Source organism: Ceratotherium simum, chromosome 33 (genome assembly GCF_057802395.1).
Source record: "Ceratotherium simum simum isolate JZ-2026a chromosome 33, ASM5780239v1, whole genome shotgun sequence".
NCBI lineage: Eukaryota > Metazoa > Chordata > Mammalia > Perissodactyla > Rhinocerotidae > Ceratotherium > Ceratotherium simum.
In genome coordinates this window covers 18,698,670-18,749,887 of record NC_141932.1, presented here as the reverse complement: position 1 = coordinate 18,749,887, position 51,218 = coordinate 18,698,670, and the positions used below count along the sequence as shown (strand labels likewise).

Below are 51,218 nucleotides of genomic sequence, written 5' to 3'. Positions count from 1 at the left end.
ATCCAAAAAGATTCCTTTATGACCAATGTCAAATAGCATATTGCCTATATTTTCTTCTAGGAGCTTTATAGTTTCAGGTCTCACCTTCAGGTCTTTGATCCATTTTGAGTTAATTTTTGTGAATGGTGATAGCAGATGGTCTACTTTCATTCTTTTGCATGTGGCTGTCCAGTTTTCCCAGCACCATTTATTGAAGAGACTTTCCTTTTTCCATTGTATGTTCTTAGCTCCTTTGTGGAAGATTAGCTTTCTGTATATGTGTGGTTTTATTTCTGGGCTTTCAATTCTGTTCCATCGATCTGTGTGTCTGTTTTTGTACCAGTACCATGCTGTTTGGATTACTATTGCTTTGTAGTATGTTTTGAAGTCAGGGATTGTGATGCTTCCAGCTTTGTTCTTTTTTCTCAGGATTGTTTTAGCTATTTGAGGTCTTTTGTTGCCCCCTATGAATTTTAGTATTCTTTGTTCTACTTCCGTGAAGAATGTCATTGGGATTCTGATTGGGATTGCATTGAATCTGTAGATTTCTTTAGGTAGTATGGACATTTTAACTATGTTTATTCTTCCAATCCATGTGCATAGGATGTCTTTCCATTTCTTTATGTCATCATCGATTTCTTTCAATAATGTCTGATAGTTGTCATTGTATAGGTCTTTCACCTCCATAGTAAGATTTATTCGTAGATGTTTTATTCTTTCTGTTGTGATTGTAAATGGTATTATCTTTTTGAGTTCTCTTTCTGTTAGTTCATTATTAGCATACAGAAATGCAACTGATTTTTGTAGGTTGATTTTGTACCCTGTGGCTTTGCTATAGTTGTTGATTATTTCTAATAGTTTTCCAATGAATTCTTTAGGGTTTCTAGATATAAAATCACATCATCTGCAAATAGTGAGAGTTTCACTTCTTTGTTGCCTACTTGGATTCCTTTTCTTCCTTTTACTTGCCTAATTGCTCTGGCCCAAACTTGCAGTACTATGTTGAATAAGAGTGGCGAGATTTGGCACCCTTGTTTGTTCCTGTTCTCAGAGGAATGGCTTTCAGACTTTCCCTGTTGAGTATGATGTTGGCTGTGGGTTTGTCATAAATGGCCTTTATTATGTTGAGGTACTTTCCTTCTATACCCGTTTTGTTGAGAGCTTTTATCATAAATGGATGGTGGATCTTGTTGAATGTCTTCTCTGCATCTATTGAGATGATCATGTGGTTTTTATTCCTCGTTTTGTTAATGCAATGTATCACGTTGATTGATCTGTGGATGTCTAACCATCCCTGAGTCCCTGGTGTAAATCCCACTTGGTCATGTTGTATGATCTTTTTAACATATTGCTGTATTCAGTTTGCCAATATTTGTTGAGGACTTTTGCATCTATGTTCATCAGTGATATTGGCCTGTAATTTTCCTTCTTTGTATTGTCCTTGTCTGGCTTTGGTATCAGGGTGATGTTGGCCTCATAGAATGTGTTAGGAAGTGTTCTATCTTCCTCTATTTTTTGGAACAGTTAGAGAAGGATGGGTATTAAGTCCTCTTTGAATGTTTGGTAAAATTCTCCAGAGAAGCCATCTGGTCCCAGACTTTTATTTTTTGGGAGGTTTTTGATTACTGTTTCAATCTCTTTACTCGTGATTGGTCTATTCAGATTCTCTATTTCTTTATGGCTCAGTTTTGGGAGGTTGTATGAGTCTAAGAATTTATCCATTTCTTCTAGATTGTCCAATTTGTTGGCAAATAGTTTTTCATAGTATTCTCTTATAATCCTTTGTATTTCTGTGGTGTCCATTGTAATTTCTCCTCTTTCATTTCTAATTTTATTTATTGGAGACTTTTCTATTTTTTTCTTAGTGAGTCTGGCTAAGAGTTTGTCTATTTTGTTTCTCTTCTCCAAGAATGAAATCTTTGTTTCATTAATCATTTCTACTGTTTTTATGGTTTCAATTTCATTTCTTTCTGCTCTAATTTTTATTATTTCTCTCCTTCTGCTGACTGTGGGCTTTGTTTGTTCTTCTATTTCTAGTTCTGTTAAGCATAATTAAGGTTGTTTATTTGAGATTTTTTTTGTTTGTTAAGATGGGCCTGTATTGCTATGAATTTCCCTCTTAGGACCACTTTTGCTGCATCCCATATGAGTTGGTATGGCGTACTTCCATTTTCATTTATTTCCAGATATTTTTTGATTTCTCCTTTAATTTCATCAATGATCCATTGGTTGTTCAGTATCATATTGTTTAATCTCCACATCTTTGCCACTTTCCCAGTTATTTTCTTGTAGTTGATTTCTAGTTTCATAGCATTATGGTCTGAAACGATGCTTGTTATGATTTCAATCTTCTTAAATTTACTGAGGCTTGCCTTGTTTCCGAACACATGGTCTATCCTTGAGAATGTTCCATGCATGTTTGAGAAGAATGTGTAGTTAGCTGTTTTTGTGTGGAGTGCTCTGTATATGTCTATTAAGTCCATCTCGCCTAGTTTTTCATTTAAGTGCACTGTTTCCTTATTGACTTTTTGTCTGGATGATCTATCCATTGATGTAAGTGGGTTATTAAGATCCCCTACTATTATTGTGTTGTTGTTAATATCTCGTTTTAGGTTTTTTAATAGTTTCTTTATGTACTTTGGTGCTCCTATGATGGGTGCATATATATTTATAATTGATATGTCTTCTTGGTAGAGTGTCACTTTTATCATTATATATTGCCCCTCTTTTGTCTCTCATTACCTGTTTTGTCTTGAAGTCTACTTTGTCTGATATAAGTATGGCAACAATTGCTTTCTTTTGTTTGCCATTAGCTTGGACTGTTGTCTTCCATCCTTTCACTCTGAGCTTGTGTTTGTCTTTAGAGCTGAGATGTGTTTCCTGGAGGCAGCATACTGTTGGGTCTTGCTTTTTAATCCATCCTGCCACTCTCTGTCTTTTGATTGGAGAGTTCAAACCATGTAGATTTAGAGTGATTACTGATACATGAGGGCTTAATGTTGCTGTTTTGTGTCTTATTTTCTGGTTCTTTTGCATTTGCTTTGTTTCTCATCCCGTGTGTTTCGGACTACCAATGCAGTTTGATAGTTCTGTCTGATGACTCTTTTAGTTTTCTCTTTATTTGTCATATGTGATTCTGTTATGATTATTTGTTTAGTTGTTACCTTGAGGTTTGTATAAAAAATCTCGTGGATGAGATAGTCCATTATCTGATGACCTTGTATTTCCTTAGACTAAGTTGATTTGATCCCTTTCCTCTTCCCCTTCTAAGTTATTCTTGTCACAACTTATTCCATCTTGTGTTGTGGGTGTGTGTTTAAAGTGATGAGGTTATATATATTTTTGGTGTTTTCCTTCCTCTGATCTTTGATTTTGGTATTTAAGTGGTTGTTAACCTCTTCTGATAAAGAGCTACTAGTTTTCTGATTCTGTCTACCTATTTTTCTCCTTGCTCGAAGCTTTGTATTCCCTTTCTCTTTTTTTTTCATGCATGACAGACTTCTTGAGCATTTCTTGTAGTGGGGATCTCGTGGCCATGAACTCCCTTAGCTTTTGTTTATCTGGGAAAGTTATTATTTCTCCATCATATTTGAAGCATATTTTCACTGGATAGAGTATTCTTGGCTGAAAGATTTTGTCTTTCAGGATTTTGAATATATCATTCCAGTCTCTCCTAGCCTGTAAAGTTTCTGTTAAGAAATCTGCTGAGAGCCTGATGGGAATTCCTTTGTATGCTATTTTTTGTTTTTGTCTAGCTGCCCTTAATATTGTTTCTTTGTCATTGACTTTTTCCAACTTTACTACTATATGCCTTGGAGAGGGCCTTTTCCTGTTTATATATTTAGGTGACCCATTGGCTTCATTTACTGGAATTTCCAGCTGCTTCCCCCATTTGGGAAGTTCTCAGCTATTATTTCCTTGAATAAGCTCTCTGTTTCTTTCTCTCTCTCTTCTCCCTCAGGAATACCTATAATTCTTAATGTTGCATTTCCTAATTAAGTGGGACATTTCTCGGAGAATTTCTTTTTAGTCTTACTTCTCTCTCCTCCTCCATCTGGAGCTTGTCTGCATTCCTATCCTCAATAATGCTAATTCTTTCCTCCATATTGTCAGCTCTGTTTGCTAAAGAGTCCAGGTTTTCCTTTATGTCCTTCATTGTTTTTTTCATCTCCAACAATACCGATTGGTTTTGCTTTATGGTTTCAATCTCTTTTGTGAAGAAATTCCTTATCTCATTGTAATTGTAATTCATTGAGCTTTTTTTTTTTTTTACCAGTTATTTATTAATTTATTTATTGTGAGGAAGATCAGCCCTGAGCTAACATCCATGCTAATCCTCCTCTTTTTGCGGAGGAAGACCGGCTCTGAGCTAACATCTATTGCCAATCCTCCTCCTTTTTTTTCCCCCAAAGCCCCAGTAGATAGTTGTATGTCATAGTTGCACATCCTTCTAGTTGCTATATGTGGGATGTGGCCTCAGCATGGCCGGAGAAGCAGTGCATCGGTGCGCGCCGAAGATGCGAACCCAGTCTGCCAGCAGCGGAGTGCCTGCACTTAACCGCTAAGCCATGGGGCCAGCCCTCGTTGAGCTTATTTATGATAGCTATTTTGAATACCCTGTCATTAAGGTTATAAATTTCTGTGCCTTCAGGGTTGATTTCTGGGTGCTTGTCATTTTCCTTTTGGTTTGGTGATTTAAAGTATTTTTGCATCGTGCCTGCTGTGTTTGGGTTGTGTTTCCTCATCCTAACAATATCTGCTTGCAGTTTCCACCTGCCACCACTGGGTGGGGGTCAAGGGCTGTGTATTCTGAGCCAACTGTTTTCTGCGACTGCTCTGACTGACCAGCTGAAGTGCTGGGTGGCAGAGTGCTGGTCAGCAGGGCGGAGTGGCTCTCTCTTTTGCCTGCCCGATCCCAGAGGGCTTTGGTTTCTTCCCTTGCTATCTGCTCTCCAGGGTGCTCAGATGATGCCGGCAACCCTGCAGCAGTTCCGACTCCTCCATGTGGGAATTTCCAACAGGTTGTGAGAGAACTGGAGAGTTACGACTTTCCCGCAGATGGCTGCCCCTCCCCCTTCTCTGGAAGCTGTGCAGACCCAGAGTCGCTGATCCGATGGGGATGGGGAGGATTTCTCCTTACCTCTCCCCACTTCCTCTGAGGCCTCCAACACGTCCACTCTCAGATGTGTGGCTACATGGGTCTTTCAAACGTCCTTTTGTGTTGTGTAAGTGTCCTTTATTGATATGTGAATATCCTTTTTGTTGTATCTTCTCCAGGGAAAGTTTACGGAAAAGCTCACTCAACCATGATGCTGATGTCACTCAGTCTGGTATTTTTTAAATGTATGCTTTTAGACAGCTTCCTTGAGGCATGAACTGATGAAATACATTGATGGAAATATCAAAAGGTAGCTTAGGAGTGTGGTCAGAAGAGTAATGTCTCCCCAAAGATGTCTTAATCCCTGGCACCTGTGAATATGTTGCTTTACATGACAAAAAGGACTTTGCAGGTCTGACTAGGTAAGGACCTTGAGATGGAAAGATAATCCTGGATTATCTAGGTGGGCCCAGTCTAATCACATGAGTCCTTAAAAGCAGTAAACCTTTCCTGGTTGTGGTCAAAGGGAGAGATGATGATGGAAGAAGGGTCAGATAGATGCTACATTGCTGGCTTTGAAGATGGAAGAAGGGGACCATGAGCCAAGGAATGCAGGCAGCCTCTAGAAGTTAGAAAAGGCAAAGAAATGGATTCCCTCTAAGAGCTTCCAGAAAGGAACACAGCCCTGCTGACATCTTGACTTTAGCCCAGTGAGACCCATGTCAGACTTCTGACTGCCAGAAGTGTAAGATAACAAATTTGCATTGTTTAAGCTGCTAAGTTTGTGGTGATCTGTTACAACTAATACAAGGAGATGACCCAGGCTTCCAATTCTGGAAGAAGATGATTCCCCCCAACAGACTCACTTTTCCCTGCTCCTCTACTCCAAATACAACTAAATACTTGGGAATTACTCAACAGACATTGGTAAAAGAATTCTGAAAGCTGGAAAGAAGAAGGCAGATAGCTAGTGAGTTCCCTGGATTTTTTTTTAATCTCCCATATACCCCAGACTAGGTGCAGCAGAAGCCTGCAACTGGGAACTGCTAAGAGACATAGACAGAAATCCCCTCACAGCCTAGTGTCTTTGGCCAAAGGACTGGCAAAGGGGAAGTCTAACAGAGACCAGGGTGGAGCCCCAGCCTCTGCTCACAACTGAGGCTCCTGCAGAGTGGTGATGGGTTTGCAGCAGCTGCAGTAAGAAGCCCTGTTGGGCTGTCCCAGCCCCCACCTGACAGACAGCTGAGTCACTGGCAGTGGTGTGATCCGTGGAGCCCTGTGTCTCTCGGTTCTCCTTCTTTGGCAAAAGGAATCTCAGGCCCAACAACTTCTGCTTCCCCACTTCCCCGCTGGCAAAAGGTGGCCCAGGCAGCCAAGGGAAACCCGTTCTGCCTTTTCAGGGAAGAAGCAGGAGCTACAGCAGTGCCAGAGAGCAAAGCAGACAGGATAGCAGAGCCGGGGCTCTAAAACTACCTGGTCATGAAAACCAAATCCCACAAATGTAGGCCAGAATCCCCCTAAATGCTGAACCAAAACAGGGCAACTGCCTGCTAAAACTGAAGATTTAAAGATTTTATTTATTTATTTTTTTCCCCCCAAAGCCCCAGTAGATAGTTGTATGTCATAGCTGCACATCTTCTAGTTGCTGTGTGTGGGATTCGGCCTCAGCATGGCCTGAGAAGCGGTGCCTCGGTGCACGCCCGGGATCCGAACCCGGGCCGCCAGCAGCGGAGCGCACGCCCTTAACCGCTAAGCCACGGGGCCGGCCCTAAAACTGAAGATTTAGAAGTGATCAAGTCTCCTAACACAACTACAAAAATGTCCAGGATACAATAAAAAATCACTCATCAGACCAAGATCCAGCAAAACCACAATTAGAATGAGAAAAGGCAATCAACTGACTCCAATTCCAAGAGGAGTCAGATGTTGGAATTATCTGATAAGCGTTTTATAAAAGAATCATCATAGAAAATACTTTAATAATCAATTATGAACTCCTTTGAAAAAAGTAGAAAACCTCAGCCAAAAATAGGAGTTATAAGGAAGAACCAAATGGAAATTATAGAACTGAAAAAATACAGTAACTTATATGAAAAAACCTCACTGATGGACTCAGTAGTGAAATGGAGATGGTAAAAGATAGAATCAATGAACCTAAAGACAGATCAATAGAATCTACTCCTTCTGAAGAATGGAGAGAAAGTAGACTGAAAGGAAATGATCAGAATCCCAGCGGTCTGTGGGTCAATAACAAAAGGATCTAAAATTTGTACCATGAGAGTACTGGAAGTAGAGGAAAAAAACATGGACTGAAAAAGTATTGAAGAAATAATGGCTGAAGAAGCTGAGTCAACCCCCAAGAGGATAAACTAAACAAATTCACACTAAGACATGTGGCAACCTTCTGAAAACCAAAGACAAAGGAAAAAATCTTAAAAACAGCCAGAGAAACAACCTTCTATCTATTAAGAAACAGTAAATTGAATGACCAGCAGATTTTGTGTCTATCTGAAAACACAGGGGCCAGAATGAAGTGGCACGTTTTTCAAGTGCTGAAAGAAAAGAGCTCTTAACTGTGAATTCTACATCTGGTGAAATTATTCTTCAGGAATGAAGGGGAAATAAGGACATTCCCTGATGAAGGAAGAGTATGAGAATTTGTTGCTAGCTGATCTACCCTTAAGAATGGCCAAAGGGAGGAATGTCCAATTCATCCTTTTTTATTGCTTATGCTTGGTGTCATATCTAAAATCTAACCAAATTTAAAATAATTGAAATCAAACAGAGAATGTTCTCTGACAGCAATACAATCAAACTAGAAATTAATAACAGAAAGATAACAGAAAAATCTCCAAAATAGTTGGAGAGTAAATAACATATGTCTAAAAAATCTATGGCTCAAAGAGGAAGTCTCAAAGGAAATTAAAAAATACACAGAATTAGGGGGCCGGCCCGGTAGCATAGTGGGCAAGTTCACATGCTCTGCTTCCCTGGCCTAGTGTTCACTGGTTCAGATCCTGGGTGTGGACCTACTCACCGCTCATCAAAGCCATGCTGAGGTGACGTCCTGTATAGAAGAGATACAATGCTACAACTCTACAACTATGATACACAACTATGTACTGGGGCTTTGGGGAGAAAAAAGAAAAAAGAGGAAGATTGGCAAGAGATATTATCGCAGAGCCAATCTTAAAAAAAAAAAAAGAAATAGGTAAATTTATTAAAAAAATACACAGAATTAAATTCATGGAATAAAAAGGAAAAAGAAAGAAGACCCCACCATCTGTGGGATGCAGCTTATGCAATGTAGAGTGGGGAATTTATGGCACTAAATACTTACTTTAGAAAAGAGGAAATTTCTCAAGGCAATAATCTAAGTTCCTACCACAAGAAACTAGAAAAATGAGAGCAAAATGAGCCCAACTCAAAGCAGAAGGAAACAAATAATAAAGATAAGAACACACAGGTGGCCTTTACACTGAGCACCCTGAGAGGACAGACAGGACTGGAGCCCCTGGGAAGGGCAGGGCTGAGTCTGTAGGGTCAGACTTGGTTCTGTGTGTAGGATTTGGATGGGAAAGAGGAAGATGGGGGTGACTGTGAGGTCCCAGTCTTTTCTGTTCCCCTGCTGGTCACAAGCAGGTGGAGGAGCCGTCAGGTGTTGGTTCTATCCTGGGAGATTTGTTGTCATGCCCCATGTGTCCCTCGGGAGGAGGGTTTGCTTGACTGGAGAGGATGGGTGGATGGCCAAGGCCTCTGACATAGGCACGGGGCTCAGTGTAGAGGAGCTGGGAGAGTAGCCCAGGGGCGTGGCTCAGCCCTGCTGCACAGGGGGCTCAGCTGGGGCTTGGGGAAACAGGATGCTGTGCTGAGGGGGTGCTCCAGGCTGGATGATGGATGTGTTCCCAAGGTCAGGCACTGAGAGTCAGAAGTTAATCACAAAACCTTCCCTCCGGGTTGTAGGCAAGACAGTGGCTTGACTCTCCAGGATGAGATTCCTCAAGGCCACCCTCTGGGTGCAGCAATCTGCCATGTGGGGAGTTGTAACGATGTGCCAACAACTAACTTCCAGACACGTGCAAAGGGTTCACGATTTATAAATTAGAGCAGAATTGGGTTATCCCTGTAATAACATTCTCCCTCACATCTTTCTCATATAGAATAGAAATGGGGTGATCACCCTGCTGCAGCTCCTAGGATGAGCATTGCTGTGACACTGTCCATGGCACTGACAACCACAAACTATCCAAGGCTTGGGAGTTGTGATCTTTGAGCTGCATCTGCTTTCCTTTTGTTCTTATCAACTGAGCATGAGTAACAAGGAAGAGGTGGAGAGGGCTGCAGGGAGTATGGATCAACCTCTGTCTCCATTGCCGGGGGACAGTGGGGGTGCTGTGGGTATCGCTTTAGGAACTGACTCCACAGTCAGGATGACCAAGTCCAGGCTGCCCATGGGCAGTTTGTGATGAAAGAAGAGAATGAACATGGCCTTGAGAGGTGTGGTAGTCAGAACAAGGACCCCTCAAAGATGTCCACATCCTTATCCCCAGAATCTGTGAATATGTCGCCTGATAAAGGGAATTTACAGATTAAATTCAGGATCATGTAACTGAGAGATTATGGTGGTTTATCTGGGTGGGTCCAATGTAATCAGAAGGGTCCTTTTTATAAGTGAAAGAAGGAGATAGGAGAGTCACAAGCAGAGAAGGAGATGTGATGATGGGAGCAGAGCACAGAGAGACTTCAAGATCCTACGCTGTTGGCTTTGAAGATATAGGAAGGGGCCACAGGCCAAGGAATGCAGGCAGCCTCTAACAGCCTGAAAAGGCAAGGAAATGGACTCCCCCTTAGAGCCTCCAGAAAGAACAGAGCCATGCTGACACCTTGGTTTGTTTTGTTTTATGCTGATAAGCTTGTGGTAGTCTCTTACAGCAGCCAAAGGAAACCAACAGGAGGCGCCACCTTGTCTAACCCAACACCGTGTGCAGGTGGGATAAGGAATAACTTAGAGCTAAATCATGCTGTGAAACTTTGTGGGTTTTGTAACTCTCTCTCATCTCATGACAAACAGCACACGGGTAATGGCAGAACATCCTTGTGAACTGTGGACTCCCTGTCTTGGTGATGGAGCACCTTTGTTTGTGTGAGCGTGGACACCCCGATCCAAGTAAACCTACATGGGAACATCACCCTTCCTGGGTGACGTCAGTCCTTCAGAGAAGGACTGAGAACTGCTGGCCCAGGTGTGTGGAGGGGGCTGCCGGTGAGGCACAGGTGGGAGGAGGCCCGTGGGCCAGGTCGAGGAGGAGACACTTTGTCCTGTTGCCAGGGCTGTCTGGTGAGTTTAGGTGGGAGGAGCCCATGGGCAGAAAAAGAGCAAATGAGGGGTAGGGCCGGCCCTGTGGCTTGGTGGTTAAGTGCGCGCACTGCGATGCTGGTGGCCCGGGTTCGGATCCCGGGTGCGCATCGAGGCACCACTTCTCCGTTCATCCTGAGGCCGAGTCCCGCATACAGCAACTAGAAGGATGTGCAGCTACGACATACAACTATCCACTGGGGCTTTGGGGGGAAAAAAAAAAAAAAGAGCAAATGAGGGGAAGGTCCTCTTTATTCAGATCTCTCAGGTGGTCCACGGTGGGTTCCAAGCCCAGTCACTTTCTTTGGGAGCCCGCCACTTCCTGGAGCGATGGGAGCCTTTGTCCTGGGCTCAGGGCAGCTTCTTGGGGTTTCCAGACATCCAAGAGGGAACCGAACCTCCGGGCCCAGGTCCCTGAATATCCTCAGGGCTCAGAACTGATTCTCTGGCTCATGCTGCAGCTCCTGACCCCACCCAGGGTCTGGGGGTGGTTCTCAGGAGGGCCCCTCCCTACAGCTCTTAAGGAGCGGCTCCTGGAGGAAACTAAGAAGCCACATCTGCTTTGTGGTCAATCCGGCAGTAAATGTTTGTGTGGGGATGTAGTAAATCCTGTAAAAGAGAGAAGAGGCCTCCAAGCCCCTGTAACATTCTCAGAACATGTCTCAGCCTGTCCCAGGCCGTGGGCCCACACAAGCTGCTCTGTGGGGTCCTGACTGTGCTGGGGGTTTCTGGCCCTAGGCCCTTCCCTCCTTTCACCACCCCCTGTTCTCCTCTTTGCTGCTGTTTCCTGAACCTCGAAGCACAGCCAGGGGTGGGCTGGGGGACAGATTTTGGTCCCCCTTGGGCCTGTGGCACCAGAACATTCATGGCCCACACTCACCTGGTAGATGGGAACAGCTGTCCTGGGGCCGGGTAGGGGGGCCTGGGAAGGGGAGAGAGCAGGTGTCAGGGGACAGGGAGGGAGGGTCAATTCTCCTCAGGGGTGACCAGCTCTGTCTCTGGAGCAGCAGTCTCCAAACCTGTAGCCCTGCACCCCAATCCCAGTGCATGCTACCCCCACCCTTGTTAGCCCAGGACCCCCAACCTGATGCTCCTGGTGCCCACTCTGCTCCTGGCTAGTCTACAGGATTCTCTTCAGGCTGACTGAGGGGGCCAGGGAAGGTGCAGGATAGGTTGGGGGTGGTCCTGCCCCTGAAATGGGGCCCACTCTTGGCCAGGGCGTGGCTCACTTTTCCTGAATGTTCTGGGGGACGGGGGTCTGCATTGTGCTTCAAGATGGAGCAGTCCCCTTGCCCTGAGCCTGCACAGCTGGAATCCCGAGGTAAAGGGATGGGGACAGGATGGGCTTACCGGGCATGTGGAGCTACTGGAGGAACCATGGCCTGGGAGCAGAGACAGGGGTTAGCAACAGGGGAGTGAGAAAGTTTCAGCCCATCCTCCCAGGAGGTGCTGGGGACCTCAGCTCCCAGACAACGAGGGGAGATACCCTCTGGCCTTTTTAGAGTCCAGTGAGGGCAAGGTGGTGAGCCATGATCAGACCCCACAGGTGAGGGCTGACTAGCCAGTTGGGGTCCCCTGTGCTGAAGCCCTAGGGAAAGAGTCAGATGCCCCAGGGATGACTGGCAGCAGTGGACACAGTGGGCAGACCCAGGGGCTCCCAGCTGCTTCCGGGCTGAACGGACACTCACCGGGGGTGGACGCTGGGGACCGGTGCTCTTTGAGGTCACGCTGGCCACTGGCCCTAGGAAAGGTCAGGCTTATTTGTGAGATTGCAGGGAGAGGTCACAGCTTTGGTGTCAGAACAGGGGACAAGGGGGGTCCCCTTGGTGCAGGGGGTGGAGACCTCCTTTCTCCGCCAATGCTGTTTAGGAGGGGAGGGCCCAGGAGAGGCGAACTGAGGAAAGGCCTTAAGAAGCCACGTCTGTCCTGGGCCCCGAGGGAAAGGATCCTCAGGCCGATGGCGGTCTAGAAGTAAGTTGCCAAGAAGGGACTAAGGAATGATACCACTAGGGTCTGACTGAGTGGAAGGATCGAGACCCTCAGAGGAAAAGCAGGGCCACTTGTGCAGGCCAGTTGGGGACCCCCGAGGATCTTGGATCTCACGAAATGTGGAGCCCCTGCTGTTGCCAGACCCGCCCCTGAGGCCGGGAGATGCTGAGATGTGACCGTGGCCGCGTCCTTTATCTCCATCTGCCTGGACAGAGGCCTAAGGACATCCCAGGACCTGCTGTCCTGACCGGCCCAGTTACTCCTTCTCACCGGTCAGGGGCTGTGGTTACCGCATCTGCCACATGGGGGCGTTTGACCCCCACCCGGCCTGTCCAGGCTCTTCCACTCTCCACTGTGTGACCTGGGCCAGGGCAGCCCTCAGATCCAGGCTGTAAATTCCCCTCACCAGGTGGGCAGGGTGAAATAAAGAACAGGAGGTACCGTTCGCTGAGCTGTTACTACGGGCCAGCACTGCTGTGGGTTTGCTGAGTGAACAGGGACAACACTAAGGGGATGTTTTCTTCATTGTGCCTAATTTGTAGATGAGGAAGGCGTTGAGGAAGCAGCACCAGGTGAGTGGCTGGTGTGGAAGGAGCTGGATGGAAGGAGAGGGGAAAATACACGGAGAAATTGGGCAGCCGTGGAGAGCCAGGCCCAGAATCCGAGAATGGGGTCTCCTTCCTCCTGGCCTGGGGTCAGCCTGGGGGACTGGAGCAGCGTGCCAACAATGCCATCATACCTGCTAGTCCTTGTGAGGAACAGGAAACATCCCAGGGCAGCTGCCAGTGCCACGCCGACCAGGACCCCAAGCACGATGCCCACAATGGCTCCCACAGGGAGGCCTGTAGTGGTTTCTTCTGCTGAAAGCAGAAGAGAAAGGGGGAGAGGGTGAAGGCCCAAGTCCATTCCAGGGGAAACCACAAGGGGCCCTGCAGGGGAAGGGCCTGGCGGAAGGAAGGAAATGCTCCCGAGGTCTGTGTGCGGTCTGTGTGTGTGGTCATCACAACGTCCTCCCGACACCCCCACAGCCAGCGGTTGCATCCTGTTCTGTGTCTCACATTTGAAACCTTGGACTTGCTCTAACTCCTCACATTCTCCCACAGGTAGCCAGTCCCATGTCCTGTTCATTTTCTTTTTAAGGCCTCTTCTCCTCTCACATGACGCCTTTTCCCTCTGCTTCTTTCCGTCATTATTGACTGTCTTAGAGGGCAGGCCCTATAGGTCAGCCTGACGCTGATTAATAATAGTAATGATGTGAGCTGACTGTTTTCCAGTGCCTCCTGTGTGCCAGGCACAGTGGAAAATACTTTACATCCCTCTCATCGGTCCTTCCATCCCCAGCAGGAGAGGGGGTGTCGTCCCCACTGTGCATCAATAGAACTGAGACGCAAATGCTCTATAGAGGTCATGGAACTGGGAAGTGATTTTTACAGCTAATGACAACATTAATAAAATAACAGCTGCCAGCTTTGATTGAGCCCTGACTCTGTGTGTGACCCTAAGGGCTTTAATCCTAATAAACATCCTCACAACAGCCCTAAGATTCAGCTGTTCTATTCCAGTTTTATAGGTGAGGAAACTGAGGCTCAGGTGCTTGAGAGTCTTGCTCAAGGTCAAACATCTGGTGCCTATCTGAACCAAGACAACAAGAAGATTAGCCTCATTCTGGGGTTCTTATCCATGTTGTTCTATAGGCTCTGAAGGAAGCTCCCACCTCCTCAGGGCTTGCATCATTTCACACCCCCACCAGTGAAATATATGAGAGAGGAAGTGGGAGAGGTTGAGGGTCACTCACAGCTCACGGCCAGGGTGATGAGGTCACTTTTGCTGGAACTGACTGGGTTGGAGACCTCACACTGATAATCCCCGGCATCCTCCCTCCTGACAGGGTCTATGGTGAGGGTGCTGTTGTCCTGGGACAGCTTCATCCGCTCTGTGAGCCAGAGACTCTGGTTATTGAAGAACCACTGGATGGAGATGCCAGCGTCACGTGTGAGGCAGGTCAGGACCACAGCGTCCTTATATTCTGTGACTATGGTGTTGCTGGCTTGGATGGAGGGCTGTGCCACTGAGTCTGTGGAGACACAGAGGAGGCGACTGACTGAGAGTGGGCCTGGGCCTGGGGCCACGCTCCTTCCTCAGAAATCTCAGCCAGTTCTCAGATCCCACAGTGGGCTGTGTAAGGTGACCCAGAGGATGACCCTGACCCTGTGAATAAGGTTGTGAGTATTTATTCAGGTGACAGTCTGTAAGGAGAGGGCTGCACCTCCCCTCTGACCCCCAGATCACCCCAGGATGACCCTTGACCAGTTCCCCTGGACATTTTTGTAGTGTCAGTACCAGGAACCTCTTCTCTAACTTCGTGTCCTATAACTTCATCATCAAGTGGAATTTTTGTCCCATGGACTTTCATGTGACTCTTTCTAGAAGTTTTGTGGCTTTAAAAGGTCGGGCCCTGCTCCTCATGTAAACTTGCCTGTGTTTTGGGGAAGGCAGGTCTGCCAGCCCCGTCCATCTCTGGGGCCAAGGGAACTTTACACGAAGTAGGTATGTAGTAAATACATATAAAGGTATTTCCTTCTTGTTAAATAATTTGTTAGGGAATGAGGATGGCCCCACCCAGGTTTCCTGACCTTAGGATCTAGAGAGCTTCTATCTAAAGGATTTCTCACTCTGAAAAGGACTTTTACTTCCAGGTCTGTGGATTGAATATCACAGTGAAGGAAATCTCTGGAGAATTGGTTACCAATTTAACAAAATACGGGCACTCTTAGGAAGAGAGGGAAATTACTGCAACATAGTGAAGGCCTTACATGACAGGCCCACAGCCAGCAGCATACTCAGTGGGGAAACACTGAAAGCTTTTCCACTAAGATCAGGAAGAGGACAAGGATTCCACTTTCACCACCCTATTCAGCATAATCTAGACGTCCAAGCCAGAACAATTAGGCAAGAAAAAGAAATAGAATGCATCCAAATTGGAAAGGAAGAAGTACCATTACATCTGTTTGCAGATGGCATGAACTTATGTGTAGAAAACCATAAAGATTCTAAAAAAAACTTGTAGAACTAATAAATGAATTTAGCAAAATTGCAGGGTATAAAATCAACATACAAAAATCAGTTATGTTTTGATACACTAATAATGAATATCTGAAAAGAAAATCAAGAAAACAATTGCATTTACAGTAACATCAAAAAGAATAAAGTACTTAGGAATTAACCAACGAGGCAATTGCCTTGTACTCAGAAATCTACAAAATGTTGCTGAAAGAAATTAAAGAAGACACAAATAAATGGAATGACATCAGTATTCATGGATGGAAGGGCTTAATATTGTTAATATGACAGTACTACCCAAAGAGACCCCCAGATTCAATGCAATCCCTATCAAAATCCCAACAAAATATTTTGCAGAAATTGACATTCCCAAATATTCACATGGACTCTCAAGGGACCCCAAATAGGCAAAATAATCTAGAAAAAGAACAAAGTTGGAGGACTCACACTTCCTGATTTCAAAATTGATTCCAAAGCTACAGTAACCAACATCGTGTGAGTTGGGCATAAAAGACAAACATATAGCCCAATGGAATAGAACAGAAACCCCAGAAATAAACTCTGGCATATATGGTCACATGATTTTTTGACAAGCTTGCCAAGACCTTTCAATGGGGAAGAAATCTATTCAAGAACTGGTTCTGGGAAAGCTGGATATCCACATGCAAAGGAATGAAGCTGAACCCTTACCTTACACCATGTATAGAAATTAACTTAAAATGGATCAGAAATCTAAACGTGAGTCAAAACTATAAAAGTCTTAGAAGAAAACAGAGAAAACACTTCTTGAAATTGGATTTGTCAAGATTTTATAGATATGACACCAAAAGCACAAACAATAAAAGAAAAAATAGATAAATTGGATTACATCAAGAGAGAACATTTCTGTGCGTCAAAGGATACAATCAAGAGAGTGATGGCAACCCACAGATTGGGAGAAAACATTTGCAAATCGTGTCTGGTAAGAGAGAAATATCCAGAATATATAAAGAACCTCTTCAACTCAACAAGAACAAAAAGGAAGTTGACCCCAAGGACTCTTCTTCCTTCCCCATCTGCAAACCCCCCACTTTCTGGGGCTGAGAGAACCCCCTCCCCACATTCCAGGCTGGACCCACATCTGCCCTGGGAAATCAGAGAGCAAGGGGGGGAAGTGTCTGCAGAGATGTGGTGGGAGGATTCAGGGACAGATTTGAGATTTGCTGGTGTCCGTGGAAACAGGCTGGGAAATAGCTTCTTTCAGACTCTTTTCTGAAAACCAACAGCCTGCACCCCAGAGCCTGGTGCCGATGGTCCAGGGAGCCACTACCAGAGACCGTGATGGTCTTGACTGTGGTCCCAGTGAGGCCAGGGACAGAGTTATGGACGAGGCAGGGATAGGATCCACTGTCATTCACAGTGATGATGGGGATGAAGAGCTCCGGTGTGGATTGCTGGGGCCTCCCATTGATAAGCCAGGAATACCGTGCAGGCGGGTTAGAGGCCGTGTGGCAGGAGAGGCTGAGTATTACCATCCAGATGCCCCTGGATGGTAATAGGAGTCTGAGGGGGAAATGGTGGGGGCATCTGGGCCATCTGGAGCAAACAGAGTAAAGCCGTTTGTGATGTAATCAGAGGGAAGGGGAAGCTCCTGGTCTGTAAAAGGGCCACAGTGTTCCTCTGAGCCGGATCACACCCTTGTTTTAACGAGTCCCAACCATGACCCCTCTGCGTTCACTCATGCTGAGTCTGAGACATTAACCTGTTTCTCCCATCACAGGTTATTAACCCCAAGCCTCTCAAGACAGCAGCAGCCCGTCCTCTCCTATTCTTAGCTCAAGGCTGGGCCTGCACAGATTTGCCTGAGACAGGAAGTCATGGCCAGCCTGGTGTCCAGGGGTGACGGTCTGTGTACTTGAATCTGAGAGGGATGGATGTGGCCTGGCCTCTGGTAGTGTGGATTTGGGCAGACACGCTGGGCCAGGTAGGGACAGGAGTTATTTACAGAGAACATTGAGGTAGAATGGGTGGCTACGACGGGCACTCACTGGGTTCCGGGTTTCACACTCATAGGGTCCTGTGTCATTCCTTGTGACACGGAGTAAAGTGAGAGTCCTGTTCCAGGGACAGCTCTAGCCAGGTGCTGTCCGGGAGGCTCTGATTGTTGATCAACCACAGGTAGGTGGTGTCCTGAGTGTCAGGTTCACATGTTAACACTACAGGGTCCTCGTGCTCCACGGGGCTGGAGTTGTTGCTTGTGATGGTGGGTGTGGGTAACTCCGTGTGCAGGTAACAGAGAGAATGTTGCCCTGTGTAGTACCTTTGATTCAATCAGAGTTGGCATCTCTCACCTCTTAAGTCCTTGAAAGAATAATGCAAGAGGATCCGAGTGCTCAGAGATCTAAGGCCACTTGCTCTATATCTGTGAGAAAGCGCAGACTTTCTGAGGTATCCATTCTGCAGCAGTGTTTGGTCACGGAAAGACACAGGACAGGAGTCAGAGACCCCCTGGCGCCTCTCCTAGTTTTTTCCTGACCAGCTGACTGCCTGGCCTGGGGACTGGGAGTCTGAGCAGAAATGAACGTGAGGAGACCAGGAGCAAGCCCTGAGGTCAGTTCCGTGCTCAGGCTGCATGCCCTGGAGGTGGGGCAGTTCTGTCCCGGTGTATGATAACAACTGACAGGAGACAGCGACCCCCTAAATGGTAGAGCAGAGTCCAACTAATCCAGAAAAGAGTGATGGGGGTGGAAGGAAGGAAAGAATGGTGAGTAAACGAATGAATGATCCGTAGTCTCTTCAGAGACTGCATCCTGAGTGCTGGGTCCTGGGTAGTTTTGGTCACACATGTTCCCTGTCCCCCCAGGGGAGAGACACCCACACCATCCGCTCATTCCTCCTTCATCAGAAGCAATCGAGAGTGTGTTACACGCGGGCCCTGTGCTGGCTGCAGGTGTAGAGTGGGGAGTGAGATGGCAAAGTCTTTCCTTTCTACTCCAGTGGGAGTGACCCCAACACGTCCGGAAAGAAATAAGTAATGTCAAGTCCAGTGCAGGGAGGTTGATCATCTACCCGAGGGGGCGGCCTGGACATTCCCTGCACTGACTGATTGTTGATGCAGGTAATTTAGTTCTAGAGTAAATGGTGATGAATTCTCCATTTGCTCTCACTCCCTAGACCAGAATTTCTCCCTCTGAGCTGAGGACACCTAAGAAGAAAGGATCTCAACCGACAGCTGGTCTTGGGTCCACAGACACCTAATAAGGCCCCGGGTGGAGGAGAGGACGGGGCTGTAGCTGCAGACAGACCTCGTGTCTGCCGCGCATGGTCAGTGAGACCCTTGTTCAGAGACTGTATCTCCCTGTGCCTCAGTTTCCCCTCAATAAAATAAGATAAATGGTAAGTGGTCTCTATTTGCCATGTTGTCTATGAATTAACCTTAATACATCCCCAAATACCTGACCTAAATCTTGGTAAGGTGCAGATGCCCAAATAAACATCATCTGTTATTGTTTGCCTCCATGGGAGAGGGCCCCCTGGGCTGATCGCGGGTCCTTGAGGAACTGCCAGGAGCATCTTCTCTGCTTTGTTCCTCCTCTGGGGGCACTGACCTTCCTCTGGAGTCTCCTAAGTCTCCCAGGGCACTCAGATAATACCCTGGGGACCTTACACATCTGCGCTCCCCACGCTGAGTCTCAGGTGAAGGATCAGGCTCTGCCCCTGCCCAGGTGTGGCTCTTGGGGCTGAGCCCTGGCTGGTGACCAGCTCAGGAGCCTTAAGACTCAGGCAGCCAGGAAATCCTTGCTCCCGGTCAGCGCTGCCCACAAGGCCAAAATCTAACCCTGGCACAGTCTCCCCAGGGTCACTGGAGTCAGGGTCCCTGGGACAGGGGTTTGTGCAGGGACTTCCCAGGGCTCAGCTTCTCTGTGAGGATCCCAGGTGGTCCCTCAGGTCAGCCCCTGACCAAGCTCTGCAGGGTCTTCCTCAGATTGTTGGAGTCTGGATGCTGGGAAAGGAATTCTGATCTTATGAAGTTTGTCTCCACTGTGTGTGTCCTGCACTAAATGCTCAAACTCCAACATGGGATGTAATGCAGAGGGGGATGCAGGCACAGTCCAGGCCTGTCAATCCTGTGTGTGAAGTAGAATTCACCCCACCCAACACTAGAGGTCAGAGAGGAATCACTCACGGTATACGCGGAGCTGTCCCATTCCTACTTCAGTTAGCAAAGTTGTCTTTATGACTCGTAGGGTGTAGTATCCTGTGTCCTTCTGGGTGACATTCTGGAACAGCAGGGATCCGTTGGGGTATATTGTCTCTCGACCACTGTATACAGGCCCTGGGATAATTACTTGTCTGCCTATCACATAGGTTGCAATTTGTTGACTGGAATCTACTCTGTCCCCTTTGTACCAGCCAAAACCGACAAGCCTCCCAGGCAGATTGTGGACAAGTAGAATAACATCCTTTCCTTCAGCAGCTTTGCTCGGCACCGATTCAATAGTGAGTTGAACAGTGGTGGGCGGGTTCCAGAAGGTTAAGAGCGAGACTAGAAGGGAAGAGAGAGAGATCAATCAATATTTGGACCTATGTATTGGGATGGAAAGATGAGGCCCTGGGTCCTGAGCAGGTCTCTTCATCTCTGAGACTTGGAGTGTGTGTGAGTGTGAGTGTGTCTCTGTGTGTGTGTCTACTGGTCAAGGTCAGCAGCATGACCACCATTACTTCAGCCCCTCTGAACTTGTTATTTCCTCTGTTCATAAAACTCTTCCCGGGTGTCTGCCTGGCTCACTCCCTCACTGCCCTCAGAGCCCTGCTCACTTTCAGGGGCGTCCTTGGGAGATGCCTTCCCTGACCTCCTGCTCTAAAGACTCTCTGTGTTCACTGTCTGACCTTTCCTGCTCTGTTCCCTTCATGGCACTTGTCAGTCCCTGACATCACATTCTAAATCTCTTTGCTCATCTGTCCTCCTCCCCATGGAATGTGAGCTCAGTGAGGGCAGGGACTTGTGTGATCTAGTTGTACCCCCAGTGCCTGGAACAGGCTGCAAACACCTGTGGATGAGTGAATAAGTGTCTCCAGGGCCCTCCACGTCCTGGTGTTTATTTGCCAGTTTCTGAGGTTGGTGGATAAGGATAATTTTAGTGCCACTGGTTAAGTGTTTTTTTTCGGTGTCACCTCACATAAATTATTATTATCATCAGTTTTCAAAATTCAGTAGTCAGCGATGAATAACTTGGGAAACGAATAGTAAGTGAGATTTTCCTGCCCCTCACCAATTCCAGTTCACTGAGAATTTCCTGTTGCTGCGTCCCCTCCCCCATCCTACTCTGCTCCCGTGTCCTTTCCCCTTAGGTTCAAACAGAGGTTTTGTCCTCTCTCAGAGCCCTGTCCTCCCCAGGTGACCCCACCCAGTCTCTGTCCTCCCGTCCTCCCTCCCTCCCACCCACCCTGAGGGAATGGTCCCCTCTCACCGGCCAGCAGGAGCCTCTGCCAGTGGCCGTGCCCTCTGTGGGCAGGGGCTGAGGGGGGCTCCATGGTGTCTGCTGCCTGCTCTGTCCCTCCCTCTGTGAGGAGAGCTTGGGCTCCAGAAATGCTCACAAGGGCTGTGGCTCCTGATGCCTCAGCTCTGCTGTCCTTCCTCCCTCTGTGCTGAGCCTCCTGCTGGGGCAGGAGCACTTTGCCTGTCACGTGGGCCAGGGGCGGGGTCTGTGCCCAGTACTGTCCCTCTCCCTCCCCTCACTCCTGCCTCCCTCTTCCCCTTCTTGCCCTTTCACATCTGTCTCTATTTCTGTTCCCTGGGAGCTGCTGAAGCCTCTGCCTTCTTCAGCAGTGATTCTCATCACTACACACACACACACACACACACACACACACACACCCTTGTTTGGACAAGCATGAGCGTGGGGCATGGTGTCCTGGTCAGTCCCTACAGCTTCGGATGGGGGTGCACAGTCAGCCACCTCCCCCCATTCACATCTGGCTTTGTTCTTTTGAGCAGGAGCCTGGGGGCTACATCAGGAACTCTTGTCATAGGGATGTCACCCCCATTGTGCTTTGGAATCCACTTGTGAACGTTATGAAGATTGTGAATGTCCAGGTGACAGGTTAGAAATGCTACTTTAGCAGGTGCTCTGGTAACATGGATGCCCTGCCATGCTGAGACCCCATGATGTGAGGGTGGGGCAGCCTCTCCCCATCTCCTGTGCACAGGGAGGGTCTGCAGATCTGTTAAGATGCAGATTCTGAACCGGCAGGTGTGGGGTGGACCCGAGAGTCTGCATCTAACAAGCTCTCAGGTGATGCTGATCACACTGGCCTGTGGAGCACACTTTCAATAGCAAGGCTGATGGGGACCCCTGTCCCCTGAGAAGATGACCCACCTGCCCCAGCATTGGCCTCTGCTGTGTCCTGGCCTTGGGGTCTGTCAGCACCACACAGAGACCCGGGGGTCTCCAAACCCAGGGGATTATTTCCATTTGTGACACAGAAACCCAGCTGGACGCCAGGGTCTTCCCAGTGTCCTCAAATGCTCTGGGAAGGTTGGATTTACTCTCAGCAGGAAGGTCACAGAGATGGCTCTGGGGATGAGAAAGGGGCAAGCTGTGTGACGACTGGTGAGGGGATCCGCCCTCCGTCTCCAGTGTCATCAACCTGGCCTTTGCTTTCCGGGACAGACACCCAGTATGGGTGTGTCAGAAGGAGCTGCAGTTCCCGGGTGTGAAGGGGGAGGTTTCCTGTGTGTCCTGGTGAAAGGATGGTGGTGGTGGGAGGTGGTGGCTGTGGGCTCCCTTGTCCTCAGGGGAAGATTTCAGGGAGACCACCCCCCTTCCCCGTGTCTGTTGGTTGAGCTGTGGCTCAGAGCCTGTCTATGTGCTCCCTGACCATCCTGGGGCGTCTGTCCTCTGCCTGGCTGACTATCCTGTGGTCATTCCAACTTCCCTATGGTTGGTGCCAGGCGGGGAGTGGGGACCTGCAAAGGACCCCAAACAGAACAGGGTGCTCTGAGTACCTTAGAGGGGCGGGTGGGACAGAGCAGGCATTTAGGCGGGGCCCAGAAGGATCTGTTGGACCAAGGGATGGAAATCAGGCTCCTTCTCCACCTCAGCCAAAACCATGTTCATGTGTTAATTTCCTGCTAATTGTGTGTCCCAATTTCACCCCCTGGAGTACATGAGGAGACCTGCAGCCAATGTCAGGGGCTGAGCCAGGGATACTAACCAGGCTGCAAAGGGTGTAAGCTGACCCTGAGCCTTGGACAGAGGTGGGCTCTGAACTCCAGGATGAGGGGCCTCTCAGCATGGGCCCTGTCACTGGGGATCCCGGGCTGCCTGACTCCATCCCAGCTCAGGGTGAGCCCAGGGAGAGGCGAGGCGATGTCCAGTGGACTCCTGATCCAGTGTCCTGTGCTGCCTGGTGGGTTTTCTGCCTCAGCAGGAGCTCTTTGCCCCCAGAGTTCAAAGGAAGGGCCCAGTGAATGGTCTCTTGAGGTCTCAAGGCACCCTGGGAGGTCTCAAGGCCTGGGAGTCTGGTCTCCATAATGGCCTGTGTTTCTCCATCACAGCACTGGGACATTGTATCCAAGTTATTTTATCCCTGTTTGTCATCTGCTATAGATTTCCACATAGGGTCCATGACCTGGAGCAACACCACATGGAGACTCAGCCAGGGGATCCCCTGGTTTCCTCTGTTATAGGAGGGGAGGCCCCTGTGGGACCCTCAGCCCTTCTGAGATGGAAGCAAATGCAGATCCTGGTTCTCCTGTCCCATCCTGGGTGAGAAATTCCTCTTGTTTCCCCTGACACTTTGGGCTGGTGCGATGTCTTCCTGGGTCCACAGCCAGGTGTCCCCACTGACCAGGGATCCTGGGGATGGGGAGTCACACCCTGGTTCCTTTGTGATCAGGGTAGGGCTGTGACCCGCCCTGGTGGTAACTCCACCTTGGGTGGAGGATCCAGAGTTTGTGTCAGGTCAGGTCTGTGTGAGTAGCGGAAGGACCCAGGACTTCTCTCGGGGGAGAGAAGTCACTCACAAGGAAGAGATGGGGAGGGGGTGTGATATTCTGGGAGGAATGGGAATCTGACCCCTCAGTGTCAGGAGGCCCCTGTCCTCCCTCCGGACTCTACAAGGGGTAAAGACTCATCCCCAGGACAGCTGTGGGCACTTGCTGGCCTCCTCCCATGCTGACGCCAGTGCTCCTGTGTCTACACAGAACGTGTTCTGACACCCCCAGTGTCACGGGGGTGACACACTTCCACTGTGTGGTTTCCCTCATTTGTTTAACGAGTGTTTATTCAGCAGCTGTTACTGGGTACAGACAGGGATGGCTGGGTATCTGGTCTGGCTTAGGTCTCACCCTCATAGACGTTGTTGCTGGAGTGGTTGCTTCTGTTCAGAGTCCACCCTGGGCACAAGGAAGGGATTGATCCTGGTGGCCCGTGACCTGGCTCCGCCTCCTGCTCTCACTGCAGGTTCCTTGTCAAACCTCCGTCTCCCATTCTGGCACCAACTGAGGCCTCAGCAGCCCCTTCCTGGCACCGGGGTCTGGATGCTATCGGGTGCCAAGCCGACTAAACCCTCCACCTCACCTGACTCTCCTGGCTTAGGAGAGAAGGGCCAGGTGACGGGATCGGGGTGTCTTGTGGGAAAGCACCTCCAAGCCTCGGGGACCGCCTCTTGTGGGGACTGTCAGGTGGCATCTTGGTGGGTGGTCGCAGAGCTGCCTGTGAGAGCTGAGTGTGGGGTCGGTGCTTTCCAGTAGGTATTTGGCTTCCAGAACTTCCCCATGTCCCTGGACTCGGCTGAGGCAAAGAGCACAGGGTTCTGGTGATGGTTGGGATGGAGCCACAAAGAGAGCGCAGGGCTCGCTGGCCTCGACACACATCCACCCATCAGCACCCTGCCAACACAGGGACATCAGGTCGCAGGGAGAGCCTGGGGCGTCCGCACTGTCTTGAGGACCAGGGGAGCTGGAGCCTGGGCTCCTTCTGTTGCTGGTTGCAGGTGGCGGGATCTGGGAGAGGACCCAGGAGCCACCTGTAGTTTTGTGTTTGAGATTTAAAGGGAAAAGGGGAGGAGGCCGGCTGGCTGGTGCAAGCGGTTCAGTGTGTACACTCCGCTGTGCTGGCCCGGGGTATGCAGGTTCGGATCCCGGGCGCGCGCTGATGCACTGCTTGTCAAGCCATGCTGTGGTGGCGTCCCATATTAAAAAAGTGGAGGAAGATGGGCACGGATGTTAGCCCAGGGCCAGTCTTCCTCAGCAAAAACAGGAGGATTGACAGATATTAGCTCAGGGCCGATCTTCCTCTCACACACACACAAATAAATGAAGGGAAAAGGGGAGTCATTTCTACCAGGTCACAAAATTGTAGGTAGCCTGTTGACAGAAGGACACTCTTACATCATTGTAAAACTAACAGAATGCACTGGATGCTCTTTTAAGGAAAAACAAATGTCTGTTTTAATCAGTAACTGTGATGCATGTTTTATTCTTCTAGTTCATTATTAATGTCACTTTTTGTAGTTTATCTCTTAAGGAAATGGTGAAAGCCGAGCAGGGTCCATGTTTTAGCACAGGAATGCGGATTTTATGTGGACTCTCCTATGATTTTAATGCCTTCCTATAATCTTCTGTGAACACTAATGTGATTTGTCTTTGTCCATTTCTACCGGTCATCCCTGTGGAGAGAGTCGCATTTCTCCCTAAGAGTTGGAAAGCCTCCAATACTAAAAAAAAGTGTCCAAATCCTTCTGGGTGATGATGATGGCACTCAAGTGGAGGTCTGCTCAGGGTGGGAGAAGGCATCTGTTTTTGAGAACTTTTCCCTGAAAATCACAAGCAGAAGGCACCTCTTGGACCTGTCACAATGTTGGGATGGAGGATGGACAGAAATAGAGGTTGGTAATCGAAGTATCAAATCGAAGATGGACAACACATTCTGCCCAGAGCTTGGGGATGGGTGAATGGCAAGGACACTAACAAGACCCCTCCTCAGTGAGGGTGCATCAAAGGCTCTGTGCTTAAGAGAGGAGCCTCGAGCTGGGGAGCAGGGTGCTGTCAGCCCACAGGTGCTGGGAATGAGACCCCAACACTGGCCAGTCTGTGACGAAGTCCACTTTTTGGGTGTAGATTCATCCTTAAGGAATGATGCCAAGATATATGATTCTGAAAATAATGAGATATTCCTTTGATATTATTTTCTTCTTAATAAGATATTTTTTCCTAATGATACAATGACTTTGCATTCGTTGCTAAGCTGCGTCTTAAGATGGTAAGAACATCAGACTAGGTGGTCTAATGACATTGCATCTAGATTTGTTATCGTGTATTTTTTCATCTCAACATCTATAGTATTTCCCTCATCTCACGTTGCTGTATAACCCAGTGGTGTCATTCTGACTTGTGGTTACACCCTTTGAAACACCACAGGGGCCAGCCCAGTGGTGTAGTGGTTAAGTTCGCGTGCTCCGCTTCGGTTGCCCAGGGTTCGCAGGTCCGAATCCTGGGTGTGGACGGACACATCACTCATCATGCTGTGGCAGGTGTCCCACATATAAAATAGAGGAAGATTCGCACAGATGTTAGCTCAGTGCCAATCTTCCTCACCAAAAAAAAAAAAAAAAAAAGAGAAACACCACAGTCTTCCAGCTGGTGAGCTACAAGCAGTCATAAGTGAATCACCCCTAAATATGCCTCCTTCTGAACCTGAATGTGCCCTTTGTCCAGGGTCAGCCCTAACCTCTCAGCTCTCCTGGCCCTTCTTTGCTTTTCTTCCAGCAGGAACCATCCACTAGAGGGCACTCACGCTCCTCCTTGAGTCTGGGGACCTTTTCCATCACGTGGGACAAATGCAAATATTTTTACTGCCACAACCCCCAGCCCTCAAATACTCTTTAGATTTGTTCTGAGTGAAGCTCCTGGGACAGACGCCAGGGACCCCAGGGAAGAGCCCCCCATTAGAGGAGGTGGCAGCCTGGCCTGCTGACCTGGAACCAAGCCCCGGGCCCAAGTCATTGGGGAGGGAGATGGTTCCAGGTGCAGTGGGCAGTGAAGGCTGGAGACTCAGGGCCCAGATTCCCCTGCCACGATGTAGACAATGGTGGAAATGGCCATGAGCCTGTGGCCCTGAAGGCCCTGTCACTTGGGATTTGTGCACATGGGCCTTGGCTGGGCTGCTGCAGAATATTCCAGACTGGGCCTTCCATGGCAGGAGACTGTGCTTCCCAGGTGTTTCAAGAACCTTCCTACTGTGAAGAATCAGGAGAGATGCATCATTCACCATGGCACAGCCTCTCTCAGGGCCTGAGGGAGCAGGTGGTGTCACGGCTTCACCGTTGATTCCAGATCAGGACCCAGGATGCGGGGAATGTGAAGTCCTGCTGACCCCACCTCTCAGGACACCACTGCTAGGCTGTCTGTGGGGAACTGGGCCTCCCTTCCCCATCCCTGCAGTGCAGGAAAGGGACCCCAGAGTCTCTTCATGTAGAGATGAACAGTGAAGGGGCACAGGCGAGTTTGGGCAGGTGGATGTGAGGAGAGGCCATTACTCCTGGAGGGAGGAGCTGTAGGTGGTGGGCAGACAGGAGCGCACAGCCCTCTGAGCTGCTGCAGCTGAGTCATTTCCTTTGGAGAAACCAGCCTTTTCCCTGCAAACATTCTAGAACTTCCTAGTTCAGAGCTTCTGGCTGAGGCCCCTCAGTTCTGTTCCCCAACCCCGTCCTACATCAACTCTCTGTCCCTATCACACTTGGGCAGCTCTGTTTGACTGCTCAAGTTTCCTGATAATGCCGGGTCTTCAGAATGGTCAGTGCCACCCTGTGCCCACCAGTCTGGAGGCCGAGTCCTGCCTTCCTGGTCAGCTGTGGGACCAGGCTCTCAGGCTCTATCATCCTGATTATCCATCGTCTGCCAGGAGGTGCCAGCAGCTTAACAAAGGAGAGATGCAGGGAAAACTGTGAGCCACCCTGTGTGTCTGCAAGTGGACCTGTGGGGGAGGAACCCAGGAAATGACTGAACTTCCTGCCAGTTTAGATGTGGGCAGTGTGTGCCCTGGGGACTTAATAGAGAATCCATTGGTATTTTCTCTCTTTTTTTGTGTATGTGTGTGAGGAAGATCAGCTCGGAGCTAACATCCATGCCAATCCTCCTCTTTTTGCTGAGGAAGACTGGCCCTGGGCTAACGTCTGTGCCTATCTTCCTCTACTTTATATGGGATGCCACCACATTATGGCCTGACAAACAGTGCATCAGTGCACGCCCGGAATCCGAACCCGGGCCGCCAGCAGTGGAGTGCGTGAACTTAACGGCTACGCCGTGAGGCCGACCCCGTATTTTCTTATTTTGTAGGACAGGCTTTTAAGTTTGGAATTATAGATTTCCCTTGATGTCACAGTTAACCTCACTCCCACTCACGTGGGGCACAGACTGCTAATTCCGCACCCTGGAGCAGGGTTGGTGTTGGGGCCAAGGCACTGGTGGCCTGGCCCGGGGACCCTCTGTATATGCAGCTGCTGCCGAGAGGTGTGTTCTGGGTTGGGAACAGTGAGCCTTCCTCCCTTGAGCCCTCCCTACTCCGGGCAGCACCCCACCCTCTGAGACCAATACCCCCATCCCCAGCCTCATCTCAGCCTTCCCGGCAGGCTCTGAGCTGACTGCCCCAGGGCCGTCATGGGGGTCACTCACTCTCTTTGCTCTGCTCCTGATGCCTGCCTGGTGCTGTCCAGGATCCTGTAGGTTCCCCGTGGGATGTGTGTGTGTGTGACAGGCCCTTGCACACATGTGAAATCTCAAGGTGGGGGAATTTGATTGTCATTTAACAAATATTTATTTTGAATGCAAGGATTCATGATTAGGACTTCTACATCTAATAAACGAGGGTTCATGTCATAGATTGGATCCCTCTTCTTAATCTTCCTGTCTTCCCGATGTTAGAATGATACATCCATGCCCTTTGCCTGTACCTTGCTGCTCCTCCCACTAGAAGGAGAGCATATCCTCAGCCTCATTTATCTCAGGCTTGGCCATAAGAACATGGAGTCCAGGGGTCTCCACTCTCAAAGATCACCCCCAGATAATTCTCAAGAACGCTGAGAATATGAGAAACATTCCCCTAAATAGTATGATTTGAGAGATTCCACCAGTAGGACAGATCGTTACCATATTGTAGGTTACAGGAGATTTGCAAATAGCGACTCCTTATCCTAATCTATAAAACCAAAGCAAAATACTCAAGAAATTATGTAATGAAATACGTAGGAGTACCAGGAGTCTTAGGAGATAAAAATATTACCTGTGGCTCTGAACCCCTTTCAATAAATAGCAGAAAAGGATGATAGTTAAGTAACTATTCCCCATTCTCCCACACTTCAGACAAGCATGTATCACAGACTCCGTCACTGTCTGGGGCAGCTGGACCAACAGCTCGCCCGTGTTTTGGACTAAAGTTAGGACCTGGTTCTTAAGGCTGTTGGAATGGGCCCTGCAAATGATCTTGGCAGGGCTGGCGTGTGTAAATAGCTACACCAAGGGAGCCTTCCTGGGGAAAACGCTCAGGAGATTTCAGTCTTCGTGATCTTACCACAAAATTAACAGAAATGAGGATGTAGTCCAAGCAATAAAAGGACCTGGAGACCCACCCTCCCTGCTCACACCCACGCCACCTCCCCTCAAAAGTGGGAGCAGCCAGTGTGCCTGAAGCCTGGGGGGCAGATTGTGCAGGGCCTGGGGTGCAGCCCATCTAGAGTGACATGATTCTTACGATATGAAGAGTCTGCGCTTTAGTCCGAGTGTGGTAGGAAGTCACTGAGGGGTTTGTGTATTTGTTGTTTGATTGATTTGTTTTCTGATAGTGACAGATGTGTCCTCACAACCCTCAGCAGGAACCGACCCTGTTGACACCTTGATCTCAGACGTCAGTATCCAAGACTGTAAGGTAATAAAATTCTGTTTGTTCTAAGTCACCTGATTTGTGGGACTTTGTTACGGCAGCCATAGCAAACTAAGACACCACACTTAAAAAGTAAAAATAAGCAGACGAATTTAATTTTGTTCTATTTTATCGAAATATTATAATTCCACATGTAATCAATATAAAATTATTAATGAGATATTTTACACTCTTTTTTTCATTCTGAGTTTTGAAATCCAGTGTGTGTTTGGCACTTACAGCCCATGTCCACTTGGACTCGCCCCATTTCAAGAGTTCAGTAGCCACAGGTGGGCCGTGGCTCCCGGCTTGGACAGTGATGAACTGAAGGGTCACCTGCCAGAACTCTCAGCTGCAGTGTCTCACCTGGACATGCATCTTGGGAGGATTCTCTCTCCATCACGCAAAGCTGTTCTGGCTCCAACTGGAATATAATATCTGCTATAAAGGGTTAATCCCAGAGAATGGGGAAAGCCATAAGGGCCTGGAAAAACATGCAAGAGGGGCCGGCCCGGTGGCGCAAGCGGTTAAGTGCGCGCGCTCCGCTGCGGCGGCCCGGGGTTCGCTGGTTCGGATCCCGGGCGCGACGCACTGCTTGGCAAGCCATGCTGTGGCGGCGTCCCATATAAAGTGGAGGAAGATGGGCACAGATGTTAGCCCAGGGCTGTCTTCCTCAGCAAAAAAAAAAAGAGGAGGATTGGCGGATGTTAGCACAGGGCTGATCTCCTCACAAAAAAAAAAAAAAGAAAAACATGCAAGAGTCAAAATTACCCCCAAATTCGGTACTAGCCACACACGATCTTTGAAATCTCTCAAAGACAGATAAGATAAGGCTTCAGAAGGGACCCAGTGAAACTACGCCTTTACAACTTTAAAAATTAAAATCTTTTACCCAAATGTGAAAGAATGTCTCGTTCTCTGTGTGGTAGGGTTTCAGGCTTGTGTCTTTGTGAGCTTTCTGGGCACTTCCAGAACCCCACAGCCTCTGACATCTGAGTAGATAAAGACCCACCACAATGGGCTGCATGAGAATTTGGAACATTGCCCTGAGCTACTGAGAGAAGGTTCTTGTGGTTCTCCAGCATCATGTCTCTATGTAGGTTTCTCTGAGAGGCATCCAGGATCCAAGTCCTTGGCCACATCCTTGAAGCCCACTCGTCCCCCAAATTTAAGCTCATTCCTCAGTCAACCATCATCAATATCTATGTCTCTAGGATGAAGTGCATGAGCCCTGAGAATAGAAGTTGGGCCTGAAACAAAACGTGTTGATCAACTCCTTCCGGATAAAAATTTTCAGAAAAATTGTATTTCTCAGTTGCTTTTGGTTGAAAAGGAAGGGGTCCATGCCTGTAGCTTTAAAGTCTCAGGGGAATAAGTATCCCGATTGTGGTCAGTTGGATGAAAACAGTGTTTTGTGTGCACTGATGTTGTCCTTTTGGTTGAAATTCTTCAGTGTGCATTTTCTAATGACCAGAACATTCTCTCACATAACCCGAATAAATCCAACAATAACAGGAAATGAACACTGATACGATATCACAATCTAATGCAAAGACTCCCTTCGAATTTTGATCATTTTTCAAATAATATTTTTATAGTAAAAATTAAACAAAACTAAAAAAAAGCTAAAGAAAACAAACTCCTTTTCCCTTTCCTTACTGTTCCAGGACCAGGTCCAGGCTGGCACGCGCCTTGAGGTGTCAGGTCTCTGGATCTCCCTCTGTTTTTGTTTCATGACATTGACATTTTTGAAGAGCTCCCAGACAAGATTTTGTTGAACAAACCCACTCAGTTGGGTTTGTCAATTATTTCCTGATGAAGAGAATCAGTTTATGTATTTTTGGCAGAAATGCCACAGAAGTGATGCTCTGTTTTCTCTATTACATCAAGAGATGCATAAAAGTTATTTACCCCATTATCATTTGGTTGAGATGGTATCTGCCAGGTCTCTGCACCATGAATGTAATTAATAAGTCTTCGGTACTTAGTACTTACTAAGCATAAAGCATTCACATGTATTTTGGGGGAGATATTTAGAGGCTGTGCTGTGTGAACGTCCTGTTCTCTCAGACTTGCCTCCACTGGAGCAAGATTCACCGGTGTTCTCTCCTAAACCGGTTACTACCGTGATTCTTGTCAGGCGGTGGTTCTCTAATTATGTCATTTCTTCTGTATTTACTAGTTGGCATTTCACTGTAGAGTCCAGCTTTCTCTTCACTCTGTTTGTTTGTCTACATCTATAAATCTTGTTGATTAAAAAGCAGACAATCTTTCCTGTTACTTTACAGATAGAAGGAATGCTGGGATTTTATTTGTCTTAAGTTTTTTTTTTTAGTTGCTCAGCTAACATCATCCACCAGGTGGCAGTCACAGCTCCCAGATGAAATTGTCTCTCTCTTTTATCTTCCCCCCACCCCCGCCCCCTTGACTCTTTTTTTTTTTATAATTTTATTTATTTATTTTTCCCCCAAAGCCCCAGTAGATAGTTGTATGTCATAGCTGCACATCCTTCTAGTTGCTGTATGTGGGACGCGGCCTCAGCGTGGCCGGAGAAGCCGTGCGTCGGTGCGCGCCCAGCATCCGAACCCCGGGGCCGCCAGCAGCAGAGCGTGCGCACTTAACCGCTAAGCCACGGGGCCGGCCCTGTCTTAAGTTTTTTTACCTGTGTCAACTTGGCCTTGTGGGTTAAAAATAAGAGAAATGGGCACCAACCCACCCTGTTTGTTTAAATTTATCAACAATTATCCACATCTAGTTATTTGCTTAAAAAGAAATGAAAATGTTCTGATCTGGCATGATTGGCTTCACAAATTTTAAGTGTCTAGATCAGACTCTATATGTTAAATGAGTTATAGGTAGCTTAAGAGGAAAGAGAAAGGGCTTCCTTCTCTCCAGAAAATACAACATTCTAGTATAAGCAACACTCCAAACACAGGCCATAGTCATCCTTCACCAATTCATTCAATGCTATGGAATCCATTCTGGTTCTGCTCCAACTTGGGTGGGGAGTCTCATCCCCACATCTGAAATACTGATCTGGTCCACCAGGAGGATCTCAAAGTCATGGAAGGGATGTAATCAGAAGCCTGTGCCCGTGAGGACCTGGCAAAGCCCTTGTCCACGTGTCTCTGAGACAGTCCTCTTTGGTGGTAGAGGGGGCACTCTGGCTCTTGAGAAACACAGTAATATAAAAAACTATCAAGACACTTAAAATGGCTGTGTTTAACTTATTTAAAATTTTCAAAAGTGAAAAATCTGATGACGGTTCGTTACCAAATGATGCAATTGACAGGGAAATGTGGTTGATTAAGTAACATACAAAACAGTAAAAGATTTTAATAGTCAACAATGGAAGGAACATGATATTAGAACTTAACCCTTTGAAGAGTGAGAAGAATTGATTTGTTAAAAATCAAGGATGTGGGGCTGGCCGGTGGCCCAAGCAGTTAAGTGCACGCACTCCGTTGCGGCGGCCCGGGGTTCGCCGGTTCGGATCCCCGGCGTGCACAGTCACACAGTTTGTCAAGCCATGCTGTGGCGGCGTCCCATATAAAGTGGAGGAAGATGGGCATGGATGTTAGCCCAGGGCCAGTCTTCCTCAGCAAAAAGAGGAGGATTGGCAGATGTTAGCTCAGGGCTGATGTTCCTCACAAAAAAAAAAATCAAGGATGTGATAAAGTCAACATACAGCACAGAGAACTGCTCTGACATGACGCAGAATCTCGCCTTCTAGGGAGAGTCAAGAGAAGGCAGAGAATACTTTTTAAAACGTCTCCGTAAGAGCCAACTAGTAATCCAGGGAAATTTTGTCCTCTTCGCAGAGAGAGAACCAAATTCTAGTTTTATATCAGTACAATACTGGTCATCAAAGCCCTCTTTAAAAATATTCTTATACATAAGCCCATTAAATATGGGCCGGCTATGACCAAGACAAACAAAATTCACTGTCTGTGAACCCTTTGCCACTGTCTACATCCATTCGGGTTTTGTCCTACACTTTCCTCTTCCCTATTCTGGAACAATCCATCATTTCATGTTAGGACAAAACGACTCTCTTTTTTGCTTAACAAAATCTCATCCTGCATATTTTCCATGCACTATTGTTCTCTGTCATATTTCCTCCTACGAGAGTCTCATTCACATGGATGGGTTCTAATCTTAACCACGGAAACATCTACTTCATAGAGAAAACTAGGAGGTGGGTCATGGTGAACTGTCTGTCCAGCAGAGCATATGCATATACATCCCACGTATGGTTATAACCATAGAAGTCCTTCCAGTAACATTCTCAATGTGACAGAATGAACACAGTCATTAACACACACAAAGATACTTATAGCCTGAAAATTATCCCTTGTAATTAATATTTCAGTGTGTTAACTTACTTAGGATTGATCTAGGTATTTAATGAATAGCCAATAATTAACTTAATTTAGCATCAGATAAGGTTGGAAGTTCCCGAAAGACTTTGAAAATTATTTTCATGGTGACATACTACAAAGATATAATTACTGCTGAAATAAAGTGTCATCAGAATGAATTCACTTTCCTTAATTTATGGGCATTTTAGAAATATTCAGTTACTTTTCCCTAGATCCCTGAACTAAACCTCCCTGAAGGGATTTTATAATCTAATTAGTAACACCACTGGAAGGTGGGAAAATATTGCACATACATACATACCTACATAAACATCCAGACAGACACAAAGAGAGAGCTTCTCGCTTCAATTAAAGTTTCAGCTCCTGGTTTGTAGACAAGAAGGGTGCTTGTCCTTGCTCTATCTTGGGGTTCTTACCAGGACTGTGTTTCTGGCGGAAGGGGCAGGTTGAGGTCACCTGCTCAGTATGAGGCCTAAAGTGTCCCACCAGTATTTGAGGAGGAGGCCCTTTCAGGATGTCCTTTCCCAGAGTGTGTCATCCTGCGGGAGCTGTGGATGAAATTTCAGGCTGGGGGCCCAGGAGAGACCAGGTGGCCATCTGGGTGTCTCCAAAATGCATCCAAGTGGATAAAACATCCTGCCTGTTTCCAATGAGCTTTTTCAGCCTCAGGCAGCTCTTGGGGTCCCTGAGCCCCTTGAGAACCCACTTTGGGGGAAGAGGCCTGAATTCCCAGTGACTAGAGCACATTGAGGGGCAGGAGTAGGAAGAGAGAGGTTTGGGAGGGGTGTATAGAGGGAGAGAGGAGTGGAGGAGGGACAGGTGTTGAAGGGGGACAGATCAGAGGATGCCAGGGAGCTGATGGGAAGGCCTAAGGTGGGAAAAAGGAGGAAGGAGGAAGAGGGGGTGTCTCAGTCCATTGGGGCTGCCGTAACGGAATACCATGGACTGGGTGGCTTAAACAACAAAGTTTATTTCTCACAGCCCTGGAGGCTGGGAAGTCCAAGAACAAGGCACTGGCACATTTGGTATCTGGTGAGGATCCTCTTCCTGGTTCAGAGATGGCCGTCTTCTTTCTGTGTCCTCACATGAAGGGAAGGGTGAGGGTTCTCTCTGGGGTCTCTGTATAAGAGCACTAAACCGCATTCATGTGGATTCCAATCTCTTGACCTATCACCTCTCAAAGTCCCCACCTCCTAATACCATCACATTGCCGATTAGGATTTCAGCATGTGAGTATTGGCGGACACAAACATTCATTCCATATCAGGGGGTCAGGGGAAGAGAGAGGTCTTGGAAGTTCCCAAGTTGCCTACAGTGGCCACTGAAACTCCCAACTGTCATTAGGAAATGTTTGCATTTTTCTGAAGATATTGCTCTGAATCGATGCCATCCTGGTGAAGAACATAGTCAGTAGGAGAGGAGGAAGGAGAATGCGAGTTGTCCATGATATTGACAAATGATTAAGCCAAAGGGGAAAAAAAACTTTAAAGGAGCCAGGATAGAGTCCCCTTGATTAATTTCCTCACCTAATCTCCTGGTCCAAGATGTGAGGGATCCTAGGAAATGGAATCAGAGCAGCTGCCCCTCAGGAAATCAACCACAGTAGCACCAAAACAGAAAGACTGTGGTCTGAGACTCTCTGAACATGGAAAGCCAACAGTAGTGTCTGGATTCATATTAAGGGACTGGATTACTTAACCAGATTTTTGGAACTCACATCTCTCCCTGGGCACTGCTCCCCTCCTGCTCCATGCTGAACTGACCCACCCTGGGCTGGTGGAACTCATTTTACCTTCCCAGGAATCTCTGCACCTTGTGTCTCTCTAATCCCCAGCCTCTCTCGCAGCCCCTGGTTTGAGAGATGTTCGCACCAGGGCCTGCCCTCCGGGTGCACAATGGACCGGAGTTAACACCGGCAACTCTGACTAGTGCCTGAACAGTTCCTCTGAGGGCCCCTCCCACAGAGTCACCACCTCCTGCTGGCTCGAGGTACCTCCCTCCCTTTAGTGCTGGGCGTGTGGCACAGGCTCATTGGCCAGGACACTTCCTCTGTGTGTGGAGTAAGAGACAAGTCATACCCTTGTCTCCATTACTGCTCTCAGAGGCAGTCAGGTTCTACTGTGTTGCCTTAGATTCTGTGTTTGTCCATTGGCATCCATTCATCACAGGGCCATTTACGTTAACTACATTTTCTTACTTTATATATTCTTGATACTTCTAAACAAAAAAGAAGAAAAACAGTTTAGGCTCCCTGAGACACAAGCCATTCTAAAATATTTTGTTTAAGAAAAAAAAGGGGGGGGGACGGAAGGACTGATCATACTGCAGATAGAGCACTGGGCCCTTCCTCCACCCCCTGTGCCTCTAACCTGCTGGAGATGCAACAACCACAGCCGACACCTCTGCTTGCAGCTGCGAAAAGCCTAAAACACAACAAACAAAACAACACAAAGGGAAAAAGCGAAAAAGAAAAAGACCCCTAGATACAGGGGGAGAAAATACAAGCTAATTAAGTAAATTATGTATACCTATATAAATTTTAATGTAAATAGAATTTGTGTATATGTATATGCAATATAAAACTAAATGAAAACAAATTTTCATATTTTTATTCAATGGGAAATTCAACATTTATATACTAGATTTATATACAGAGGAATTTATACAACGCAGTTAAAGCAGGCCACCAACAGGCTTTTGTGCCTCTCCACGGTAGGTTCTGAATTCATGTGAGCACTTGCTAAAATGCATCAACTGACAGCACTTCATGGAATTAATCAATACTGGAGCTCAGATTATAGTTATACCTGGAGCTCTCACCAAATTTAAGCATTGTACCCCTCTAATCCTAGGACGGTAACCACATATAAAATAGAGCGATAATACGCATGTCTCACTTTAACTGTAGCCTCATCTAAATTTCCCAAATTCATAAGACCCGTGGTCCTAAAATACCCCATACTGTGCATAAACACTCTAACATAATGAATATTAAAATTAAATTATTGTGTCTATAAATTGGTTTGATTAAAAGAGATCCTACAGACCTCTCAGTTGAAAGAGTTAATATGGTGCAGTGCAAACTAAAACACGGCCCTCGAGGCTAAAAATTTACATAAAAACCTCATTACAAAAGGGCTGATTGTCCCCACTCCTTCTCCATTTGACAGCCCAATCTTGTCTGTTCTTAAACCTGGAAGAAATAAAGGGTGCCTCATGGTGGATGAGTATAAGGTTAATACTGTGGTTCCATTCATTGGGCCCCCAGGCCCAATATCCGACATTATGAACATTACTAATTATATCAACATCCAACAAATATTTTGCTCTGATTGATCTGGCTAACACGTTCCGTTCAGCGCCTGTGTCACTGCCTGTCAACTACAGATTGCCTCTACCTCCAAAGGGACACAAGACACGTTTTCCAGGCCGCCCATGGGGCACCTCCATGGCTAGCCATCCCACACCATCTTTGCAGACAAGATCTTACCTGCATCCACCGTCCTCCAGAAGCACAGGTATGATGTAGCATGACATCCTCCTCCAAGGAGATTCATTGGACACATTTTATTTATTAAGAACACATAAGTGCAACATCTTTTACTTCTTTTTGGGTTCTTTTTATTTTTGTCCTGAGGAAGATTCACCCTGAGCTAACATCTACTGCCAATCTTCCTCTTTTTGCTTGAGGAAGTTTCGCTCTGAGCAAACATCTGTGCCCATCTTCCTCTATTTTGTATGCCTTTTTGTGTTCTGATGGCAACATTCCTCATTTACAAATTTTACTTCCATATTAAAATCAACAGGCAATCCCATTAGTGCCCTCAGAGACTCTTGCGCTAAAGAAACTTTAACAACCTCTTCTCATGCCTCCTGGAGTCTCTGGACCACTTGTGATGCCATAAGTTGCCCGAGGGTTTCTGCTGCAAGACGCTGCCCTTCTTGGCCTTGGACTGTACATTGAAAAAATAAATGACTAGCTACCAGCTGGGCTTTCCTGGAAACAAAAGCTCTTACAGACCCTGAGCCTGTGACGCTCCATCTCCAGGTGCCCATTATGCTTTGGGTCATGGAAACAGCACCCTGCAAGCTTGGCATGGCTACCGAGGCCTCCTTAAGACAGGAGGGAGGCATACCTGGGCCTCTGGTATGTGCCACCTGTGAGAGGGAGTAGCTTCCTCTGTCCTCAGTTCCTTGTCAGATATCAAGGGAGGTCACTCCTCCCCCAGCCCCTTGGCCACACGGGGAGCCCCTTGGGATGAACTGAGTGAACAGCAGTGGGAGACCACAGACTATGTGGATGACACTGCACCACCATTTGTCATGGAATTCAGTGAAATACTGCTGCTTTCCATCCCTTAGCCAGGGTGTCCCAGATAAAGGATGGGACCCCAGCATCATCCTGCTTGGCCAAACTTCAGGCAGTGGTGTTAGTGCTGGATGCCCTGGCCAATGAATGGTCCCATTTTCACATTTCTTATAAACCATTGGACCATTACCTAAAAATTACCTCTAGGATAAAGGACTCTGGGACTGTCCTGCCTCACATGTACCAAAATATACTTAAAAATCACACATCTTGGGCTGGCTCCGTGGCATAGTGGTTAAGGTCAGCTGGCTCCACTTCAGTGGCCCAGGTTCGCGGGTTCAGATCCTGAGCGTGGAACTACACCACTTATCAGTCATGCTGTGGCAGTGACCCACATACAAAATAGAGGAAGATTGGCACAGATGTTAGCTCAGGGCAAACAAAAATCACACATGCCCACATCCACTAAGGCCACAATACAAGGCCTCACCACATATTCTTTATTTCCTTTGATGCTACAGACATTACTGGTAGTAAACAAGACACATTTCACTTCTCAAAATACACAATGCTGGGCTCTTGACAGAGACACTCAATAGAACTTTCTGGCCCTGTTAGGCCCCAGATAACTGGTTTAATTAAGAGACATAATGGTCTCCTCAAACAACTCCTTTTAAAATTCCAATCTGACACTTCCTTGATGAGTGTCTGTCTTGCCCCAGGCCTTAACCTGTCTTGATAAATTTTCCATGTTGCCCCCATCCTATAAGGGCTAGAGGCCAGATCGAAGGCCATGCTCTCCCGTCACCCGTTAACCACAGATGGCTCCACAGGCCAGACAGTTGCTCACGTGAGACGGGGCTCATCTGAACCTAAACTTCCACCAGAAAACAGAACAAAAGCCCTGCTCCTTCACAGCTGCTGCCTTCCGTGACGGCTGGTTTCATTGCCACTGGCCTGGCTGCTTTCACTGCTTATGATCCAGACACTCACACCGTCCACGAGAGCCACGGTTTCAGTAAACACGGCAAACGCCGAGACCCACAGCAGCCCCGGTGGATACCCACTTGGAGAGGACACGCCAGTCTCAGGCCCCAGAGGACATCATCCCAGTCCAAGACCTCACCTTTGGAGGTGACTTGAGCCCCTGTGCCAGAGACCCCTGCAGTTTGGGCATCAAATTTCCACTCCAGCGACGTCCACGGACACCTCTCCTAAGACACAAATTAGACCTGGGACATTCATTGCTTTCCTTCCTTTGGTATCAGGAATTCTATTATGTTTCTGAGTCCCTGTCTGCTGAGCCCTTCATCCTGGTGTCCTGTTTGCTCCCTGCCTGAACCTCCAGCCTACAGTCACATGCCTGAAGGAAGGATGGGAGAGCTGCCCACTTGTGCTATTCCAAAAACTAACAGAGATTACTGCTCACCCCGGGGGTACCTACTCCCCAGTGCCTCTTCCTACTCTCCAGAGATCTCCATTATCCTCTCCATAAGTCTCCCTAAAATTATGCCAAATAGCCACTGGCCGCATTGTTCTGTGTTGTCTTAGATTCTTTATTGGTCTATTTGACATCTGTTCATCCCAGGGCCGATTCTATTAACTATATTTTCTTACTCTCTATATCCTTGAGCCTTTGACATTTGGGGGCCTTACAGATCACGGGCGAGACTGCCCTTCCCAGGGCTAGCCAATTCCTAAAGACAGTAAAGAACTTTCTTGGGAGCAGGTCTCTCATATGTCAGACAGCTATCTCCTTATCTTTTTTGAAATCTTTATTAAACTTTATTGTCTCAATTGTCTAAAATTAACATCTACGTTTTTATGATTAAAATAGTCAAATATTATTTTTCCAGCTTTATTGAGACACAACTACCTCCTTATCTAACTCTCACACGTGAAGCCAATATTTCCCCTGCCCTCAATTGTCCCAGTGCTGGGTCCCAGGCAACTAGAGAGCACCCCTGTAGCCCAAGCCTCCAGAATCATTCAATTAGACAGTAGTAAACTGTTTGCTCTGCCCGCCAGGGAGCCATTACCAGAAACCACAATAAGGGCTCTGACGTAGGCCCTCCCCTCTCGTGATCTTCCACCACCTTCCCCACACCCGGCACTTCTCCTGGGTTTCTGCGTGGTGTGCAGTGCCTCTCTTGTCTACGGTAACGGTGCGTAAGTTTAAACTTTCTTTTAACGGCATTGGCCTCTCTATATTGCCAGTCTGTCAGCTTTATAAATTAGGACCCAGGCTCCAGGTTTGAAGTCGTAGCCGAGACTGAAGGAGATATTCATTATGTGTTCGATAATTTCACTTATAAAACGCATAATCATGGAATTTGTAGTGCGTAGCCTGGCGAAATTTCTCATGAATGAGGTGATGCTACGTTTACCAGTGAAATTAGCAACATATCTAGAGAAGTTACCAACGTTCATAAAATCGACATGCATGTCTGCAGCTGAGAATGTTCTTATGTGTGGAATCAGAAAGATTGTGGCTGCTATTAAAAACCTGTTGGATGTTAACTTTGCGAAAATTACCACGTATTTATGTAAGAAGAAGAAGCTTCATGAACCAATATGTGCAAATACCGTTTAATGAAAAAATTATACATACATATGTTTTGCCTTCCTCAATGGATCATAATGGGCACCGTGAATTGGATTATTATCAGAAACAGAAAATATCTGTTATTGGAAATATGTCTGCTCTGATTAAATAAAGGTGCTTTATTTACCGAGTTGTTTTCTTTAAATCAGTGATCCGCTTTCACCATTTTTGTTTTGTGAGGCAGATCAGCCCTGAGCTAACATCTGCCCATCCTCCTCTTTTTTGCTGAGTGAGACTGGCCCTGGGCTAACACCCATGTCCATCTTCCTCTACTTTATACGGGATGCCGCCACAGCACGGCTTGACAAGTGGTGCGTGGTTGTGCGCAGGAGACCGGAACCTGCGAATCTGGGTGCCAAAGCAGAGCGCGCGCACTGAACGGCTACACCAGTGGGCCTGCCCCCCACTTTCATCATTTTCTCAAATCTGCTTGCCTGACCCAGAAGGCATATTTGAACAATGGATAAAAATAAAATTTTATTAAATGGAATGCAGTCTATGGCCGGTTTCTGTGGGGAGGTCTGTCTGGGGTCCAGCCCAGGGACTCTGTCCTGGACACTCGAGGGCGGCTGGTCAGTGGAATGGAGTCCTGGGATGGGGGTGGGGAGGAGGTCTCTCTGGGGACTGGGGCGGCCTGCCCAGGGGCTTGAGCCTGGATGCAGTTCAGAGAGTGGGGGAGGGGAGCCCCAAAGTCTAAAACTGTGGAGTTCAGAGTCCTGAGGGGCTTTGAGAAACTCCTGCCCCAGTAGGAGACTCTCCAGGGAGGCTGAGTCCCACTGCGGTGGTTTGAGGGGCAATTCCCGACCTGAGAGGAGGTGTAGAAACCAGGGCCAGAGTAGAAGTGGCAGCCTGGAGGATAAAGTGCGGGAATGAATGGACGTGGGAAAACGTTCCAGAAGCTTCCTGATATAATCTTTTTGGTCAATGGGTCCCAGGAGGCCCAGATCTGCCTCTTGTTAGAATATCATTGGCACCTTCTCAGATGGCTGGAAGAGCCCTGCCCTACAAGCCCGTGCTTGTTATAAGTCTTGAAAACTGCACTGATCTGTGCATCTTCCATTGAAAACACAATTTTTGAATCCCTGTGCAAACAGCAGACCTCTGGAGGGGTGCCCCTCCCCCGATGTCTGCCTCAGTCGTCTAGGGTCCCACGTCCCCACCCTCACACCTTTCCTCACTCCCTTGGGCTCAACAAGTTCCAAGAACACCCCGCCCTCAACCCCTTCCACTTGGCACCCCAACACCCCACTGCCCTTCCCCACTCCCAGCAGGCTGCTCCTCAGCCTCTGCTCGGTGCCTCCTTCGTGTGCACTTGCACTCAATTCCCTGGGGAGCTTGCTACCTTGCAGGCTCAGGAGAAGAGGTCTTGAGGGAGTGGGGAGGCAACATTTGCTCTTTCAAGGTGCTCCCTGGTGATGCTGAAACCGCCCTACCCACAGCCTGCTTGGGCAACAAGCTGCACCATCCCACCCTGGTCGCAGCTGACGCTGGAAATCCCTGGCCCTCTCTCTGGAGACTGGGATCCCTGACTCTATCTCCCCACACTCAGCCCCCCTGCCCCACTTTCCCACCCTTGCCCCAGGCGGGAGTTCAGAACCCTCTTCTGATCTGACACGTCGCACTCTGACTCCTTCCCTCCCTGGAATGGCCTCCTGGCCTCAGCTCCAGCCGTCTGCCCCCGCGCAGTCCCCTTATGCTCCTATCGCTCCTTGCTCCTTGGACTCTGGTCCTCACTGGACTCTAATCTCCCTCTCAGCCAGGACCCCTCTCCCAGGGTCCCCTTTAGCCCCTTCCCCTGGGCCACCCAGCCATAAACCACACACTTCTGTGCCCCGGGGATGTGTGTCTGCCTGTCCCTCGCTCTACCTCTCTTGAGGGACACTCTCCTCCCTCTGGTTTGTTGATGTTTTACTTCATTTTTTTTATCCTTATGACCGCTCACCCCGGGATTCCCCAAATGAAGTGTTTGGTCCCAGTGTCAAGGGCGCTCATCTGAGTCTTCAAGTATCTTATTCTTTCCTCTAAACTCCATCCCTCCTCTCAAGATCACACCCAAGTCTGAAACAATGGCTCCCTCATCTTCACTCCCGCCCAGTTCCAGTGATTTTCTCCTCCATTGGGAATCCTCAGGCTCTCCTGAAGACCCACTCCCCCTCCCTATTCCTCCTACATTCTCCTCACCCTAAACCATGACTACACCCCGTGCTCTTCCTCTTCTCCCTCCTTCCTGGTCCTTACAATTCCGCGTCCTCAGTCTGTCAGGACCCCATCCCTCCATGCCACCCCTCACTCCTCTTTGGTTTCCAAGCTCTGCCTGGACCACAGGTCTCTAGAATTCAGCCCAATGCTCCGAGGCCAACCTCAGCAGACAAAACCCAACAGAACGCAGGGGGTAGACTCTCTTTCCCATTTCCCAGGATCCTATTTATGGACTGTCTTTTAGACAGGCACACTGTGTTTGTGAAAACAACAAAGAAAGCAAAGAGATGAGGGCATGAATGTCTGCCCTGAAGTGGATGCCGCCCGAGGGCGCCAGTGATCACAGGGCAGTGAGGGCCATGGGGGCCACTGACCAGGGTGGCATTTATTTGTTTGCTAGAGCCCAACGCTCCCACCTGCTGCCTTTTTAAGGCATCCTTAGATACCACACACCGCTTCCATTCTATAAAAGAATATCTTTGAAACATCTGTGTGAGCTGCTCCCTCACATGTGAAGTGAAAATGTCTGTGGAATTGGAACAATGTTGGTGGTGAGGGGCCCGTACAGCTCTCTATCAAGTCATTGGTTATTTACCAAACATGTAATTTGTGCAGTGTCCCCCCAGATTCAGTGAGGAGACCTTGAAAGATGTCCTCTGCCTGATGTGCCGTCCTGTGAAGTCTGTGGAGGAAATTTCAGAAAAGGGACTAAGGAGTGAGCAGGGGGTCGCCTGAATGCCTCCAAAGCACATCTGAGTGGACAAAACATCCAGCCTGTTTCCAAATTCTCTAACAGTCCTGGAGGCCGGAATCCCAAAATGTGTTTCACTGTCCTGGAATCGAGGTGTCTGTCTGCAGGACTCTGCTCCCGCCTGGCACTCTGGGAAAGCTGTCTTCTTGCCTTTTGCAGCTTCTGGAGGCTGTCATCACTCTTGACTCATGGTCCCCCATCCAATACACCTTCCCTTCCCCTGCTACCACAGTCACGCCTGCTCTTCTCCTTCTGTAGTCCAGCCTCCCTCTGACTCTCTCTCTCATAAGAACAGTTGAAATTACATGGAGGGATCACGCAGGTAATCCAGAGTGATCTTTCCATCTCACCATCTATAACTTCATCGCATGTGCAAACTTTCTTTAGCCAGGCCATGTAACATTCACAGGTTCCAGGGATAAAACTCAGGATCTCTCTGGGGGCAATTATTAGCCCTACCACAGTCTTAAAAGAACTTCAGAATGTCTTATCTTCACATATTAAAAAGCTTTAAAAAACTGTCCTCTTCCAGTCTTGTGTACTTGATTGTGGTAAAGTGTTGTCCCCACAGTTGTACCTCCTCATGCCCCCAGCCCTGGAGGGCAGTCACATTGCATTTCACACTCTTGAACATTTGCATGGTCAGGCATTCTTCCCAATAATCTGGTTGGGGGGTGGTGACATTGGAATGAAAATAAGGCTGGCACCTGTGCTCTTGATCATGGGCCAGGAGCACTCCCCCCGACTGTGAGGCAAGCTCAAGGCAGCTCTGTGATTCTAGAAGAGATAGACTCTCCAGGTCTGAAGTCTCAAGACTGAAACTAACTGACACACTTCATTCCCGAGACTGAAGCTAAAAGACACACTCATTATGTCTTCCAGAGATCCAGTAATTTCATTTATGAACGACAAAGCTTTAGAATTTCTAATGGACAATTTGGTTACATCTCTCATGGATGAATTACAAATATTTCTGCCACACAAATTAGTGATGTGTCCAATGAACCAATCACCAAGATTCTTAAATCAGACGTCTAATCTTCCATTGAAGGAGGTTTTTATTTCTACTGGGCAAGATTGCTGTAGTTGAGCTTGTGTTAGCAGAAGAAAAGAGAGGACAAACTACAGAAGGAGAATTACCCATAGAATTGACAGAAAGTTAAACCAGAGAGAAAAAAATGAAAGCAGCAGGGAAAAGGTCCAGCTTAAACTCCTCCCTCAAACCCGTGATCTGAAGCCTTGGAATCCCAGTCCTGTTCTCACCTCAGGTCATCCCAGAGTGGGGCGGGAGAGGTTAGTGAACCCCTTTGGAGGAATGAGTTCAAGGAGATTTCAGGAAAGAGAATGAGAGTAACTGCTTCTTTGAAAGTCCATCCTCGTTAGCAACAGAACCATGGATTGGAAGACTTAAGGTTGTTAAAATGTCTGCACTACCAAAGTGATCTACCGATTCAATGCAATCCAATTTAAAATTCCAATGACATATTTCACAGAAATAGGAAAAAATCATCTCAAGTGTACATGGTATCTCAAGGGACCCTGAAGAGCCAAAAACTTTGAAAGAGAGCAAAGTTGGAGGCTTGCACTTCCTGATTTCAAAACACAGTTCAAAGCTAACGTAACAATAGTGTGCTACTGGCATCAAGACAGACTTACAGACCAATGGAACAGAACAGAGATCCCAGAAATAAACCCCCCTGTATATGGTCAAATGGTCTTCGAGAAAAGTGCCAAGACCCCTCAATGGGGAAAGGACGGTCTCTTTAACAAAAGGAGTTGGGAATATTGGATATCCACATAGAAAAGAGTGAAAGTGGACCCTTGTCTTATATCATGTACTAAAATTAAGTCAAAAAGGATTAAAGATCTGGACTTAATTCCCAAAACTGTAACATTCAGAGAAGAAAACACACGGAGAAAGCTCATGACATTGGATTTGGCAGTGATGTTTTAGGTTTGACCCCAAAACCTCAGGGAACAAAATCAAAATGGACAAATGTGACTACATCAAGGTTAAAAACTATCGGTCATCAAAAGAAACAATCAACTGAGTGAAAAGGGAGCCAACAGAATGGGAAAAAGTCTTTGCAAATCATAAATCCGTTAAGGGGTTAGTTAACATCTAGAATATATAAGGAAAACCTACAATTTAACAACAACAAAAAAACCCAAACTACCCAATTAAAAAATAGTCAAAACCGGAGAAAACTATATTGTGGTTACCAGGGGCAATGGGGGTGGGGGATGGGCACAAGGGGTGAAGGGAGACATATATGTGGTGATGGACAAACAAAAATGTACAACCCCAAATTTCCCAATGTTAAAAACTATTAAAACATCGTTAAAAAAATAAATAAAAAAAAATGGTGAAAACACATGAATAGACAGCTCTCCAAAGAAGATATATGAACGGCTAACAAACTTGTGAAAAGATGCTTATCATCACTAATCATTAGAGAAATGCAAATCAAAACAACAATGGGATATCACCTCATACCCAGTAGGTTGGCCAGTATCCGAAAAAAAAAAAAAAAAATGAAAATGACTTGTGTTGGCAAGGATGTGGAGAAATTGGAACTCTCGAGCACTGTTGTTGGAAATGTAAAATGGCACAGAAATAGACTTACCATATGATCCAGCAAACTGACTTCTACTTTTATAATCAGAAGAATGAAAAGCAGGACTTTGCAGAGGTATTTGTATATCCGTTATCATTGCAGCATTTTCCAAAATAGCCAAGAAGTGGAAACAACCCAAACGTCCACAGACAGAGGAATGAAAAAAGAAAACGTGGTCTATCCACACAATGGAATATTATTCAGCCTTAACGAGAAAGACATCCTGGACTTTACGCTGAGTGAAATAAGCCAGCCACAAAATGACAAATACTGTATGTTTCTGCTTATATGGGGTATCTGAGGCAGTCACATTTATCGAAACAGAAAGAAGAACGGTGGTTGTCAGAGGCTAGGGGGAGGAAATTGGGAGATGTGCAATGTGTATAGATTTTCATGTTTACTGGTGAAAAAGTGCTAGAGATCTGTTGTCCAACAATGAGAACATATACATACTACTGAACTGTACAATGATGGTAAATTTAATGTTATGTGATTTTTACTGTAATTCAATAAATATATTCTTTTAAGGGAGAATTTTGTTGTAAGAACCCTAGCCTTTGAGAACTTCCTGCCTCCACAGGTGGTGCTCTGTGTGTGATAAGTACAAAGTGTGGGTGGCTTGTGGGTTCATTTCCTGTTTGCAATCAGCCTGTTTCAGCCTTAGGCGGTTGCTCTCGGAGTCTCTGAGCCTCTCAAGAGCCCAGGATGGGGGAGGAGGCCCCAAGCCCCAGGGACTATGGGAGCTGAGGGGCTAAGGTGGGAGAGGAAAGGTCTGGCAGGGGTGGAGAGAAGGGCAGAGGACGTAGGAGTGTAGAGGGGACAGATCCAAGGATTCAAGAGAGCTGAAGAGTCTAAGGTGTGAACAAAGGACAAATGAGGACAGGGGATGAGAAGGAGGAGACATCTGAGAGGAGCCGGGTTGGGGAGTTCCCACGTCAGTCCCCCAGGGTGGCCATTGAAGTTCCCCTTGTGTTTAAGAAACATTCGCCTTTTCTGAAGACATTAAACTGAGTCAATGCCTTAACCGTGAAGCATGTAGTCAGGCGCAGAAGAGGAGGGAGCGTTACCCGGAACATTAACAAATGGTCAAGGCAAAGAGAACATTTTTCAAAGGGCACAAAAAATGTCTCCCTTGATTACCCTCCTGCCACAAAGAAGACCCAGGTTAGGGCAAGGAGGGAACCCACTCAGGGCATCTGAGAGCTGCAGGGAGGGGACCAGAGCAATTGCTTCTCAGAAATTGACCATCCTTAGCACCAAAAGAGCCAGATCATGCACTTGAGACTGTCTTCATTCTGTATTCAAGGGTTCCATTGAGATTCACATTAAGAGACATGATTTCTTTCTTTTTTCTTTCTATTATTGTGATAAAATGCTTGTAACAACATTTGCCACCTTAACCATTTTTAAGTGCATAGTTCTGTGGTATTAGATACATTCAGATTGTTGTGCAACTGTCACCACCATCCATCTCCACGAGTCTTTTCACCTTGTAAAACTGAAACAAAACTATTAAACACTAACTCCCCATCTTTCCCTCCCCAGCCCCTGGCAACCACTATTACACTTTTTGTCTCTATGACTTTGACTAAGTACCTCATACAAGTGGAATTATACAGTATTTTTCTTTTTGTCACAAGATTATTTCACTTAGCCTAATGTACTCAAGGTTAATCCATGTTGCAGTGTATTCCAAGATTTCTTTCCTTTTTAAGGCTGAATAATATTCCATTGTATGGAGCTACCACCTTTGGCTCATCCATTCACCCATCGATGGACACTTGGGTTGCTTTTAGATTTTAGCTGTTGTGAATAATGCCCTATGAACATGGGTGTACAAACGTCTCTTTGAGTCCCTGCTTTTAATTCTTGTAGGTATATTTATCCAGAAGTGAAATTGGTGGATCATATTGTATTTCTATGTGTAATTTTTCGAGGAACCATTCTCCTCTTTTCCACAGCAGCTGTACATTTTACATTCCCACCAACAACACACAAAGGTTCCAATTTCTCCACGTTCCAGCCAGCACTTGTTATTTTCTGTTTTTTGATACCAGCTGTCCTGATGGGTGTGAGGTGGTATCTCACTGTAGTTTTGACTTGCACTTCCCTAAGAGACATGATTTCTCACCACGGCTGCTGACCCTCACGCACAGCTCTGGACACAAGTCCCCATGCTGGATACACCTGCCCTGGGCGTGTTGAACTGACCTTCTCTCTCCCTGCGAGTCATTACAGATTGTGTCTTGCCTATGCCCAGCATCACTGCCTGCCAGTGGTCTGAGCGACCAGCCTTGCAGGGCTGCCCTTCCAGGCACACACGGGCGGGGGTGCAGGGTGGTGATGGAACTGAAGTTGCAGAGGAAGGAGCCCCTGCAGGGTTCAAGAGGAGACGTGAGGGGAAAGGGCGTGAGAGGAACCACAGCCCAGTGGGGATGCCTCTCCTGAGCTGACCTGGAAACGTGTGGCCTGCGCTGCTCTGGCTCTGTAGCCTCCTCATTCAAAACGGAGCATGGAAACACCAACCTCTACAGCAGCAATAGGAAGCCCTGTCACTTCAGACAAAAACAGAGGGAACGGGTCCTGAAGGTCCTTTTGCTGTCCTGGATCCACTGCCAGATTGTCCCTGTCCTCTGAAAATATCCTCAGCCCCTTGTTTTGTGCTGTAAGAGGAGAGCCCTCCATGCTCCTGAGGGAGACAATCCTAAAGCCAACTAATTTGGACACGTTGACTTCATACACAATTAGGATTCTGAATCCTAGTATGTTTAACATCAAATGAACCATTGGTGGAAAAAAAACGTCCTAACGGGCAAGTTTTGATTAGTGTTTGAAGGGGCACATTACGCTATAGAGCCCTTTAATATATGAAGAAGGAAAACTGTGTGGAAACAGCTCTGACCCTGGAGAGTTAACCTTCCCTCCAAGCTCATCCTCAATCCTCCAGGTCTTCTCTCCTTTTCTTAGCTTTTGGGACTAACTCCACACCCCGCTTTGAAAGCCAGTCCCACCCGTCTCACTCGGTCAGAGGTGGACATTGGAAACCCTGGCCTCACTCCGCAAACCTGGTCCCTCCACCATGGTCCCTCCACCCCAGGCCTGCTGTCCTTCCTGTTCCCAGGCTGAGGTCTGGAACCCTCTCCAGGTCACCACCCCCAGGCTCATAGTCAAGCCCTCACCTCCAGCCTCTGCCTCCCCGGTATCCAGACACCCCCAACCCCTCTCACGCTGGACTCCTAATCCTTACTGGATTCTGTCTCCCTCTTGGCCTGTCCTTGATCCCTTGTTCTGTATGGGTCTGCTCAACTGGCCCGCACTCCTCATCCATAGCATCTGCACCTCCCTCCATCCACCTCCCTTGGGAACATACCGCCACGCTCTACAGGCCACCCCTTACCCCACCACTTCCCCTTGCCTTCGCCCGTGCACATCCCCAAGGGGCTGCCCTCCCAGGTACTCGCAGGAAGCCATTCATGCCCCAGGCCTTGAGCCCTGCTCTGAGTGGCACTGACTGGTAATCAGGGGGTCCACCTCCTCTGGGTTGGTTCTGAGCCCCCGGGTCCTTGAACTACACCTGACACTCTCTGTGCCTAGGAGTCTTTATTTTTATTTTATCTGAAGTGACTGCTCAGGCCATATTGCTTAAAAATGAAAATACTGCTGTGTGCCTGCTATAGAAGGAAGCTTTGAAACAGCAGTTTCTGTCTTTGTGTGGAAACAGATAGGAATGTGTATGTTCTGATTTCGTCATTGGCATTTGTATCAGTTTCCCATGCATGCACTGGGTTCCTGGGCCGACATCAAGGTGTCTGCAGTCGCTGCTCTCTCTGGAGACTCTGCGGAAGAATCCTTTCCCTGACTTCCAGCCTCCAGTGACTGTCCTCATTCCTTGCATCAGGACAGCATCACAGGCCTTTCCTTCTCTGCTTCTGTCCTGACTCCACTTCTCACTCTGGCCTTCTGCCCAGCTCTTAGAAAGACCCTGGGATTCCGTGTAGGATGGTCCAGAATATTCTCCCAATCTCAAGATTGTTAACTTTATCACATCTGCAAAGTCCCTTGTGCCATGTACAGGGACAAGCACAGGTTCTGGGGATGCGACTCTGGATACCTTTTGCAGCCACTAGTCAACCTACCAAGTGTAAAAAGAACTTCAAAATGTTCACAATTTATATTAAAAAGCTTTTGCGCAAACCGCCCTTTTCAAAAGCTGTTTACTTGATGGTGGTAAAGTGCTGTCTCCTTATTTGCACCTCCTTGTGTGGCCCCAGCTCTCACTGTGGGAGGGTCCCTGCTGCCTCTCACCCCCTGGACATTTGCACTGTTGGTGTCACACCTGCCAGTCTGGTTGGAGCTGGTGACTGTGGACGGCCCATGGTGCTGGGCACCGGGGCACAGGCTCCTCGGCCAGGCGCATCTCTGCAGTGTGGGAGGAGCAGAGGTCATATCCTTCTTTCATGGCCGACTCTCCAGGGATGAAGTCATAAGCGGGACTGAAGCAGGAAGACACAGTGTGTATTCCAAGTATTCGATTCTTCCTTGTGCAGAGGACTGGGCTACGCCAGTTCTAGTGGATATTGTGGCTGCATTTCTCATGGACGAGGTACGGACAACTCTCGCAGACTAATGACGTGGTCAAAGAAAGAGTGAGTGCTGTTCCTAAACCAGGTGTCTAATTTCTAATTGAGAGGCTGCCTGAATTTGTAGTGGGCAAGAGAGTTCCAGTTCTTATAACCGGTTGGTCATGAAATGTTTAAAAACAATATGATTTTTTAAAAGATGTGTCACAAACCAACAGCAATGATTGTGAGTTTTTACTGCTTACCAATTGAGCCCAGTATCTACATACCAAGGTCTTCCTGAAATGTTTAAAAGAAAAAGTCACATCTGGAAATAGTGTTTATAGTTCCACAACATTCTGAATGTACTTGATGCCAATGAATTGTATGCTGAAAAAGGGTTAAAATGGCC

At 47.5% G+C, this 51,218-nt stretch overlaps 1 protein-coding gene across 3 annotated transcripts; it reads right to left on the bottom strand.

Moving 5' to 3' along the window:
* Nucleotides 1–10,667: 10,667 nt before the first annotated feature.
* Nucleotides 10,668–46,492, bottom strand: LOC101399247 (cell adhesion molecule CEACAM21-like). Of its 3 annotated transcripts, XM_087421654.1 has the most exons (8): nucleotides 46,257–46,492; nucleotides 19,648–20,007; nucleotides 14,218–14,496; nucleotides 13,162–13,282; nucleotides 12,122–12,174; nucleotides 11,784–11,815; nucleotides 11,314–11,355; nucleotides 10,668–11,042 (listed from the first exon to the last, which is right to left on the bottom strand). In XM_087421654.1, the coding sequence occupies exons 1-8, from the start codon at nucleotides 46,342–46,344 to the stop codon at nucleotides 10,977–10,979; spliced, it is 1,041 nt and encodes a 346-aa protein (XP_087277780.1). In that variant the 5' UTR covers nucleotides 46,345–46,492; the 3' UTR covers nucleotides 10,668–10,976. The 3 variants fall into 3 exon arrangements, 2 of the variants coding, with proteins under 2 accessions (XP_087277780.1, XP_087277781.1); XM_087421655.1 differs by lacking the exon at nucleotides 11,784–11,815; XR_015549491.1 differs by lacking the exons at nucleotides 10,668–11,042; nucleotides 11,314–11,355 and adding an exon at nucleotides 12,864–13,017 and having other exon boundaries at nucleotides 11,783–11,815.
* Between the last annotated feature and the right edge of the window lie 4,726 nt (nucleotides 46,493–51,218).

What these genes read in the sequence shown, in the direction of transcription:
- LOC101399247 (XM_087421654.1), bottom strand. Translation starts at nt 46,344, where the DNA reads ATGATAACGGATATACAAATACCTCTGCAAAGTCCTGCTTTTCATTCT. An exon ending in GGGACAGCTCCGCGTATACC is followed by an intron (nt 14,497 to 19,647) that starts GTGAGTGATTCC and finishes GTGTCTCCACAG; the next exon opens with ACTCAGTGGCACAGCCCTCC. An exon ending in GTCCCCAGCGTCCACCCCCG is followed by an intron (nt 11,816 to 12,121) that starts GTGAGTGTCCGT and finishes CTCTGCTCCCAG; the next exon opens with GCCATGGTTCCTCCAGTAGC.